Source organism: Phacochoerus africanus, chromosome 8, assembly GCF_016906955.1.
Source record: "Phacochoerus africanus isolate WHEZ1 chromosome 8, ROS_Pafr_v1, whole genome shotgun sequence".
NCBI lineage: Eukaryota > Metazoa > Chordata > Mammalia > Artiodactyla > Suidae > Phacochoerus > Phacochoerus africanus.
Window position 1 is genome coordinate 160,471,831 of NC_062551.1, and position 72,089 is coordinate 160,543,919.

General features: G+C 36.6%; 1 protein-coding gene across 1 annotated transcript; it reads right to left on the minus strand.

Moving 5' to 3' along the window:
* Positions 1-5,129: 5,129 nt before the first annotated feature.
* On the minus strand, positions 5,130-46,716 carry C8H1orf185 (chromosome 8 C1orf185 homolog). The gene is made up of 5 exons (XM_047791510.1): positions 46,608-46,716; positions 38,682-38,787; positions 31,980-32,115; positions 6,695-6,731; positions 5,130-5,539 (listed from the first exon to the last, which is right to left on the minus strand). Exons 1-5 carry the CDS (start codon positions 46,714-46,716, stop codon positions 5,145-5,147), a joined length of 783 nt encoding a protein of 260 aa, XP_047647466.1. The 3' UTR covers positions 5,130-5,144.
* Between the last annotated feature and the right edge of the window lie 25,373 nt (positions 46,717-72,089).

Sequence of the window (72,089 nt, forward strand, 5' to 3'; positions counted from 1 at the left end):
TCTTAATTTCAAGTGCATCTCCAGTGTCCTGCATTTGCACCCTCCTCTTGTCACGATTTCTGATTTTAGTGGTATAATTGTACATGGATGATTTCGTATCTTTACTGTATATATACCTTTACTGGTGAGCCTTGTCCTTTATGATATTTTTGTTTCTGGTTGCAGCCTTTTCTTTTCTGTCTAGAGAATTTCCTTTAGTATTTGTTGTAAGGCAAGTTTAGTGTTGCTGAATTCTCTTAGCCTTTGCTTATCTGTGAAGCTTTTGATATCTCCTTCCAATCTGAATGAGAGCCTTGCTGGGTAATGTAATCTTGGTTGGAAGTTTTTTCCTTTCATCACATTAAGTATATCATGCCACTCCCTTCTGGCCTGCAGAGTTTCTGCTGAAAAATCTGCCCATAACCTTATTGGGGTTCCCTTATGTGTTATTTGTTTCTTTTCTCTAGCTGCTCTCAAGATTTTCTCTTTGTCTTTAATTTTTGTCCATTTGATTAATATGTGTCTCGGGGTGTTCCTCCTTGGGTTTATTTTGTATGGTACTGTACGTTGTGCTTCCTGGATTTGAGTGAGTGGTTCCTTTCCCATGTTAGGGAAGTTTTTGGCTATTATCTCTTGGAATATTTTTTTGTTCCCCTCTCTCTCTCTTCTCCTTTTAGCACCCCTATAATATGGATGTTGGGGCATTTAACATTCTCGCAGAATTCTCTGAGACTCTTCATTTGTTTTCAATCTTTTTTCTCTTTTCTGTTCTGCATCCGTAATTTCCACTAATCTGTCTTCCACCTCGCTTATCATTTTTCTGCCTCCTGTATTCTGCTGTTAGCTGCTTCTAGTGAATTTTTTATTTCAGTTATTGTATTTTTCATTCTCTTCTTGTTTTATATCTTACATCTCTTTGCTCAGTATTTCCTGTAAATTATCCATCTTTGCCTCCAGTTTATTTCCAATGTCTTGCATCTTCTTCAGCATCAACAGTCTAAAGTCTTTTTCCTGGAGGCTGAGAATCTCATCACTTAGCTGATTTTTCTGAGTTTTTTTTCTTCCTCCCTTATCTGAGTTATAGTTCTCTGTCTTTTCATTTTTATAGGTTTTTGGTGTGGTGACCTTTTTGCAGATAATACAGTTGTAGCCTCTCTTACTTCTGATGTCTGCCCCCCTTGTGGCTGAAGTCAGTATGGGGGCTTGCTGTAGGCTTCCTGATGGGAGGGGCTGATGCCTGCCCACTGGTAGGTGGAGCTGATTCCTATCCCTCTGGTGGGTGGGGCTTTGCCTCTGGGTGAGATTAGAGGCAGCTGTGTGCCTGGAGGGTCTGTAGGCAGCCTGTTTACTGAGGGGCATGGCTGTGATCCCACCTGGATTGTTGTTTGCCCTGGGACTTCTTAGCACTGACTGATGAGTGGGGTCAGATTTTCCCAAAATGGCTACCCCCAGAGAAAGGCACGCTGCAGAATATTCCTGAGAGCTTTGCTTCCAATGTCCTTCCCCCACAACAAGCCATATTCACCCGTTTTCCTAGGAGGTCCTCCAAGAACTGTGGTCAGGTTTGACCCAGATTCCTATGGAGACTTTGCTTTGCCCTAGGACCCAGTGCACGTGAAAATCTGTGTGCCCCTTTTAAGAATGGGGTCTCCATCTCCCCCAGTCCCATGGAGATCCTGCACACAAGCCCCACTGGCCTTCAATGCCACATGCTCCACGGATCTTTCTCCCAGGGCCAGATTCCCACACATGGGAGTTTGACGTGGGGCTCAGTACTCTCACTCCTGTAGGTGAGTCTCTGCATACCAGTTACTTTTCAGTCTGTGGGGCTTCCCACCTGGGAGGTATGGGGTTGCTTATACCACGTAATCTCCCCTCCAACATCTTGATGTGGCCTCCTCTTTGTCTTTTGGGGTAGGATATCTTTTTGAAAGTTTCCAGTGCATTTGGTTGAAGATTGCTCAGCATTTGGGTGTAAATTTTGTTTTTTTTAGGAAAGAAGTTGAGCTCCAGTCCTTCTGTTCTGCCATCTTAATCCCCTCCCTCAATCTGACTTTGAAATGAATATATATGCCAGTTCTTTTTCTTTCCTTTCCTTATCTCATTCTCTTACTATCTAGCACATGTGAACAGTGGCTAACTTTATATTTCACTATTTAGTTTACAGAATATCAGTGGAGATCTCTCTCTCTCTAGATGAGGAACTTCACACAAAGATGGATAAAGTGACATGTGGGGTTTGAATCCTCCACTGGGGAGAGTCTTAGTGCACTGTTTGTTATAGAAGGGATCTAGCATCAAGGAACATGATTGATATTTTTTAAACAGAAGTTTTAAATATAATTGTGTTAATAAATGCCAAATTGATGACGATGAGTGGACTCAAAGCGGTTTGTACTCTGTTAACTCATTAAGCTGGAATTCTGTTTCCCAGTATTTTTTTCCCTGTATGATTCTGGGTTAAAGTTGGCCAAGAGAGGAATTTGTGTAATATTTGGAAGGCAGAATTAGCAAAGCCATTACTCTGTGAAGGTCATCATGCTTAGATGTGGTAACAGCAGAGAGAATAGTGGGTCCAAATTGTCCTCACTCTCCTCTTCCATGTTTCTGGTTCTTCTTCCAAATGGCCAGATTTTACTCCTAATTGCTGACCCTGGTGACAAACAGTGGTCCCCGGGTTACCAGCAGATGCTTGGCAGAATACTGTCAAGGCAGTTGCTACCCAGGTACAGCTTCCTATAGACATTCCCACAAGCCTTTCCTCCTCAGTCTCATTGTGGCAGTTGGACAAGGTGGCTTCTTGGATTATCTGACTGATGACTCCTCTGATTCTCCAACTTCTCTCCTAAACCTTCATTTCCCCAGCTTCTCCAACAACTACCTAAGATATAATTCCTATAATAAATCCCTTTCTCATATGTGATAGTGATTCATTTTCCCTCATCAAAACTTGACTAGTATGAAAAGGAGAAAGTCCTGATGGATTTTGAGCCTGTTCTATATGCTTCTGAGGCCCAGTTACAATCTTTTGCTTCCTGTATTTAGTTGCTTACCCATTATTTGAAATCTATTTACGAATAGTGTAATTTTTCCTAAGCACACTTGAGTTAGTTTCCAGGTATTTATGATTAAAAAAAAACTGTAACCAATATTGTATGGAAATGTTAATTATGGATCTCTTGTATTTCTTCATGCTTGTAAGCAGAGACACAGAATGCCAAACTCTTTTTAAGCAAATAGTCCTGAAATATATTGTGGCTTCCTATGGTGTAAAAAGGGTAGGCATGCTTACTGCCCATTATAAAATACTTGGTTTCCCAAACTCAGAGTCACTTTCCTGTTATGCAGTCCACCATGTGGGTGTTATTTGGGCCTCTTCTCACTGCCCTGTAAGAACTAGGATCAGGAAATGATGCAAAAATGAAGATACTCTGCTATTGCTATTGCTATGAATAATAAACTGTCCTTTGTCACTGACCTAAGAGACATGAAACTGTTGCAAGTTAACTTGTCAGCTGGTACAGACGGTGAAAAATCCTTCACAGTTCTTGAAAATAAGATTATTTTAGACTTGTAATTTCACATGTAATGCTCATCAGGCTTTTCAAAGAGAACAACAAATATACCTATGATACAAAGTAACACTTTAATAAACAAGTAAATGTATTAGGTTGTGAAAATTATCAATTTATTATATCACTACAGCGTAAAAATTACTTTAAGTGTGAAGATCTCTTCTCATTTATAATGACTAAGAATTTGGTTAGGATGCCTCAGTTATAGCACAAGAAACAAATTCTTGTTTTATACAGAAAGCATAATTTTAAAATTACAAGGATACTTTACCAAAGCTAAGGAAAAAGGTTAAAAACAGGCCTTGGGAATGATGGCCAGTAAAAGAAGTCAAATCTTGTTAGCTCAAGCCAAAAAGGGAATTTATAGTTAGGATACAAGTGTGCCTTACTAAGCCAAGAGCAGGATTCATGGAATAAGGGAATGTAGCACTGTGAGAAAGCCAAGAATCACATTCTCCTGACCTCTTATATCTTTTCTTCACATTGCAAATATTTCACTGCTCTCTCTCACTGCAGATTTGCTGTTTTTTTCTTCCTAAACCACAAGGTTGGACATGGCAGCCCTATAGCACATATATACACCATGTGTAAGTTTCTGGGCCAAGGCTCCAATAAGCACTACAGCAGCAACCCAGACTGCAGCAGTGACAATACAGTGTAGAGGTTTTGCTATTAATTGCAGCGTGCCTGCCCCCTTAAGGATTTCTAAGAAAAAAAAAAAAAGAAGAAAGAAAATTATTTTCTGGATTCTTCACAGTGTTCCAGGGTCCCCTAGAGGTGCAAAATTATACTGCTTACAAAAATCATGACATGTATACATGTATGTGTAACTGGGTCACCATGCTGTATAGTAGAAAACTGACAGAACACTAAACCAGCTGTAATGGAAAAAAAATAAAAATCATTATATAAAAAAATAAAAAGATAAGAAAAAAAATCATGACATAATAAGATTTAAATGGTGGAATTCCTGTTGTTGCTCAGTGGAAACAAAACCAACTAGTATCCATGAGGATGTGGGTTCGATCCCTGGCCTCACTCAGTGAGTTAAGAATCCAGCACTGCTGTGAGCTGTGGTATAGGTCACAGATACAGTTCGGATCCTGAGTTGCTGTGGAGTAGGCTGGTGGCTGTAGTTCTGATTCAACCCCTAGCGTGGGAACTTCTATATGCTGCACCTGTAGCCCAGATAGATAGATAGATAAGATTTAAATGGTGATTTATTTAAAATTCAGCAGCGGTGATGGAAGTATTCTACCCAGCCTTACCCACATTGAAATAAAACTAAAAATATCTAAAGTATAAAGAAATGCTGTGAATGTTTTACTAAAAATGTATTTGTGCTGAAGATTTCTTAAATTATTTCTTCTATGTGTTGAAATACATTTGTATTATTTACTATGTCCTTTGATATTGCTCTAGTTCTTATAATTTCATTTCTAGAAATAATCGGCAAGGTAAGTAGAACCACTCTATCATAAAGAACAAGAAAAGCAATATTAGTATGGACATGTTAAGAGACTCGCAAGTTGGTAATTCAGTTTTAACTTTACATGATTTCAGAGTACACAAAGTTTCAAAAGAAAAAAGTCATTCAATATTATGTTGAAGGTTTTGTATTTCAACCTCTGTATTTCTTCGTGTAAATATTTCCTTAATGCTGCCATCTTTCTGATCATCATAAAGTGTCATATTTAGTACATTTCCAGTACATTCTTCTAGTGGAATGGTTGATAAGTATGAAAATACTTTTTCCATTAGAGGCTCCCCGAGAAAAGGCATTGGAGGGCTCTTTTTTGCTAGAGGATCATCAGAAAACCAGTCATCAGCTACTTCTATACTTTGGCTGTAATAAGAATCAGATGGCAATGTTGATAAGCTTAAGGTAACACTGCTGGGATTTGTTGCCGAGCTAGTCTCTGAGGGATCACAAACGACCTTTTTTGTTGCAAGGCAGAATTCATCTTTAGAGTGATCTTTAATTGCTGTAAAAAATTAGATTTACTATGAATATTACATATTCACAAGCAAAATCTTATAAGAATAATGTTACTTTTTAAAATTCAAACTCTGTTAACGGTTTTAATGAACATGATGCTAGAGTGAAAATTCTGAGTTACTATCATCATTTGTACATATAACTGGGAATCAGAAATATTTTCATGATAATGAAGAGTATAAAAGTCTATTCTAAATAAAGTCAACTTGTTTTAATAGGAGAAAATTCTAAACAGGCTAGAAATCTCAGTTCTGGAATGTCCCTTAAAATCAGAAATGGTGGATAGGTTCTTAAATAGCTAAATATTATCTTATTTTTCAAAACTATATTTAAAAATAATGCCTTCTTAAGCAGGTAGATTACAAAATGTTTGATCCACAATGGAAAGGGCCTGAGTTCGCTTTATACCAAGTAATGACCAACATTGTGCCTTACAATTTACAGAGCAGTTCGATATACTTCCAGATCTCATTTATCCTCTCAATTATTCTTCGAGGTAGTTATTAGCTCCACTTCACAAAAGCTAAGACTGAGACTTAGAGATCTGACCCACCAAAATCAGATACGAAGTGGACCTCAATATAGAATTGTGTTACTCTAAGTCTCAGCTTCTCTCATTACATTATTTATGCTCCACAGTTGGTAAGTAAAAAATGTTAAGTTTTAGAAAATATCACATTTATACATTATAAAATATTTTTATAATATTTTACATACTATTTTTTATATTAATATATAACATTTATTTTAAAGTTGTCTAAAATACTTTGTTACATTTTATATTCGGCATTTCTACAATTATGTAGGAGGGTAATGTTTTGAGGTAATAGGTCAATATGTAAAGGTTACAAAACCCTCAAGGATGTCTTTGGAGTCTCCATCATTACTACATGGCATTGACTATGATATCTCTGGGTATACACACGAAACAAAAATTAATATTTCACATTTTAACTTGATAGGACACTGCAAGGTTCATTTTCTTTAAAAAATGCCCATTCATATACCAATAAATCAAAGTTTCCCTTGAATGTTTTTATGGTTTTAAAAAATATTTAGATAACATTTAGGATAGCCTCTTGATTCTTTAAGATATGAATTGCTAGAAGCTGATTATGATTTAATAAATTGAGAAAAATACCTTTTATACGTGCTGTTTCCTTTTTTCTTTGCTCCTCCTACACAAAAAAATGTTATTTATGTTTTAAAAATGAATAGTTTTAAAATAATTTCTTTAATATATTTGATATATACCTATATAAGAATAACAATACATTTTTAACATCATAATGAATTTTTGATAGAATCCTGTTTTTTCCCATGATATAAATTTATTTCACCAAAATATATTTACAGGAAAGAAAATGTGTTGAGCTATCATCTGAAAAGAATGTGAATTGGTTCAAGAAGGCAGTCTCCAGGATAGGGAATGAAAGGGTGAAATAAAGTTCAACAGGATTATTTCTCTCCATCCTCACTAACTTAAGTCTCTTGGTTAGAACTAGAGAGGGCTTAAAAAAGTGATTATAATTCCTAGACTTACTTATTCTATTAACTAACAACAACAACAAAGTGAATTCTGGCTGAAGGCTTTTATAAAAATGCAGCTATTCTTTTGAAGCAAATAAAATATTTGATCAAACAATACATTCCAGATGTGTTCTGGGTAGCACAGTGGTGTAGCTGCTCTCAAACCTAGGGCATCAGAATCACCTGGTGTGCTTATTAAATGCTGATTCAGTGGGGTGTAGGAGTCTGCTTTGTAACACACTCCACAAGTGGTTCTGATTCAGTTCAGCTTTTCCTTAGATCACTAGATAAACAATGGGCTAGTGCACGGCGTGTTTGGTATGCCGTGAGTGAAGATGAAGCTGGAGAAGTAGTAACACTATCTTCTATGTTCTGGGGGAACAGTGTTAGCACACTATGCTGATCTTCATTGTCCTAGTAGTCCAAAAGGCTCGTTAGGATAGAAATATACATGAGGTGTTCATATATGTAGGATAACACATAAGCACTTTCACACAACCTACTTTACTTTTCAGTCATTTTCACCTTTTATTAATATAAATGCCAATATAGGCTCCTTGATTTACCTTGCCTGGACTTAGGACCAATTGAATTTGTGACTCCTGAATAAACAGAACATTGCTTCTCAGACTTTCATGTGTGTTTATCTATGTTTTACCTGGGGGAACTTGTTAAAATGTAGATTCTAACTCAGTAGGTCTGTGGTAGGGTCTGAAATTCTGCATTTCTAACTCACCTTGGCTCCCAGGTGATGCTGATATTGTTGGTCTGAGAGCCACAGATTGATTAAAACTCTAGGCAACCAAGGGAGTGACAAAATGGGCATTCTTACATATTGCTACATATAAATACGTAAAATTTTTCTGGAGGGCAATTTAACAAATCCACTTTCAGAAATTTATTATTTTATTTATTTATTAATTTTTTTGCCCTCCTTTTAGGGCCACATCTGCGGCATATGGAAGTTCCCAGGCTAGGGGGTCAAATCAGAGCTACAGCTACTGGCCTACACCACAGCCACAGCAATGCAGGATGTGCACCTGCGACCTACACCACAGATCATGGCAACGCTGGATCCCCGACCCACTGAGCAAGGCCACGGATTGAACCTGCATCCTCATGGACACTAGTCAGATTCGTTTCTGCAGTTCCACAACAGGAACTCTGCACTTTTAGAAATTTATTATGCCAGGTAAATAATTTTGGGTTTGTGTAAATATTCAGCTAACAGAATGTTCATCATCCTAACACTGTTTAGCATTTTTTAAATCTACAATTTAAAATTCTAAGAGTAAGGAAATAGTTAAATATGTTATACATAGATAGTAATACAATGAGTATTCTTTCAGAAAAGATGCTATAGTATCAGAAATAAGGACTCAAAAAATGATGGGGACATATAAAAAAGACAGAGGAATAATAATGAACAAAAGGATCACTGGTTAAATTTAGGAAATTTTGAGCATCAAAATAATGATAGTAATGGATTATAATCTGCTGAATAAAATAGAAATCCTTGAATCTATATTGATAATAAATAAATAAAATGAGGAAGGAGGGAAAGTTTCTTCCTTACAGTAGAAAGCCAAATGTCAAATATGGATGAGATTGGTAGAATTAGAAAATCCTCATTTTGGAGTTCCCATTGTGGCACAGTAGAAACGAATCCGACTAGGAACCACGAGGTTATGGGTTCAATCCCTGGCCTCTCTCAGTGGGTTAAGGGTCTGGCGGTGTGAGCTATGGTGTAGGTCACAGATGTGGCTGGGATCCTGCATTGCTGTGGCCGGGGTGTAGGCCGGCAGCTGTAGCTCCGATTGGAACCCAAGCCTGGCAACCTCCGTATGCCCCCCCCCCAAAAAAAGAAGAAGAAGACGAAAGAAAGAAAGAAAAAAAAGAAAATCCTCATTTTGTTACAGTTTTGTAAAGATTAGATCAAGCAACAATATATAGATAGTAAGTAGAGTTTGATGAGAGAAGGATATTTAAATGTTTTCAAAGTGTTATCACACAGATTGTTTATTAATTGCAAGAGTACAAACAGAAATAATACAGTGAGGGAAGAACAGACATCACCTTGATTGTGTGAACAAATAAAATCAGTAGTAAAGAGCATATGTACAATGCATGCTTTCAGATGTGATAAACTAAATCTGCCACAAGGAAAAGTCACATTAGGAACATTCTATGATTTATAAAATAATTGGCTTATATTCTTCAAAAATGTCAGTATCATTCAAGGACAAATAAAGAACATTTTAAGCTATTTTAAACTAAATAATTATGAAAACAAAACATTAAAGTTGTGGGATGCAACAAAAGTGCTTAGGGGAAAATTTAAATATTAAATGTTTATACTATAAAAGAATAAAAATCTAAGAATGATAAAATGTAAAACTCCAGGCAAGACTGATTTAGAAAATAGAAATATAATCAGGAATAAAAAGAGTGCCACCACTAAAGATTCTATAGATTTTAGAAGGATAATAAGAGGAAACGATTTAAAACTTTCTGCTAATAAATTTAACAACTAGATAAAGTGGATAAATTCACTGAAAAAGACTTCTAAAGCATACAAAGTAGAACATTTAAATAGTCACATATTTATTAAAAGGGCTAAATTCACAGGAAAAATATTCTCTTGAAGAATTCTACAACACAAAATTTTTTCAGAATGTAGAAGAGCAGGAAACATCTCTCAACTGCTTTGTGACCAGAATTACTGTGATATTGAAACCTAATAAAATATTATAAGATAAGAAAATTACAAAATAATATCCCTCAACATAGATGCAAAAATTAAAATATACTATTAAATCGAATCCAGTGGAGTTTATTCCAGGAATATATGGTTGGTTTAACACTTGAAATTCATGTAATTCATGTTAAGAAAATAAAAGAAAAAACCCTCGTGAACAATTTCAAAAGATGCAGAAAAAGCAAAATTCAGTAAACCTTTGTGGCAAAACAAACTAAAAAACAACCAGAGGAGTTCCCGTTGTGGTACAGTGGTTAACGAATCCGACTAGGAACCATGAGGTTGCGGGTTCGGTCCCTGCCCTTGCTCAGTGGGTTAAGGGTCTGGCGTTGCCCTGAGCTGTGGTGTAGGTTGCAGACGCGGCTCGGATCCCACGTTGCTGTGGCTCTGGCCTAGGCCGGCAGCTACAGCTCTGAATAGACCCCTAGCCTGGGAACCTCCATATGCCGCGGGAGTGGCCCAAGAAATAGCAAAAAAGACAAAAAAACAAAAAAAACCCCAAAAAACAGAAAAACCTCTCAATAAACTAGAAATGAAGGGAATTTCCTCAATCTGACAAAATGCTATTAAAAATCCTAAAGCTAACCTCGTATTTAATGAAGAGTTGATGTATTCTCTCAAGATCATAATATAAAAGGGTAGCTAGCTGCTCTCACTACCTGTATTTATCATTATACTGGAAGTCTTACCAGATATAATAAGATGAAAAAAATAAAATAAAAGCATAGATTGGAAAAGATATAAAACTGACATTTTTCACAGATGACATAATTGTGTATGTATGAAGAAACCTTTTGCGGTCCTCAAAAAAACTCCTAGAATGTATTTATTATACATTTATTTATAAAGATCACAGAATACAGGTCAATTGTAATAAAGATGGCAATTCACTACAAACTAATCTACAGTTGTTATTCTCATAATGATCTCAACAAGATTATTTCTAGCTAGAGATAAGCTTACTTTAAAATTTATAGACACTCACAAGAAGAGGAAAACATAAAACAATGTTGAAAAAGAATGAAATTAGAGAAATTATGCTGTTTAATTTTATACTTTACTATATAGCCAGAGTGTGGCAGAGATAGACACATAGGTCAATGAAAGAAGAGAATCAGAGTCCAGAAAGAGACTCATATATATGCTAAACAGATTTTTTGACAAAAGTTGCAAAAGAAATTCAATGGAAGAGTATAGTCTTTTTAATAAATAGTGCTGGAACAATTAGACATCAATACCCCCGAAACAAATTTGATTTAAACCGTAAAAAAATAACTAAAAATGGATCAAAGGTAGGAATATGCAAAGTAAAATGGTAATATCCAAAACGATCTTGAAAAAAAAAGTGGAGAACTTTCCTAATATCAAAACTTACTACAAACTACAGTATTGAGAGAGTGGTATTGGTATAAGGATGGATATGTAGATCAACAGAAGAGAACTGAAATTCCACGAACAAATGCTCTTATTTACAATCACTTGATTTTTGATAAGGGTGATAAGACAATTTGATGGGAAAAGAACAGTCTTTTCAACAAATGGTGTTGGGACAACTAGACATATACACAAATATGTGAAGTTGGACCCATACCTCAAACCATATTAAAAAAAAAAACTAGCTCAAAATGGACCACTTATATATAAGAGCTAAAACTATTAAACAGAATAAAACATATGCATACTTATTTATTTATTTGTATCTATGGAAAGCTTTATTTGTGCCATATATTTCAGATATAAGTGAGATCATGTTATTTGTCTCTTTCTGACTTACTTAGTATGAGAGTCTCTAGTTCTATCCACGTTGCTGCAAATGGCATTACCTCGTTCTTACCTAGTATTCCATTGTGTATATATACCACATTTTCCTAATCCATTCATCTGTCGATGGGATATTGAGGTTGTTTCCATGTCTTGGCTATTATGAATAGTGCTGCAATGAGCATATGAGTGCATGTATCTTTTTCAAGGAAAGTTTTGTCCAGATATGTGCCCAAGAGTGGGATTGCTGGGTCATATGGTAGTTCTATTATTTATCTTTTTAGGGCCACACCCATGGCAAATGTAAGTTCCCAGGCTAGGGGCTGAATTGGAGCTGCAGCTTCTGGCCTATGCCACAGCCACAGAAACACCAGATCTGAGCCATGTCTGCAATTTACACCACAGTTCACAGCAATGCCAGACCTTAACCCAGTGAAGGCCAGGGATCAAACCTGGGTCCTCATGGTTACTAATCAGTTTCGTTACTGCTGAGCCACAACAGAAACTCCCATTTTTTTAAATTAATTTTATTACATTTATAGTTGTACAATGATCATCAAACCAAATTTTATAGCATTTCCATCCAAACCCTCAGTGCATCCTCCACCCCCTCAAACTGTCTCATTTGGAAACCGTAAGTTTTTCAAAGTCTGTGAGTCAGTATCTGTTCTGCAAAGAAGTTCAATCTGTCCTTTTTTCAGATTCCACATGTAAGTGACAGCATTTGATGTTGGTGTATCATTGTCTGATTGACCTCACTTAGCATGATAATTTCTAGGTTCATCCATGTTGCTGCAGATGCTGATATTTCATTCCTTTTAATGGCTGAGTAATATTCCGTTGTGTATATGTACCACATCTTCTTGATCGCTCCTCTGTCAACGGACATTTAGGTTGTTTCCATGTCTTGGCTATTGTATATAGTGCTGCAATGAACATTGGAGTACATGTGTCTTTTCAAGTCATGGTTTTCTCTGGATAGGTGCCCAGGAGTGGGATTGCTGGATCAAATGGGGTAATTCTATGTTTAGTTTTCTGAGGCATCTCCATACTGTTTTCCACAGCGGTCCATTTTTATATTTAATTAAAGTGTAGTTGATTTACAATGTTGTGCCAGTTTCTGCTGTAGAGCATAGTGACCCAGTCATACGTGTGTGTGTGTGTGTGTGTGTGCGTGTGTGTGTGTGTGTGTGTTTACAAAGACATATACATTCTTTTTCTCATATTATCTTCCATCATGGTCTATTCCAAGACTGGATATAACTCCCTGTGCTGTAGAGTAGGATCTCATTGCTTATCCATTCTAAACGTTAATAGTTTGCATCTACTAACCCCAAATTCCCAGTCCACCCCACTCCCTCCTCCTTCCCCCTTGGCAACAAGAAGTCTCTTTTCCATGTTTATGAATGTTTCTGTTCTGTAGATAGGTATGTTTGTGCCGTATTTTAGATTCCACATAAGTGATATCATATGATATTTATCTTTCTCTTTCTGACTTCACTTTCTATGAGAATCTCTAGCTGCATGCCCATTTTTTGATTGGGTTGTTCGGGGGTTTTTTTTGCTGTTGTTGAGTTGTATGAGTTGTTTTCTACATTTTGGAAATTAAGCCTTTATTGGGTGCATAGTTTGCCAAGATTTTCTCCCATTCTGTGTGTTGTCTTTTCATTTTTTTGTTTATGGTTTCTTTTGCTGTGCAAAAGCTTTTGAGATTAATTAGGTCCCACTGGTTTATTTCTGTCTTTATTGTCATTATTCTTGGAGGTGGATCAAACAAAATATTGCTGCAATTTATGTCAAAGAATGTTCTGCCAGTGTTTTCCCCTAGGAGTTTTATAGTATCTGGCCTTATATTTAGGTCTTTAATCCATTTTGAGTTAATTTTTGTGTGTGGTGTTAGAGAATGTTCTAATTTCTTTATTTTACATGTAGATTTCCAGCTGTCCAGTTTGAGTTTGGGAGTGTTCCCTTCCTCTGCAAATACTGGAAGAGTTTCAAAAGGAGTTAACTCTTCCATGAATGTTTGACAGAATTTGCCTGTGAAGCCATTAGGTCCCGGGCTTGTTTTTTGGAAGTTTTGTAATCACAGTTTCAATTTCAGTACTTGTGATTAGTCTATTCATATTTTGTTTCATCCTGGTTCAGTCTTGAAAGAGTGTATTTTTGTAAGAATCTGTCCATTTCTTCTAGGCTGTCCATTTTATTAACATATATTTGCTTAGTCACTTATGATCCTTTGTACTTCTACAGTGACAGTTCTGCTTTTTCATTTCTAATTTTATTTAAAACCTTTTTTTTCTTGATGAGTCTAGCTAAACATTTATTTTTTTATTTTTTATATTTCTGAGGAACCAATTTTTGGTCTCATTGATCTTCTCTATTGTTTTCTTGGTCTCTTTTATTTATGCTCTGATCTTTATGATTTCTTTCCTTCTACTAATTTTGGGCAGTGTCTGTTCTTCCCCCTTTAGTTGTTTAGGTGTAAGGTTAGGATATTTGAGATTTTTCTTGTTTACTGAGATAAGCTTATATTGCTCTAGACTTCCCTCTCAGAACTGCCTTTGCTATATTCTATAGATTTGGGATTTTGTTATGTTCAATGTCATTTTCTCCTAATATCTTTCAATTTCCCTTTTTATTTCTTCACTGTTCCACTGGTTGTTTAGTAGCATATTGTTTAGTTTCCAGGAGTTTCTGGGGGTTTTGCTATTTACTTCTTGTAGTTGATTTCTAGTCTCATAGCGTTGTGGTTGGAGAAAATGCCTGATATAATTTCAATTTTTAAAAATTTACCAAGGTTTGATCTGTGGCCCAAGAAGTGATCTATCCTGGAGAATGTTGCGTGCACTTGAGTTGAATGTATATTCTGCTGCTTTGGAATGGAATGTTCTGTAAATATCAATTAAGTCTATCCAGCCTAGCATGTCATTTAAGGCCTATGTTCCTTTTTCAGTTTTCCGTCTGGATGATATGTTCATTGAGATAAGTGGAGTGTTAAAGTCCCCCACTATTACTAAATTACTGCTGATTTCTCCTTTTATGGCTGTTAGCAGTTGCCTTATATATTGTGGTGTTCCTATGTTGGGTGTATGTGTATATACAATTGTCATATCTTCTTCTTGGATTGCCCGTTTGACCATCACGTAGTGTCTTTGTCTCTTGTGACCTTTATTTTAAAGTCTATTTTGCCCGATAAGAGTATTGCTACTCCAGCTTTCCTTTGATTTCCATTTCCTTTGATTTCCATTTCCTTCTTCCATCCCCTTTCTTATAATCAACACATATATGGGTCTTGTTTTGTACCCATTAGGCCAGTCTATGTTTTTTGGTTGCAGCGTTTAATCCATTTACATTCAATGTAATTATGGATATATATGTACTTATTGCCAATTTCTTAATGTTTTGGATTTATTTTAGATCTTTTTTCTTTGTTGCTTTTGTTCTCTTTCTTGATGCGTTGACTATATTTAGTGTTGTATTTGGTTTTCTCTTTTTTTATGGTCTGTCTAATGCAGTTTTTTGGTTTTTGGTTCTTATTAGATTAAAAAGTTTTTTTATTACAGTTGATTTACAATGTTCTGTCAATTTCTGCTATAAAGCAAAGTGACTCAATACATACATATACAATCTTTTTTATATTATCTTCAGACATGTTCTATCACAAGATTTTATACAGTAATCTGAATATGTACAGAATTGTTTTAGTTGATCTCTTAACTTCAAGTGCATTTTCAATGTTCTGCATTTGTTCTCTTCTCATGCTTGCTAGTTTTGATATATGTGTCAAAGGGTGATTTCTTACTTTTTTTTTTTTTTTTGGTCTTTTTAGGGCCACACCTGTGGCATACAGAGGTTCCCAGGCTAGAAGTCAAATCGGAGCTGTAGCCGCTGGCCTAATGCCACAACCATGGCAATGCCAGATCTATGACCTACACCACAGCTCACAGCAATGCTATAGTGTTAACCCACTGAGTGGTGCCAGGGATTGAACCCACATCTTCATGGATACTAGTTGGGTTAGTTACCACTTAGCCACAATGGGAATGCCTCATTTGTAATTTTCTTGTTTCTAATTGTGGCCTTTTCTTTTCTGCCTAGAGAAGTTCCTTTAGTAGCTGTTGTAAACCTAGTTTGGAGGTCCTGAATTCTCTTAGCTTATACTCGCCTGAAAAGTTTTTCATCTCTCCAATCTCTCCATCAAATCTTTTTTTTTGTCTTTTGGTTTTTTTAGGACCGCCCCCCCCCCACGGCATATGGAGGTTCCCAGGCTAGGGGTCAAATCGGAGCTGTAGCTGCCAGCCTACACCAGAGCCACAGCAACACAGGATACGAGCCCCGTCTGACCTACACCACAGCTCAGGGCAATGCCAGATCCTTAACCTACTGAGCGAGGCCAGAGATCAAACCTGCATGCTCATGGATGCTAGTTGGGTTTGTTAATCACTGAGCCATGACGGGAACTCCATCCATCAAATCTGAGTGAGATCCTTGCTGGTTAGAACATGCTTGGTTCTAATGTTCCTCCCCTTCATCACCTTAAATATATCTTGCCATTCTTCTAGCTTGCAGAATTTCTGCTGAAAAATCAGCTGTTATTCTTATGAGGAGTTCCCTTGTATGTTATTTATTGCTTTCCCCTTGTGGCTAGAACTTTTTTTCAGTTTGATGAGTATGTTTCTTGCTATTTTTCCTTGTGTTTATCCTGTATGGTATTCTCTGTGCTTCCTCGACTTTAGTGAGTGCTTCCTTTTCCATATTAGGGAAGTTTTCAGCTATAATCTCTTCAAATATTTCCTCTGGTCCTCTTTTCTCCTCTGGAACCTCTAAGATGTGAAAATTTTTATGTTTAATGTTGTCCCAGAGGACTCCTAGACTATTGATTCTTTTCATTATTTTTTCTTTATTCTTTTCTGTGGCAGTGATTTCCACCACTCTGTCTTCCACCTCACTCGTTCTTCTACCTCCATTATCCTGCTATTGATTCCTTCTAATGTATTTTTAATTTTAGATATTGTGCTATTCATCTTAGTGTGCTTATTCTTCAAATCTTCTAGCTCTTTGTTATACATTTCTTGTAACCTCTCAATCTATGCCTCCAATATTTTTCTGATATCTTTGATCATCTTTACTATTATCACTCTGAATTCTTTTTCAGGTAGATTGCCTATCTCCTCTTCATTTAATGGCTTTTGTGTGTTTTCATCTTTGTCTGAAAGCTATTTTTTTTGTCATCTCACATTGTCTAACTTTCTATGTTTATTGTCTCCTTGAGAGTAGGTGTATAGATGCAGAAGCTGGTGCCCAGTACATGTGGTGGTGCCTCACATTTATCCAGAGCATGTGATGGGAGCAGGAGTATCACACTACCTCTCCTTGAGCTAGATAGCTGCGAGGGATGGGGTCCATGAAGGAGGCAGTGGTTCACAGTTTATGGGACTGCTCTTGTCGTGGAGGTGGGGGGTTGCAGCAGCTCCATGACCCCTCCCACTTCCAAACAGCCATCAGGATCATTTCCTGCAGCCTACAATGTCATCAGCTGCTCTTGCTGTCCCTCCCTTTGCCAGGGAGGCTTACAGGACTGTTCTATATAGCCTCAGGGTTGGATGCTCTTCCCTTGGACCCTCCCTTTGCTAGGCAGCTTATGGAAATGGTCTCTGTATTCCCAAGGGTGGGGGCTGCCCCTGAGTTGTTCCTAGGCAGCAGCTTCTCAGGCTATGGATCCTGGAGCTGGAGCAGGTGGTGTCTTACTGCCTTAGAGCGCATGCAGGGAACAAGGTTGTAGTGGTGGATCCCAACCCTTCCCTCCAGCACCTCCAAACAATGGTACCTGGCCTCCAAGCCCATCTGGGTTTTCTCAGCTTACACCCTCAAATGTAATCACCTTAGACTCTAGTCCCTCTAGGCTGTTTCTGCACAGCCAACTCCAGTTTTTTTCCCCTACGGTCAACCCTAGCTCTCTTGAGTCTGATCTCCAAAGCCCAAGTTTCAGTTTCTAACCCCTGCCATACCAGTGGACAGTTGGGAAGTGCAGGGCAGTAGCACTGACTGTGGAGAACTCTTTCCGTTTTAATTGCTTCAAACCAAATGCTGTATTCTCCTCAAAGACTCTAAAGTTCTTCCTCTGTTCCAGCAGATCTTGCTGGTAGGGGTACTTCCCAGGAAGTAGGAGCTTTTATTCTTTCCAGCTCCCTCCTAGGGGTGTAGGTCCCATCCTGCTTCCTTTCTCTTTTTCTCTCTCTCTTTCCATTTTTCTTTTGTCCTACTCAGTTTCATGAAGATTTTCTAGCACTCTCAGAATTCTGAGGTCTTTTGTCAGCATTCAGCAAATTTTCTGTGCAAATTGTTCTACATGTGGTATTTTTTTGATGTATTTGTGGGAGTAGGAGAGCTTCATGTCCTACTTCTCCATCATCTTCTCCAAGCATAAAAATTTTAAATTTATTTTTATTCAAATATAGTTGATTTACAATGTTAATTTCTTATGTACAGCAAAGTGATTCAGTTATATATATTTAATATATGCAATATATATTCTTTTTCATATTTTCTCCATCTCTCCTTCTCCTCTCCCCTTTTGGCAACCACAGTCTATTCTCTATGTCTGTGAGTCTGTTTCTGTTTCATAATTGGTTCATTTATGCCATATTTCAGATTCTGCATGTAAGTGCTATCATATGATATTTGTCTTTCTCTTTCTGACTTACTTAATAAGATAATCTGTAGGTCCATCCATGTTGCTGCAAATGCTATTATTGCATTCTTTTTTATGGCTGAGCAGTATCGTGTGTGTGTGTAAACAGGTTTTTTTTCCCCAAAACAATAAAACAGCACATGGCATAGTAATTTATTTCTTTCTGGTCATACCCATGGCATGTGGAAGTTCCCAGGGCAGGGATCGAACCCATGCCACAGCTGTGACTTGAGCCACTGCAGTGACAACAGTGAATCCTCAACTCTGTGCCACAAGGGAAGTCCACAGCACAGTAATTTAGCACATAATATAAACTGATATATTCAATAAATAATGCTGAAAATGGTTGAGTCTTAACGTTGGGATTCCTCAGAAACTTACACTCTTAAGGTTATCAAAGTTATCAACAAAACAACAAAAGGATTTACCTCAGAAAAGTCTTAGCGTGAGAGATACTATGACTCCTAGAAACTGGAAATCTTTTACAACAGAAATAATTGACTTGCCTTTCTATAACTGAGCTACGGCAGATAGGCTCAAGCTCATTTTTATTTTAAGTAACACTGCTATAATTCCTAGCTTGAGAAAGCGTTTTCTAAAGTTAAGATTAATGTTGCAGCTTTCACCATAGGGTATATACACCACATGTTCTTTATCCATTTATCTGTTGATGGACATCATTTAGGTTGTTTCCATGTCTTGGCCATTGTAAATAGTGCTGTTCCGAACATATGTGTGCATGTATCTTTTTGAACTCTGGTTTTGCTGGATATATGCCCGGCAGAGGGACTGCTGGATCACAGAGCAACTCTATTTTTTTTTTTTTAAGAATCCCCATGCTATTTTACATAGTGGCTGCACCAACTTACATTTCCATCAACAGTGTAGGAAGGTTGCTGTTTCTCCACACCTTCTCCAGCATTTGTTATTTGTAGACTTTTTTTTTCTTATGACTACACCCTCAGCATATGGAAGGTCCTGGGCCAGGGACTGAATATGAACTACGGCTGTGACCTATGCCACAGCTGTAGCAATGCCAGATCCTTTAACCCACTGTGCTGGGCCAGGGAGTGAACCTGTGCCTCTGCAGTAACCCAAGCTGCTGCAGTTGGATTCTTAACTCACTATATACCACAGCAGGAACTCTGTAGACTTTTTAATGCTGGCCATTCTGATTGGTGTGAGGTGAAACCTCACTATAGTTTTGATTTGCATTTCTCTAATAATTAGTGATGTCAAGCATCTTTTCATGTGCATAGGCATAAATCTTGACAACTTCAGTTTAGGGAATAATTATAGCTATGACACCAAAGATACAAGCAACAACAACAAAAAATGGGTAAATTGGACTTTTGAAAATTAAAAACTTTCATTCTTCAAACACCACAAGAAAGTGAAAAGACAACTCATAAAATGGGAGAAAATTTTTACAAATCATACATCTGATATAGAATTTGTATTGAGAGTATATAAAAAACTCTTACAACCTGGAATCCCCATGTGGTGCAGCAGAAACAAAACTGACTAGGAATCATGAAGTTCCAGGTTTGACTGTTGGCCTCGCTCAGTGGGTTAAGGATCTGGCATTGCCGTGAGCTGTGATATAGGTAGCACACATTTTGCATCCTGCATTGCTGGGGCTGTGGCATAGGCCAGCAGCTGTAGCTCTGATTCGACCCCTAGCCTGGGAAGCTCCATATGCCACAAGTACAGCCCTAAAAAGAAAAACAAACAAACAAACAAACAAAAAAACCCCAAAAGAAACAAAACTCAATAACACAAATGGAAAAAAAAATGGACAAAGCTTCTAAATAGATATTTCTCTAAAGAAGATATACAAATATCCAATATGCACATTAAATGGTTTTCAACATCATTAGGCTTTAAGGAAATGCAACTCAAAACATGGTGAGATAAAACTTGATGCCCACTAAGATAACGATAATAAAGAAAAGACAGGAAATAAATGTTAACGAGGATATGACATATTAGAACCTTCATACACTGCCTTTGGGGTTATAAAATGGTACAGGCACTTTGGAAAACAGTCTGGCAGTTGTCCAAAGACTAAACATAGAGTTCCCATAAGACAAAGCTTTTCCATTCCTATGTATATACTCAAGAGAAATGAAAACATTATATACATGCAAAAACTTGTATATATGAATGTTCATAGCACCATTATTCATAACAGTCAAGAAATGGAGGAGTTCCAATTGTGGAACAGTGGGTTAAGAAGCCGACTAGTATCCATGAGGACAGAGGTTCAATCCCTGGCCTCATTCAGTGGGTTAAGGATCCAGCGTTGCCATGAGCTGTGGTTGCAGATGCGGACAGGAGCTGGAGTTGCTGCAGCTGTGGTGTAGGTTGACAGGTGCAGCTCAAATTCGACCCCTAGCCTGGGAACTTCCAAATGCTGCAGGTGCAGCCCTCAAAAGGAAAAAAAGAAGAAGTGGAAACAACCCAAATGCCCTTCAGCCAATAAATGTATAAACAAAACGTTATATATCAATTCAATGGAATATTTTCAGCCATAGAAAAATAAAACATTGTTACTGATATATGAAGTAATACAGATGGACCCTGAATACATTATGGTAAATGAAAGGTGGAAGATTCAAGAGACCATACATTGTACATTTCTACTGGTATATGCACAATGTGTTATATGGAATGACTGGCCAACGGGGACCTGCTGTATAATATGGGGAACTCTACCTAATATTCTGTGATAATCGATATGGGAAAAGAATATGAGAAAGAATGGATGTGTGTATACGTATAACTGAATCACTTTGTTGTACAGCAGAAATTACCATAATATTGTAAATCAACTATACTTCAACAAAACTTTTTTAAAAAATGAAAAAAAATGGATCATGGATTTACATATAAAATGCAAAACTACAAAACTTTTAGAAAAAAAAATAAAGAAAATCTTTGGGGAAAAAGAAATGTCCAAAACTCTACTTAAAAGAGACACATGCATCTGCATGTTCACTGCAGCACTATTCACAATAGCCAGGACATGGAAACAACCCAAATGTCCATTCACAGAGGATTGGATTAGGAAGATGTGGTATATATACACAATGGAATACTACTCGGCCATAAAAAAGAATGACATAATGCCATTTGCAGCAACATGGATGAAACTAGAGAATCTCATACTGAGTGAAATGAGCCAGAAAGACAAAGACAAATACCATATGATATCACTTATAACTGGAATCTAATATCCAGCACAAATGAACATCTCCTCAGAAAAGAAAATCATGGACTTGGAGAAAAGACGTGTGGCTGCCTGATGGGAGGGGGAGGGAGTGGGAGGGATTGGGAGTTTGGGGTTATCAGATACAACTTAGAATAGATTTACAAGGAGATCCTGCTGAGTAGCCTTGAGAACTTTGTCTAGATACTCATGTTGCAACAGAACAAAGGGTGGGGAAAAAATGTAAATGTAATGTATACATGTAAGGATAACTTGATCCCCTTGCTGTACAGTGGGAAAATAAAAAAAGAAAACATTAAAAAAAAGAAATGTTCAGAATAGACAAATCTATAGATACAGAAAGTAGATTAGTGGTTGTCTTGGCTTGGAGGGTTGTGGAAAAACGGAGGGCAGTGGTTGCTAAGGGTATTGGGTTTCTTTTGGAAGTGATATAAGTGTTGTAAAGTGATTATGAAAATGGTTCTACAACTCTGTGAATACCTAAAAAAAAAAACCCCACTGAATTATATACTTTAAAAGGGCAAATTGCATGGTTTGTGAATCATAACTCAATAAAGCTAGTATACATAAAACAACCTAAAACTAAGAAACTTTTAGAAAAGAACGTAGAAGAAAATCCTTGTGACCTTGGGTTAGGTTAAGAGTTCTTGGACATGACACTAAAAGCATGATCCGAAAAGGAGAAATGGATAAACTGGTCTTTACCAAAATTAAAAACGTATACTTTGCAAAACTGTCTATTGAGAGGATGAAAGCACAAGTCATCAAATGGGAGAAAATATTTGTAAATCATATGTCTGACAGAAAGATTTGTATAGAGAATATACAAATAACACTCTAAATTACATAGAAAGATAATCCACTTAGAAAATGCATAAAAGACTTGAACAGACTCTTTACCAAAGAAGTTATATCAATGGCAAATATGAAAAGCTGTTCAACATGACTACCTATTAAAGAAATGCAAATTAAATTAGTAAACATATTTTGAATGGCTAAAATTTAAAATACTGCTAAGTACCAAATAGTAATGAGGATGTGGAAACATGATTCTCTTATAAATTACTGGTGGGTATGTAATATAGTACAATCTGGAAATTAGTCTGGTAGTTTCTTTAAAAATTAAACATGCCACAAAACCCACTAACTGCATTTCTGGGCATTTATTCTAGAGAAATTAAAACTAACATTTATAGAAAAGCTCATACACAAATGTTCATGTTATCATTTGTAATAGCCTGTAATTGGAAACAACCCAAATATTCCTCAATTGATGAAGGGTTAAACAAACTGTGGTATATCCACATGATATTATACTACTCAGCAATAAAAAAGTTAAAAAACTACTGATACATACAGTGATTTGGAGCAATCTCAAGGGTATTATGCCTAGTGAAGAAAAGCCAATCTCAAAAGGCCACATGCTGTATGATTCGATTTACATAACATCCCAGAAATGATGAAATTATAGCGATGGAGAACAGGTCAGTGGTTGCTAGGGGTTAGGGAAAAGGAGGAAGGGAGTGAACATGAGGGAGTTCCTTTATGGTGATGGAACAATTCTGTATGTTGATTGTGGCAGTGGTCATGCAAATCTGCACATATGATGTCACAGAATTATGTACAGGGACAACAACAAGTGAGAACATGAAAAAACTGGTAAACTTTGAGTAACATTTATAGTCTAAATTTTCTGGTTTTGATAATGTATATTTATAACAAAGTATAAAGTGTACTTTTCATAAACTATACTTATGAAATATATTATTGAGTGACGTGAGTGATGGGTATACAGGGCATATTTGTAAATTTTTGGTAACTTTTTGATCTGTAATTCATAATAATGTAAAATAAATCCATTGTATTTATATTTACTAACAACAAACAACCAGGAAATAAAAATTTTAAATCAATACTATTTAACCATAGCATTAAAATACCTATAAATAAATACAAAAAAATGTGAAGGACTTCTATACTGAAAACCATGAACTAAACTAAAAAAACACTTAACTGCATGCAAAGCAATAAAATTAGAACACACCCTCACACCATGCACAAAAATAAACTCAAAATGGCTGAAAGACTTAAATATAAGACAGGACACCACCAAACTCCTGGGAGAGAACATAAGCAAAACACTCTCTGACATCAACATCATGAATATTTTCTCAGGTCAGTCTCCCAAAGCAATAGAAATAAGAGCAAAAATAAACCCATGGGACCTCATCAAACTGACAAGCTTTTGCACAGCAAAGGAAACCCAAAAGAAAACAAAAAGACAACTTACAGAATGGGAGAAAATAGTTTCAACTGATGCAACCGACAAGGGCTTAATCTCTAGAATATATAAGCAACTTATACAACCCAACAGCAAAAAAGCCAATCAATCAATGGAAAAATGGGCAAAAGACCTGAATAGACAGTTCTCCAAGGAAGATATACAGATGGCCAGCAAACACATGAAAAAATGCTCAACATCGCTGATCATAAGAGAAATGCAAATCAAAACTACCATGAGATACCACCTCACACCAGTCAGAATGGCCATCATTAAGAAGTCCACAAATAACAAGTGCTGGAGGGGCTGTGGAGAAAAGGGAACCCTCCTGCACTGTTGGTGGGAATGTAAACTGGTTCAGCCACTATGGTTTGGAGATACCTTAGAAATCTATCCATAGAACTTCCATATGACCCCACAATCCCACTCTTGGGCATCTATCCAGACAAAACTCTACTTAAAAGAGACACATGCATCTGCATGTTCACTGCAGCACTATTCACAATAGCCAGGACATGGAAACAACCCAAATGTCCATCGACAGAGGATTGGATTCGGAAGAAGTGGTATATATACACAATGGAATACTACTCAGCCATAAAAAAGAATGACATAATGCCATCTGCAGCAACATGGATGGAACTAGAGACTCTCATCTTGAGTGAAATCAGTCAGAAAGAGAAAGATAAATACCATATGACATCACTTATAACTGGAATCTAATATCCAGCACAAATGAACATCTCCACAGAAAAGAAAATCATGGACCTGGAGAATAGACGTGTGGCTGCCAGATGGGAGTGGGAGGGATTGGGAGGTTGGGGTTATCAGACACAACTTAGAATAGATTTACAAGGAGAGCCTGCTGAGTAGCATTGAGAACTTTGTCTAGATTCTCATATTGCAACAGAATAAAGGGTGGGGGGAAAAATGTATACATGTAAGGATAACTTGATCCCCATGCTATACAGTGGGGAAAAAAAGAATACTATATACAGAAAAGAATGAAGTAAATACTAGGTTCTAATATGAATTCATTAAGAACAAACCATGGTATGTAGTGTAATTTCTTTTTTCCCAATAAAATAAGAGAATGCCATAAAAAAAGAACACTTAAATAAATTAAAGAAGTCAATAAAAGTAGAGTAATATTATCCTCATAGATTGGAAGAATCATTGTTAAGATATCCCTTCTCCCTAAAATGACTTATAGATTCAATGCCAGTCCAATACAAATCCAAGCAGGCCTTTTAGAAGAACTAAATAAGCTGCTTTCTAAATTATATTGAGGCATTCTGGTTATGGCACAGGAGAATCGGATCTGACTAGTATCCACGAGGGCAGAGGTTCAATCCCCGGCCTCACTCAGTGGGCTGGGGATCCAGCATTGCTGTGAGCTATTACAGGATGACAGCGGTCACTCTGATTCCATCCCCTTGCTTGGGAACATCCATATGCCATGGCTGCAGCCCTAAAAATCAAAAATTAAATAAATAAATAATAAATTATATGGAAAAATAAAGCATCTAGAATAGCCAAAATATTCTTGAACAAAGAAGAATAAAGCTGGAGGACTTACACCATACACGCTTCCTTAACTATAAGGCTACAGTTAAGACAGTGTAGCATTATTTAAGGACAAATAGTTCACTAAAAAGAGTATAGAATTCAACAAATAAACCAACCACATGTACAGTAGATTGATTTGTCTAAGTGACTAATTAGTTCAATGGGGAAAGAAAGTCTCTTTTTACAAAATTTTCTGGAGCAACTGGATATCATCATAGAAAGTAATGAACCTTGACCTTTATTACCTCACAGACCTAAACATAAAACCCAATATCATATAGCAAATATAAAAGAAAATATAGAATATCTTTTCTTTTTTTTTTCTTTTTTGTCTTTTTGCCTTTTTCTAGGGCTGCTCCCTCAGCATATGGACATTCCCAGGCTAGGGGTCTAATTGGAGCTGTAGCCACCGGCTTACGCCACAGCCATAGCAACACAGGATCTGAGCTGCGTCTGCAACCTACACCACAGCTCATGGCAATGCAGGCTCCTTAACCCACTGAGCAAGGCCAGGGGTTGAACCCACAACCTCGTGGTTCCTAGTCGGATTTGTTAACCACTGAGCCATGACGGAAACTCCTAGAGTATCTTTACAAAATTAGGAACATAAATATTTGTTACATAGGATACAAATTTCTTTTAAAGTTTCTTTTAAAAGAAAAAAACCATAGACTGGTCTTTATAAACATTAAAACTTTCTGCCTACAAACTGATACCATTATAAAAATTAACAGACAAGCCACAGTCTGGAAAAAATCATTCACAATATATATATCTTACAATAGACTGATATCCAAATTGTATCAATAACTCCTACATGTCATTTATTTAAAAAACAAACAAAACAAAACCAATAACTCAATTTTAAAAATGAGCAAAAACTTGAGCAAGTAGGCCACAAAAATATTAGGCAAATAGAATTCCCAGGTGACCTAGAGGTTAAGGATTCAGTTTTGTCACTGCTGAGGACTGGGTTTGATCCCTGGCCTGGGAACTTCCACATGCCACAGCCACAGCCAAAAAAAATAAACAAATTTTTAAAATTTAAAGATTTTTTTAAAAATTAAAAGAATTTACAAACTGGCCAAGCAAAGCATGAAAAGGTGCTCAACATCATTAGTTATCAGAAAAATGTAAATTAAAAGCATATTGAAATGTCACTTCACACACATTAGAATGGCTAAAATAAAAAACACTTGTAACATGAAATGCTGACAAGGATGTGGAACAACTAGAACACTCACTTATTGTTGATAAAGAGGGAAATAAATTATAAGCAGTTTTCTTTTCTTTTTCTTTTTTTTTTTGTCTTTTTGCCTTTTTTTTCCCAGGGCCACTCCTGCAGCATATGGAGGTTCCCAGGTTAGGGGTTGAATCGGAGCTGTAGCCACCAGCCTACACCAGAGCCACAGCAACACAGGATCCGAGCCACATCTGCGACCCAAACCACAGCTCACGGCAATGCCGGATCCTTAACCCACTGAGCAAGGCCAGGGATCGAACCTGAAATCTCATGGTTCCTAGTCAGATTTGTTAACCACTGCGCCACGACGGGAACTCCATAGTCGGTTCTTATAAAGATACACATACATTTATTCAAGCCCCACCAATTCCATAGTCAGTTATCTTTTCCAAGAAAAATGAAAATATATATTTACTAAAAGTACATAAATCAATTCATACTAATTAAAAACTGAACAAATGTCCATCAATAAAACAATGTTTATATACATAAACATGTTATTGTATATTCATAAAATGGAACACTACTTACTGCAAGAAAGAACACAGTTTCTAACACATAAGGTAACATGAGTGAATCCCTCAAAATTGTATTAAGTGAAAACCATATGTGAAAGATACATATTACATGATTTTATTTTGATAAAATCTAGGAACAGATGAAAATTAAACTTTGTTGACAGAAATCAGAAAGTGCTTACGTGGAACGGTTAGAGAAACTAGAAGGGGACATGAGGGAACTTATTCAGATCATAAAAATGTATACATATATTTTTTGTCTTTTTGCCTTTTCTAGGGCTGGACCCGTGGCATGTGGAGGTTCCCAGGCTAGGGGTCTAATCAGAGCTGTAGCCGCCGGCCTACGCCAGAGTCACAGCAACGTGGGATCCGAGCCACGTCTGCGACCTACACCACAAATCACGGCAACGCCAGATCCTCAACTCACTGACCAGGGCCAGGGATCGAACCCGCAACCTCATGGTTCCCAGTCGGACTCATTAACCACTGTGCCACGATGGAAACTCCCATAAAAACATTCTGATTCTTGTCTGGGCGTTGTTGAAAAATACACTTGTCAGTATGCAGTGAGTGGAACATCTAAGGTCTTGCATTCCATTGTAGGTAATTAAACACCAATATTTTAAAAACCACTTCAGTGGTATTCTTTCCCCAAATCCATATACCCAGTAGAAAGACAAGAAAAACATAAGATAAATCCAAAATGAGGAAACACTTTACAAAATACATGACCAGTACTCCTTAAAACTGTAAAAGCTCTGAGGCAAAACATGGAAAGTCTGAGATACAGTGACAGAGCAGAAGAAATTCTGGATTAGGACTTGAAGGAGCAAAAGTAAATTCAAGTAAAAACTGGAGAAACCCAAATAGAGTCTGGAGGTTGGTTAATAACGATGTACCAATGTTGGTTTCTTGGTTTTGACAAATGGGTCTTGGTAAGCAGACGTTTAACACGGGGGTAAAATAAGTCAAGTTCAAGAGAACTCTGTGCTGTATTACCTTTGGAACTGTCCTCTAAATCAGTTATTCCAAAGAAATTTACTTAAACTCATATCATAAAAGCATAAACATATACAATTTCCTGTAATAAAGGTTAGTATAAGATGTGCAAGTCTTTTATAAAGTAATTATGAAGTTTCACTGAAAGATATTAAAGGTAACATATGTAAAAACAGAGAAACACTATGCTTATAGATTAGAAAACTTAATATTATAGAGAATTTGTTTTTACCCACTTGATCTAAAATTGCACTGCAGTTCCCTTCAAAATTCCAAAAGAATTTCAATAAATGCTACTAGGCAGCTGGGCAAACATATGGGGAAAAAGTTAAATTGGACTGCTATTTATACCAAACACAGAAATCAATTCTAGACAGACTAAAGATCTATACAGTCAAAACTATAAAACTCTTAGAAGACAACATAGAAGAGTATCGTTATGACTTTAGAGTAGGGAAGAAAAACATAATAAAAGGAAGGGCTAAGAAATTAGTTTACATTGAAAATTAAAGAATTTTTTTGTTCATCAAAACACAACATAAAATAGTGAAAACAAAATCAGAAACAGACTCACAGACACAGAAAACAAACTTATGGTTACCAAAGGGTAATTTATGGTTAACAAAGAGGAGGGATAAATAGGAGTATGGGATTAAAAGATACATATCACTACATATATATAAAATAGATAAACAACAAGGATTTACTTAATAGCACAGGGAACTATATTCAGTATCTTCTAATAACCTGCAACGGAAAAGAACTTGAGAAATAATACATATTATATATATATATGTATATAAATGCTGAATCACTTTGTGTGTGTGTGTGTGTGTATATATATATATAGACATATATATGCTTTGCTATACGCCTGAAATACAATATTGGAAGTCAACTATACTTCAATTTAAAAAGAACAGTGAAAACAAAAGCCACAAAATTGATGAAGATATCAAAATTAACATAACTGAAAAAATATTATGTATCCATATAAATAACTTTTAAAGTTTTGTAATATAAAGACAAAGTAATAGAAAAAGCGGTAAAAGTTTTTTAATAAATCTTATTGGAGTATAGTTGATTTACAAAGCTGTGTTAGTTTCAGGTATAGAGCAAGATAAATCAGTTTATATATATAAACTATGCATATATATATATAAACTATGTGTATACATATATATATAAACTGTGTGTGTGCATACACACACACACACACACACACACATATATATCCCTTCCTCCATTCTTTTTAAAGAGGTAAAAGATGTGAATAGACATTTTACCAAGAGAAAACCATAATGGCCAATGAACTTTAGAAAAGACGATCACCTCATATTTTAGCAGGAAAATACAAATCAAAACTATAGTGAGATATCAAGAGAATGAGAAGACGAGCCACAGACTGGGTAAAAGTGTTTGCAAAAGGCGTATCTAATAAAACACTAGTATTTAAAATATAAAAGAACTCTTAAACTACAACAATACGAAAACAAACAACCCAATTTTAAAAATGGGCAAAAGAGCTGAACCTCACTAAAAAAAGATACATACAGATGGTACATAAACATATGAAAAGATATTCAGCATCATGCATCATTAGGGAGATGAAAAATTAAACCAACAAAATACTACTATACACCTATTATAATGGCAAAATTCCAAAACACTGACAACACCAAGTGCTGGTGAGGATGTAGAGCAATAGGAACTCTTACTCATTGCTGGTGTGAATGCAAAACGGTACAGCCACTTTGGCAGACAGTTTGGCAGTTTCTTACAAAACTAAATTTCTCTTACCATTCAATCCAGCAATCATGTTCCTTGGTAGTTACCCAAATGAGCTGAAAATATGTCCACACAAAAACCTGCACATGAATATTTATAGCTGCTTAATTCATAATTGCCGAAACCTGGAAGCAACCAAGATGTCCTTCAGTGAGTGAATAAATAAATCGAGGTAGATAAATACAATGGAATATTATTCAGTGCCAAAATAAATATGCTATCAAGCTTTGAAAAGACAGGGAAATCTAAATGAGTATTAATAAGAGAAAGAAGCCTAAAAAGGCGACATGCCTTATTATTCCAACTGTATAAGGCAGAACTATGCAAAGAGTTAAATGATAACTGGTTGGGAAGGATGAATAGTCATGAAACTAAAAGATTTTTAGAATAGTAAAACTATTGTATATGATACTATAATGCAACTCTCTGTCTCTGTCTCTCTGTCTGTCCCTGTGTGTGTATGTGTCCGTCTGTCTCCACATATATGTCCAAACCCACAGAATATAGGATTCAAAGGTGAATCCTAATGTAAACACTGGACTTTGGGTGATGATGTGTCAGTGTTGGTTCAACAGTTGTAACAAATGTACCACTCTGGTGTAGGATGTTGATTGTGGGGGAGGCTGTACTTATGTGGGGGCAAGGGATATGTGAGAACTCTATGCTTTCTTCTCAATTTTATTGTGTACCTAAAACCACTTAAAAAATAGTCTATTAAGAAAAACTACAGTAAGATATTATTACACATCCATCAGATTGTTAAACATTTAGAAGCCTAAAAATGTAAGTATTTGTTCATATGGAGCAATCCTAGCAATTATGCATGCCTCAGGGGAATGTATACTGATAAAGCTACTTTGGAAAATAATTTGAAATTATCTAGTAATATTGAACATGCACGAACCTCATGAGTTAGCAATTCCACCGCTAGGTACATTCCCTATGAAAATTTCCCTTAAAAAGAAAACTGAAAACAACCCAAATGTCCTTAACATAAAATGTGACATATTCATTCCATAAAATACCATAAGACAACAAAAAAGTAATGAACAACATGCACCAACCTGGATTAATCTCAGAAATGTAATAGCACACGCAACAAGGGATGAATATATTAGACATGGAGTCCAAAATCATAAAATTTAATAATACACTGTTTAGCTATATCATAGTTTTTCATTTCTGCCAGGGTCTCCCTTGTTTTACACGTTCATACAACAGTATATGTAATACAAAGTTAAATGTGTCTGCATTTCCCACTGATACTACCCTAGCACTTCCAAGGTAGGATTGGTATCTTACTATCCTCAATAGGGAGAGCCCAGAGCTCAGAATGTAATGAGGACTTAATAAAACCTTGTTCAATTGTATTAAATTTCAATTAGTTGGTTTGGTTGGGTTACTTGGTTATCTGAGTATCCTCTTATCTCCAAATCTCTTTCTTCTTATAGGCCCGGCAATTTTGCTTTGTTTTTCTTATGCCATTTATCTTTATCCCTACAACAATTCCAATACGAGGAATATAGATTCTCAGGCCAGAGATATAGAGAAGCAACTGTAGAAGGAGATATTTTCATGTAGTTTTTCAGTTTCCTATAAGATAAAATCCCATTGTTTTGGGTAATTTAAATTTAGCTCCTTGTTACTGTCCCTCAAATTTAAAAAAAGACAGTGGATACTCTTAAATTTAAAGACAACAATGCGGAGTTCCCGTCGTGGCGCAGTGGTTAACGAATCCGACTAGGAACCATGAGGTTGCGGGTTCGGTCCCTGCCCTTGCTCAGTGGGTTAACGATCCGGCGTTACCGTGAGCTGTGGTGTAGGTTGCAGACTCGGCTCGGATCCTGCGTTGCTGTGGCTCTGGCATAGGCTGGCGGCCACAGCTCCGATTGGACCCCTAGCCTGGGAACCTCCATATGCCGCAGGAGCGGCCCAAGAAATAGCAAAAAAGACCAAAAAAAAATAAAATAAAAAATAAAAAAATAAAGACAACAATGCTAATGACATGGTGTCGAGAAATTATTTGAAAAGATTGCTATAAAACATTAAACTCTACCTGTAACTGGAATCTTCCAGTATGAAAATTTCGAGAAATAAAAACACACTGAGAATGAGATTTAATCTTCGCCTTTGATGGTCTTTGCTTGCATCTCTCATCAGTTGCTTTAAGTTTGGAATCTTGAAATATTTCTCTGAAAAATATTTTACAGAGGATATTATTAAACATGCATGTATTATAAACCAATTGATAGCTTCCAACAATTCTACACAAAAGTTTTTAAATCAGAACAAATATATTACTACATATTTATTTATAAAAGCACAAATCATATATTCCCTTCTCATATGTTATTGATTTAATTACACCTATTTTTTTCATAGAATGTAAGCTAAGCTACTTCTTCACAGGGTTGATATTTCCAGTTTGAAGATTAACCAAGAGTTTTTCATAACCTTTTCTCTGGTTATGAGGTAACCGATTGACTTTAATGTCAACTATTCTTTTCATAGATTTGCCTTTAATGGCAAAGGGGATGAAATGAAATAAAACTTGGCCAATTTTATATTTAATAATAGCTCTGGCAAAAATGAGTGGAAAGAAACTGAATTGAAACTGATGACTTACAAGGGAAGAGTAACTGTGGTCTTTATGCATGCATTCATAAACAATTTTGAGAGTTAGAAATAATGAAGCAGCAAGCAAACCCCCAGCTGATTAAAGACAGTTAAATATAAAGGAATATATTTTTTAAATGATTTTTATTTTTTCCATTATACTTGGTTTACAGTGTTCTGACAATTTTCTATTGTACAGCAGTGACTCAGTCACACACACACATATACATTCTTTTTCTCACATCATCCTCTGTCATTACTTATCCATTCCAAAGGCAATGGTTCGCATCTATTAACCCCAGATTCCCAGGTGCATCTTACCCTCCCCCCCTTTCCCTTGGCAACCACAAGTCTATTCTCCAAGTCCATGAGTTTCTTTTCTGTGGAAAGGTTTATTTGTGCTGCATATTAGATTCCAGATAAGTGATATGATATGGTATTTGTCCTTCTCTTTCTGATTTACTTCATTTAGTATGAGAGTCTCTAGTTCTATTCATGTTGCTGCAAATGGCATTATTTTGTTCTTTTTTATGGCTGAGTAGTATTCCATTGTGTATATATACCACATCTTCTTAATCTGGAATGTATTTTTTAATAGTAATTCTAAACTATTTAAAAAAGAATGCTCATTGGAGTTCCCGTCGTGGCTCAGTGGTTAATGAATTCGACTAGTATCCGCGAGGATGCCAGTTTGATCCCTGGCCTTGCTCAGTGGGTTTAAGGATCCAGCCTTGCTGTCAGCTGTGGTGTAGGTCACAGACACAGCTTGGATCCTGTGTTGCTGTGCTGTGGCCAGCAGTTACAGCTCCAATTCGACCCCTAGTCTGGAAACTTCCATATGCCGCAGATGAGGCCCTAAAAAAACAAAACAAAACAAACAAACAAAAAGAATTCTCATTGCCATTTCTTTTCTCTGAGGTACTAGAAATTTTCCAAATTAATTTGAGATCATATTATGTTAGTTAATGAGGTATTAACAATTAGAATTCATTCTTTTTTTCTTTTTTTCACTTTTCGGGGCCTCATGTGTGGCTTATAAAGCTTCCCAGGCTAGAGGTTGAATCAGAGCTTTAGCTGTTGGCCTACACCACAGCCACAGCAATGCTGGATCTCAGCCACGTCTGCAACCTACACCACAGCTCACGGCCACACCAAATCCTTAACCCACTGAGTGAGGCCATGGAACAAACCCATATCCTCATGGGATACTAGTTGGGTTTGCTAATCACTGAGCCACAACGGAAACTCCAGAATCCACTCATTTTTTTAAAATTCAGTTCACTTAGCAAATATTCATTCAGTACTTACTATGTGCCAGGCATTATGCTGGATATTGTATATATTGTGGCAGGTGAAAAAAGGCACAGGAAACACCCACCACCCTCAGGGAACTGTCATTGCTCTCATGGAGCTTAAACACTAGTAAGGGAGATAGATATTAATAAAATAATGACAAGAAATGAAAAATTACAACTGTGGAAAGTGTTATCAAGGAAAGCTACCTTGCTACTGTGTGAATAGATATGAAATAGAATTAACCTGGTCAGAGAAGTCAGGGAAGGCTTTTCTGAGGAAGGGATGATTGAATTGGGCATCCGAAGAAATGGGGGAAGTTATTAGATACAATGTAGTGGAGCAGGGGAGTTGTAGGAGTAAGAATATGCTAGTCAGAGAGAATATCAGGTATAAGGACCTACTGACCAGATTAGGACAGGATAGCTAAAGTACAGAAACCAAGAGGGAAAGTGGGAGATGACGTTAGAAAGTATGCATGAGCAGATCGTGTACCTTAGAAGTCATGTTGTTTTGTCTTTATCCTAAAAGCACCAGGAAGTCATTTATAATATAGTGGGAATGGGGTGGAAGGGTGACTTGATCAGATTTGAATTTGGAAACTATCTGGCTAAAGTGTGAAGAAGAGAGTAAATGAGGACACAATGAAGGTAAAGGATCGGTTATAACTCCTACTCTAGGAGCCTCAGTGGGGGTTAATAAATTGGATAATGTGGTGGCATTGGTAATGGGGAGAAATGGATAGACTTGAGCAATTTATAAGGTAAAATAAATAGAAGTAGGTGATGGTTCAAATTTGGTAGGTGTGGGAAAGAGAGGAAGATATCAAGCATGGCTTCCATGTCTTTTCAGAGGAAAAGTCAAAATAAATCAGTCCTTCCCCATACAGATGGCCAAGAAACACATGAAAAGATGTTCAGCGTCACTCATTATTAGAGAAATGCAAATGAAAACCACGATGAGGTACCACCTTACACCAGTCAGAATGGCCATCATCCAAAAGTCTACAAACAGTAAGTGCTGGAGAGGGTGTGGAGAAAAAGGAACCCTAGTACACTGTTGGTGGGATTGTATATTGGTGCAACCACTGTGGAAAACAGTATGGGGATTCCTCAGTAAACTAAACATAGAACTACCATTTGATCTAGCAATCCCACTCCTGGGCATCTATCCAGAGAAAACCATGACTCGCAAAGACACATGTACTCCAATATTTATTGCAGCACTATTTACAATAGCCAAAACATGGAAACAACTGAAATGTCCATCAACAGAGGAGTGGATCCAGAAGATGTGGTACATATACACAATGGAATATTACTCAGCCATCAAAAAGAACGAAATACCAGCATTTTTAGCAACATGGATGGACCTAGAAACTATCACGCTAAGTGAAGTCAGCCATACAATGAGACACCAACATCAAATGCTTTCACTTACATGCGGAATCTGAAAAAAAGGACAGACGGAACTTCTTTGCTGAACAGATGCTGACTCACAGACATTGAAAAACTTATGGTCTCCAGAGGAGACAGTTTGGGGGGTGGAGGGATCTGCTTGGGCTGTGGGATGGAAATCCTGTGAAATCAGATTGTTATGATCATTATACAACTACAGATGTGATAAATTCGAGTAATAAAAAAATGAAAATAAATAAATAAATAAAATAAATCAGTCCTTCCTCAACCTCCCATTTTCCTCCAGTTCCTTCCCCTTTTATCAATTTCCCTTCAAAGAAAAATCGTATTAAAAGAGATGTACATACTAGTCTCAGTTTTCTCAATTCTTGTGTTTTACTCAAAGGTAAGCTTCTGAACCATCACTCCACTAAACTGTTTAAGGCCACCAATAACTTCCACGTTGTTAAATCCAAAAATCATTTCTCCATCCTGTCTTTCTCAATTGCCTAAGTACTTTCAACATAACTGCCCACTGCCTCCTCCTTGAAATATTTTCTAATTTTGACTTCCTTGATACCACACACTTCTCAGCTTTTCCTTCTCAGATGTTATTGATTCTTCCTACTCTTTTTTTTTTTAAGATTTCTAAATGTTGGTAAACTGAAGAAAACAGTCCTATGCTTTTTTCTTCTCTTACAACAATCACTCCCTGGTTAGTCTCATCTAGTTGTATGACTTTAGATATTTTCTATACATTGATAACCTAAATCTTCAGCCTGGACTTCTCTCCTGAAGCTCATACATGTGTATCTGACTATCTCTTTGACATTTCCAGTTGGATGTCTCATAGGCTTTCAAACTTCCACCCAAAATACAACCCCTAGATTATCATTACTCCCTCAACTTGTTCCCCACTCTTACTTCCTCATCTCAATAAGCGGCACAATCAACTTTCAGTTGCTCATGGTAGGTGTCAGCATTAACTCTGCCACTTCGCTTTCCTTACCTCTAGCTTTACTAGCTTTACCTGCAAAACATATACCAACCCTTTCTTTTCTTCTTTTTCTTTTTTTTGTCTTTTTGTCTTTTTGCTATTTCTTGGGCCACTCCTGCAGCATATGGAGGTTCCCAGGCTAGGAGTCGAATCGGAGCTGCAGCCACTGGCCTACGCCAGAGCCACAGCAACTCAGGATCCGAGCCGCGTCTGCAACCTACACCACAGCTCACGGCAACGCCAGATTGTTAACCCACTGAGCAAGGGCAGGGATCGAACCCACAACCTCATGGTTCCTAGTCGGATTCATTAACCACTGCGCCACGACGGGAACTCCCCAACCCTTTCTTTTCATCTCATCTACTTCCATATTAGTCTAAGACACTATCATCCCTAACCTGGACTGTGTAATAGCCTCCTAACTTGTCTCTCAGACATAAGAAAAGTTATTTTGAAAATGTGAATCAGAACTCTCCCACATTGCTGATGGGAGTATACATCCATCTTGGAAAACTGTTTAGCAGATACTTATAAAGTTAAACATATGATCCAGCAGTTCAACTCTTAGGTATTTACTCAAGAGAAGGAAAAGCACATGAACAAAAAGATTTATACCAGACTGTTCATAGCAGCTTTATTCCAAAGGGCTACAATTGGAAATGAGTGAATGTCCAATTAACAGAGATATGGATAATCAAACTTAGGTAAATTCATACAATGGAATACTACTCATTAATAAAAACAATGAAATACAGATAAATGAAACACAAGTGAATCTCAAAAATATTATGCTAAGTAAAAAAAAATCAGACATAAAAAAGTCCATATGATTTAATTTATATAAAGTTCAAGAATAGATAAAATTAATCTATGGTGATAAAAATCAGAATATTAATTACCTCTAGGTGGAAGGTGGGGAGTGATGCCTGGAAAGGAGGATGAGGGAACTTTGTAGCATGATGGAAAAGTTCTGTCTCTTGACTAGAGTCATGGTTACATGGGAATATATATTTGGAATTCTACATCGTAGACTTAAAATCTACATCTCAAAATGTAAAAAGTGTTATTAAAATGTAAACATCTGTAGGTGGCATTGTAGTCTTCTAGTATGTAGTAAATACTTGATGTTAGCTATCGTTATGATAATATTGTCATTCCCTTGCTTAAAACCTTCTGATGGCAGAAAAATAAAACCTAACCTCCATGTTCTAGCCTGCAAATTTCTATGTGATCTGACCCCTATCTACCTCCTTGATCTCATCATTTCCCTCTCTGCCTTCAGCCATATTCACACTGAACTTCCTTCTGTTTACTGAACAATATCAAGATCATTCCCACTTGCAGTCTCTGTCCTTGCTATCCCATTAGTGTAGAAAAAAAGCTCTTCCACAAGGTTGGCAGATGTCTGGCTCTTTCTTTTAATTCAAGTCGTAAATAGGACCCGCTTGAAGAGACACTGCCTGACCACTTTATTCGTTAATTATTTGTCTCCTCCCAGTGGCACTGCAAATCTATGAAACAGGAACCTCATCTGACTTGTTCACAGTTGTATCCTCAGTACCTAGAACAATGGCAGGCACCAATAAATATTTGTTTTAAGAATGAATTAGTGAATAATTGCCAGTTTTCAGACTTGTGCAAATGTATAGATAATATGCATCCATTTGCTGAAATGGGATACTGGAAGAGTGTATGGGAATATTATATTAAAATTTACATTCTTAACATCAGATAAAGTAAGTACTAAACCAATTAAATCATTAAAAACACCAAATTTTAGAGCTGGAAAGAACTGAGGTATCAAGTATCTCTTTTCCATCTCTGGCAAAAGACTACATTTAGATCATACCAGAGCATTCTGTCAGCTCTTTTCTTAAATATGTAGTAAAGAGAGAGCCTTTCGCTTTCAGTAATGTTTCTGACTTCTAAATTCGTAATAGAAAAATTTTTTATTTTATAGCCTTTTATTATAATTCAAAGTCATGTCTTTTACAGAATAAATTACATCTCATTATTCCTTAAAATTTTAATGCATGAAGACTGCTATTATATTACTTAGACTATTATACTTCAAGGATATTCTTTTCATGCTATTTTAAACTTGTAGTTTCTCTCCCCAATCAAAATACATAATCAGTACCATTATAGCTATTAAATTTAACACACCATTTGAGAAAGCCATTCACTGAATTTTTAAAAGAAAAAAAGTTAAATATTCTGGAGTTTCCGTTGTGCCTCAGTGGTTAATGAATCCGACCAGAAACCATGAGGTTGTGGGTTCAATCCCTGGCCTCGCTCAGTGGGTTAAGGATCCAGTGCTGCCGTGAGCTGTGGTGTAGGTCGCAGACACAGCTCCAATTAGACCCCTAGCCTGGGAACCTCCATATGCCACGGGAGCAGCCCTAGAAAAGGCAAAAAGACAAAAAAAAAAGTTAAATATTCTAATAAATCTTACCTTCGTTTGCAAATCAGGAACCACAAAGCTGATGCCAAAGCAAAGAAACCAATTCCCAAAGTAACAGCACCAGCAGCCAGAAAATAGGTTAAGTGGTTAAAAAAACCTATACAGATAAATCATAAAAGATTATTTCATGCATATATATTCGTTCTCTATGTAAAATTAAATGACAATATTTCAAATGATATTACACTGAGTAGTGTTTAACACATTAACTAGCAAGTAGGGAGATCTTAATTCTGATCCTGTCCCATCCTAATAAACTTCAAGAAACTGTGTTTGAGAATTACATGGAGCCTTATGCCGATTAGGGCCCAGGGCACATTTCTTTGACCCTGCCAAAATTTAATTCCTAGGTTTTGTGGGATTTTTTTTTTTTTTTTTACAGCTGTCACCTCCTTTTTTCTTATCCAGTTTCCTCCATTTCCAGTCCAGCTATGAATTATTAGGCTATTTTTCCACTATCATCCTTTGTTGTCCTCCAGCATAAGAAACTTCCCATTTTAAGATCTGTATTATCAACCACTACCAGGTGATAGATGAGGGTAATAAAGGACAAACAGGAGAAATTTTTTTAAATCTTAGAAATCTTTAAACATTTCATCCCTACTTCATCCCAGAAACAGTGAAAGATCATAGCCAAAAGCTAAATGTAAGCAATGTAAATGATAGTATATCACAGGTTTATAACGGGAAAAGCCCATAGGGACTGCATAACTCCTTCATTTTATAGATGATAAAATTAAGGCCGAGGGAAAGAAGTAAGTGAAGTAATTAAGGTTAGGCAGCAAATTAAAAGCAGTCCTCTCTTTTTTTTTATTATATTATTCCTGCTACCAAACATCTTAATACTGGTGTGTATTAAAAAGAATAAAGAAAGCATGAGATATTTATAGTAAGATTGGTCTCGTATCCATTAAGATTCTGAAATCTGCTACCTAAGCAGAAAGCAAGCTGTAGAAAGCTTTCACAGAGGCTGTATAGAACTTTAGGAGTCTTAAGACAATTTAGGAGTATATTATTTGGTGGGGAAAAGAGGTTAAAAAGTAAAAACTAATAGAATATATTTATGTGTGCACATATTATAAGTTCCACTAAGGGTATGACATGATAAAGACTGTTTGTTCCTGTATTTTTATTGTTTGCTAAATAATTTCCAGCTTTCTCAATGGTGACTCTCAAATCTTAATTTTCTTTTGGTTCAGAAATATGTACATTTAGGAATTAATGGTACAAAAGGTAATATAAGGCTATTTATCAAAGTGATACTTAAACACACAAAAAACCCTCTAAATGCCTCACATTAGGGAGTCAATTAAATAAATTATGCTGTGTTATATATGAAAAGATAGAGATATTTTTGACCAGATAAACTGTTGTGAGGCAGTGTCCTATGCACTGTAACAAAGATATCTCCAGGTATTATCAAATTATTCTGAGGAGCAGAACTGCCCTCAGTTGAGAATCACAGATATAATGACATAAGGAAATATCAGACAGTATTAAGTGACAAAAGCAAGATAGATAAAATCCATGTCTTTTTAACTATAAAAGATATAGTTTTAACTATAAAAGATATGGACAAAAGAAGAAAAGCCACACAAAGAAATGAGTAGGAGCTAAAACCACAGGCAAGCTAGGTACTGAAACCTGGAAGCAGGGATTAACTAGAAGAAGCAAAGTAAATCAGTGAGACAGTCCTCATACCAAGCCATCCTCTGGCACAATAAATGACCAACTCAAAAAAAAAAGCAAGGAGGAATCTTGGAAATTATAAATTTAAAAAAAATTGGCCATGCCCAAATGGAAGTTCCTGGGCCAGGGATTGAATCCACAACACAGCAGTGAATTAAGCCACTGCAGTGACAATGCCAGATCCTTAACCTACTACACCATAAGGGAAAACCTGTATTAAAAAATTCTAAGATAAATTCTTCTTTAAAAACAAAGAATAAAATGAAGATAATACTGAGAGATTCTCACAACTATATAAAGAAATGAAAAGTAGAATAAAGAAATTATGGGGGAGTTCCCATTGTGGCTCAGCAGAAATGAATCTGACTGGTATCCACAGGACACAAGTTTGATCCCTGGCCTCACTCAGTGCGTTAAGGATCTGGCATTGCCACGAGTTGTGGTGTAGGTTGCAGATGTGGCTTCGCTCTGGCATTGCTGTAGCTGTGGTGTAGGCCAGTGGCTACAGCTCTGATTCAACCCCTGTCCTGGGAACCACCATATGCCATGGGTGCAACCCTAAAAAGACCAAAAAAAAAAAAAGGAGATTTGGAAAATATTAAGAGTATAAAGCATAAAAAGAGAGAATAGAGAATTAGCAGAGAAATAATATTCAGAAATGTAGCGTAAGAAGGTTTCTTTAAAAACATTTTAAAATTCGCACATAGTAAAATTCCCTTATGTGTGCATGTAGTTCTGCAAGTTTTGACAAATATAAAAAGTGTTTAATCACCACAATCAAGTTACAGAAAAATTTCATCACCCCCAAACATTTCCCTGTACAGCCTCTTAGTGGTTAAGTACTCACTGCTGGCAACCACTGATTCTTTTCCATCCCCATTCTCTATCCTTATACTTTTACCTTTTCTAGAGCATAAATGGAATATTACAGCATTTTGTCTTTTGAGTCTGGTTTTTTTTTGTTTGTTTGTTTTTGGTTTTTTTTGCCATTTCTTGGGCTGCTGCCACGGCATATGGAGGTTCCCAGGCTAGGGGTCGAATCAGAGCTGTAGCCGCCAGCCTACACCACAGCCACAGCAATGCCAGATCCAAGCCGCGTCTGTGACCTACACCACAGCTCACGGCAACGCCAGATCCTTAACCCACTGAGCAAGGCCAGGGATTGAACCTGCAACCTCATGGTTCCTAGTCAGATTCACTAACCACTGAGCCACAATGGGAACTCCCGAGTCTGTACATTTTTAAACTTAGCATAATGCAGAGTTCCCATTGTGGCTCAGTGGTAACAAACTCAACTAGAACCCATAAGGATGTGAGTTCGATCCCTGGCCTCATTCTGCGGGTTAAGGATCTGGCATTGCTGTGAGCTGTGGTGTAGGTTGCAGACTCGGTTCAGGTCTGACATGGCTGTGGCTGTGGCATAGGCCAGCAGCTGCAGGTCTGATTCAACCCCTAGACTTGGAACTTCCATATGTCATGGCACGGCCCCAAAAAAGACAAAAAATAAAACAGAACAAAACAGCATAATGCATCTGAAATTCATCTATGTTGTTCCATGTATCAGCAGGTTTTTTTTTTTTAAATTACTGAGTAATATTCTACTTTACAGATGTACCACAGTTTATTTCCTAGGTGAGAAATATTTGGTTGTTTCCAATTTGAAGTTGTTAGGAATAAAGCATTCTATGCATTAACATACAGGCATTTGTGAACATAAGTTTTTATTTCAATGGGGTCATGTGGCAAGTATATATTGAAATTTATAAGGAACTACATTACAACAGACACCACAGAAATAGAAAGGATCATAAGACACTACTAAAAACAACCATATGCCAATAAAATGGACAACCTAGAAGAAATGGAGAGATTCTTACAAAGGTACATCAGGAAGAAACAGAAAACAGGAATAGACCAATCACAAGTACTGAAACAAACAACCCAATTGAAAAATGGGCAGAAGACCTAAATAGACATTTCTCCAAAGACACATGGATGGCCAGTATGCACATGAAAAAATGCTCAACATCACTAATCAATAGAGAAATGCAAATCAAAATTACAATGAGAGCACCATTAGCAGGTCCACAAATAAATTCTGGAGAGTGTGTGGAGAAAAGGGAACTCTCCTTCACTATTGGTGGTAATGTAAATTGGTAAAACCAATATGGAAAACAGTATGGCGGTACCTCAGGAAACTAAATATAGAACTATCAGGAGATGGGATTAAGATGGTGGAATAGAAGGACTGGAGCCCAACTTCTCTCCTAAAAACAACAAAATTCACAACTAAAGACTGAGCACTCTTCACCCAAATGGACCAGAAACCTTAAAAAAGATACCCTACTCCAGAAGAAAAAGCGGAGGCCACATCAAGAGGTAGGAAGGGTGATTTTGCGATATAAACAACCCCATACCTCTGAGGTGGGAAGCTCCAGAGACTGGAAACTAGCTCATTCACAGAGACTCACCTACAGGAGTGAGAATTCTGAGCCACACATCAAACTCTCACATGTGGGGATCTGGCACTGGGAGAAAGAGCCCCTGGAGCATCTGGCATTGAAGGCCAGTGGGGCTTGTGTGCAGGAGCTCCACAGGACTGGGGGAAACCAAGACCCCATTCTTAAAAGGTGCACATGGACTTTCACGTGCACTGGGTCCCAGGGCAAAGCAAAGTCTCTGTGGGAATCTGGGTCAAACCTGACCACAGTTCTTGGAGGACATCCTGGGAAAACAGGGGTGAATATGGCTTGTTCTGAAGGAAGGACATGGAAAGAAAAGCTCTCGGGAATATTCGGCAGCTGCCTTTCTCTGGAGGTGGCCATTTTGGGAAAATCTGGCCCCACCCATCAGTCAGTGCTGAGAAGTCCCAGGGCAAACAACAATCCAGGTGGTATTGCAGCCCTGCCCCTCAGTAAACAGGCTACCTGAAGACCTCTCAGGCACACAGCTGCCTCTAATCCCATCCAGAGACTAAGCCCCACCCACCAGAGGGATAGGAATCAGCTCCACCTACCAGGGGGCAGGCATCAGCCCCTCCCATCAGGAAGCCTACAGCAAGCCCCCATAGTGACTTCAGCCACAAGGGGGGCAGACATCAGAAGTAAGAAAGGCTACAACTCTATTATCTGTAAGACAATCACCACACCAAAAACCTATAAAAATGAAAAGACAGAGAACTATAACTCAGATGAGGGAGAAAGGAAAAACCCCAGAAAATCAGCTAAGCAAGGAGGAGATTCTTAGCCTCCAGGAAAAAGACTTTAGACTGTTGATGCTAAAGATGATGCAAGACACTGGAAATAAACTGGAGGCAAAGATGGATAACTTACAGGAAATGCTGACCAAAGAGATACAACATATAAAACTTAAACAAGAAGAGATGCAAAATACAATAACTGAAATAAAAAATTCACTAGAAGCAGCTAACAGCAGAATACAGGAGGCAAAAGAACGAATAAGCAAAGTGGAGGACAGATTAGTGGAAATTATGGATGCAGTACAGAAAAAAAGATTGAAAACAAATGAAGAGAGTCTCAGAGAACTCTGGGACAACGTTAAATGCTCCAACATCCATATTACAGGGGTGCCAGAAGGAGAAGAGAGAGAGAAAGGGACAGAAAAAATATTCTAAGAGATAATAGCCAAAAACTTCCCTAACATGGGAAAGGAACCACTCACTCAAATCCAGGAAGCACAACGAGTACCATACAAAATAAACCCAAGGAGGAATACCCCGAGACACATATTAATCAAACTGACCAAAATTAAAGACAATGAGAAAATCTTGAAAGCAGCTAGGGAAAAGAAACAAGTAACACATAAGGGAACCCCAATAAGGTTATGGGCAGATTTTTCAGCAGAAACTCTGCAGGCCAGAAGGGAGTGGCATGATATACTTAATGTGATGAAAGGAAAAAACCTCCAACCAAGATTACTTTACCCAGCAAGGCTCTCATTCAGATTTGAAGGAGAAATCAAAACCTTCACAGATAAGCAAAAGTTGAGAGAATTCAGCAACATTAAACCAGCCTTACAACAAATACTAAAGGAACTTCTCTAGGCAGACAAGAAAGGACAGCAACAGGAAACAAAAATGCCACAAATGACAAGGCTCACCAGTAAAGGTATATATACAGTAAAGATACGAAATCATCCATGCACAATTATACCACCAAAATCAGAGGTCATGAGAAGAGGTGGGTACAAATGCAGGGCACTGGAGATGAACTTGCAGTTAAGAGAACAACAACTTAGAGCAATCTCATATACATATAGACTCATATCAAAACTTCAGAATAACTGCAAACCAAAAATCTACAGTTGATACACAAACAAGGAATCTGTGGAGAAGAAATATATCTCATAGTAAATAAGTGCATAATCCACCATAAAGGGGGTCATTTGACATCATTCTTGGAATGCTGAAGTCTTCTTACATCTGATTCTGACTTCCTCTCGATCAAAGAATTTATGATAATTATAATTAATGCAACTGTACAATTAAATAATACAGTTCTACAACTGTATTATTAATAACCATTTCTCTCCATGGCACAATGTAAAGTCTATAATGTCTTGTTTATCACATCACCTAGAATGTTGTAATGCCTATATTGAAAAATCAATAAGATGTAACAAATTGTGAGGACATATTTATATAGTTATACTGTTTTTTAACCAACTTATGAATTTTATGTTACTTATTTTCAGAGGGTATATTATTTTTGTTCTTACCAGTTGTTATTCTTTTTATTATGCTATATAAAATATTTAATGGTATATAAGGCTTTCTTATTTATAAATTTTAGTTGCATAACAATTTTAATATAACACTAATTTTTAAAGAAAAATTGAAATGTAATAGATAATACTAAATAGTAAAGATGAAAGCCATATAAAATGGGATAAAGTATAGAATAAATTTCTTATTTGTCTCAACATATTTTCCATTCCATTTCTCCAGAGGGAGTCACTTAATCTGTTTCTTAAGATCCATGATATAATAATCTGTGTGAATGTAATTGTGTTTAAATGTATGTATTTTATTCTGTAAAAAAATAAAAATAAAATTTCAATTAAAAAAAAACCAATGTGATAGAGAAGTATTAAAACATACCTTACTCATGATATTGGTTGTATCGGGGAGGAGATGAAGGGAAGAGAATATGGATGGAATATAAGCCTAGACTTTAATCTATAATGTCTTATTTCTTTAAAAAATTAAAAAATCTGAAGCTTATATGGAAAAAAATTATTTAGTAGATTGCATGACTGTCTGTTATTCTGTCTTTTTAAAATTTTTCTTATTTTCTGGAGTTCCCGTTGTGGCGCAGTGGTTAACGAATCCGACTAGGAACCATGAGGTTGCAGGGTTCGGTCCCTGCCCTTGCTCAGTGGGTTAAGGATCCGGCGTTGCCGTGAGCTGTGGTGTAGGTTGCAGACGCGGCTCGGATCCCGCGTTGCTGTGGCTCTGGCGTGGGCCAATGGCTACAGCTCCGATTGGACCCCTAGCCTGGGAATCTCCATATGCCGCAGAAGCGGCCCAAGAAATAGCAAAAAGACAAAAAAAAAAAAATTTCTTATTTTCTCAAATATTTTAAAAATATAAAAACAATATGATTCCAATTTTGTAAAAAAAAAAAAAAGGAAAGAAAAAGGAAGAAATACATTTATATAGGAAAATAATTAACACTGGCTATTCCTGGAGTAAGGGATTAGTTATAATTTTCTACTCCAGGAGTTCCTATCATGGCACAGCGGAAATAAATCCAACTAGGAGCCATGAGGTTGCAGGTCTGATCCCTGGCCTCGCTCAGTGTATTAAGGATCCAGCGTTGCCATGGGCTGTGGTATAGGTCACAGACGCATCTTGGATCTGGCGTTGCTGTGGTTGTGTGTAGGCCGGCAGTTGTAGCTCTGATTTGACCCCAGGCAGGAGATCCTCCATATGCCGTGGGTGCGGCCCTAAAAAGTACAATACATAAATAAATATTTTTTTCAATTCAAGGCTTTTCTGAACATTCAAATTTTGTACCAAGAATATCTTAGAAAAATCAGGAACAAAAAAAAATATTTGGGAGGGCTGTACCCATGGCATGCAGGAAGTTCCCAGGCTAGGGATTGAACCCAAGCCACAGCAGTGACAATGACAAATCCTTAACTGCTAGGCCACCAATGAACTACAGGAACAAAAAAATTTAATGTTCTTATTCCTGACTCCTTTACTTAGATCTCCATGTAGCAGTTTCTCTATTATTACCACTGTGTTTACAGCCCTCTTAGCTTTCTCTTGAAGATCTCCGCCCTCCTCTTTATTCTTTTTGTATTTAGCCATTAGGGAAGAAGATGGGTGCCATTAGTAGACCACCATTCTAATCCTTGGTTTAAATGGGCCATTTACATCTTAGGGGAACTGCAATGAGGTATAAAGAATTTCGAAACCACTTTACCAAGAGAAAGACAAATTACATATTTCCTGATACCTCCAACAAGTCACACTTTCTCTCTAAATCAGTCTGTAAAATGAAAAAGTTTGGCTCCGATCATTAAGATTCCCCTCTCACTCTGAAGGTTTAGTTAACACATAATTTAAAGAAACATTATATACAAAGGTAGTATTTCTACTTGCTTGACTCTGTCTTTAAGTATCCTATCTAAAGTAGTAACTCATTTTCGACAGTCATTCTATTATATCACAGTTTCTTTGCCTTTAATAATTATCATAAGTAATCTTTTTTAATAAGTAAACTTCTTTACTTATTGGTTTATTGTCCATTGTCTTCTTTCTCTACCAGAAGATAAATCTTTTTCACTATGGTATCCTCAGAATTTAAAATAATGGCTGATTATTTGAGAAATGATTCACTATTCAATGAGTAAGTGATAGGCACTGTGCTAGATGCTAGACTACAAAAATGAGTAATATAGGTACTTGGTTTAATAGGAAGGTCATATGTGTGAAAAAAGAATAAGTGCAATTAAGAAGTATTATACGCATTGTCCCTGCAGGGGCTCATGCTGCTGCTGGGGCTCATGCTGCTGCTGTGGCCCACGTTTGATCCCTGGCCTGGGAATATCCACATGCTGTGGACTCAGAAAAAAAAAAAAAGTGCTATAGGCATTATAAATGGAAAAAATAAATAGAAATACAGATACAGGAAGATCTATAAAAAGATAGGACACTTAAAAAAAAAAAAAAAGCTCCATAGCTTAGTTAAACATGATTTCAGAACTTTCTTTTTTTTTTTTTTTTTTTTGGTCTTTTTGCTATTTCTTGGGCCGCTCCCACGGCACATGGAGGTTCCCAGGCTGGGGTCGAATCGGAGCTGTAGCCACCGGCCTACGCCAGAGCCACAGCAACGCTGGATCCGAGCCGCGTCTGCAACCTACACCACAGCTCAAGGCAACGCCGGATCGTCAACCCACTGAGCAAGGGCAGGGACCGAACCCGCAACCTCATGGTTCCTAGTCAGATTCGTTAACCACTGCACCACGACGGGAACTCCATGATTTGAGAACTTTCTACTGCCAAACCCTTGCCAAGAACTGATGATTCAAAGATAAGTAATACATGGCCATAGAGTTTACAATCTGGAAAGGACAACGTTTAAACAATATTCTTTAAACAATTCTAATTGCTATGATAATGACCTACTGATAGCACTAAGACAAGGAAGGCAGTCTGACCAAGTGCAGGAATAGTGTTTTAGAGAAGACCTGAGCTGAATCCTACAGAATGAGTAACAAATAGCTAGCCAAAGATTTAAACCATCTTCCATCTTAAGATAAACAAAACTTTGCCTCTACCCACTGCAACCTCCCATTTACAACTGATCCTTATCATTTGTAGACACAACTCTTATTATGAGAATTTCCACATCTTCACAACTGCTATTCCCAAGCTCATTAATACCTTCATTAACACAAAATTGAAAGGTCACTATTGACCATTCCCTCTCTCTTACCTTGGCATAAATAACCTAAATTCATTTGGTTCCCCCCCTCCAACTTCTCTGTTATAACTTTATTGCCTTTATAGGTCCCTCTTTCTCAGTTCATTCATCTTTTAAACTATTTATATGTAGATACCAGCATATCCTTTAACATCTCTCTCTCTACGTGGAACGACATATACATAGAGATATATAGACGTAGATGCTACTCATCCATATCTATGTCTATAATATTTAACCAGTCATATCTGCATCAGAAGTATTTTCAGATTATTTTTTGCAGTGATTCCAGAACTTAAAGTTCTGTTTTATTGTTTGAGTATTCACAAATTACTTATTTATTATATTCTTTCAGAACTGTCAGATTTCAGTCTCAGGTGAAACTCCAATTCAATAAGCAGCTATTGAACACCAAAAATGTGTGAGATACTGTTTGAGGCACCAAATGAGGGTTAAAAAGCCATTTAACTAAGAGTGAATCCTTGCCCTGAGGTTTAAAAATCTATAACGAAATAGAAGCAGGGCTCATATACAACTTGTATTAAAAAGGTGACCCATATTGAATTTTTTAGTTGGTGGCTGTTCTGACTGATACAAAACTAACTAGATATATGAACGTGGAAGTATTATTTACTAGGCTGATTGGATTTTAATGTTCTTATTTGAAAAACAGGAGTCATATTATCTGTCCTCAGAATTAGAATAAGGAACAAATGAGATAATGATACAAGGAATTACTAACATAGTAAAGAAAAAGACATCTTGTTGGAGGCATGAATATGCAACGTGACAAAGAATGGAAAGAAAAGACTGGCGCCATAGAGTGGCTGTAGAGGTCAGTCTATATTTTACACAAAGTCTTGTGACTCTCTCATGACCCTTGAGGCAAAACGAAAGAGAACATCAAAAAACGGCATCTTGAAAACAAGATTGCTAAAGCAGTGACATTCTCAGGACTAGGGCCTTGGGGGATTTATGGGAGAGGCCATAGATGGCTTGAAGCAAAGAACAAGTTATGGCCTGGGAGGGCTAAAACATTTATGATTGCTTTATGTGCTTAGGAATGACTGTCCTAGCATATCTTGCTTCCAATAAGTCTGAAGTAAAATACAGATGTATCCCCTGCACGTACAAGGAAGTAGAAAATAGTAAATAAAATCATGAGTTGGCTCAGAGGGTGGCTATTGCCTCTTGAAGGCGGTAGCTCCCTGATCCCCACTCTATTTCTTTGTCTCTTTCTTCTTATTCTGCGGCACCGCTGACTTCGGGACCTGGGTTGACAAGCAGCCCTCGTCAACGTCTCAAACATATTCCAGACCATACAGCAAGACTCAACAAGCTGTACAGAATCATTATTATACATACCACATTCCCGGACAATAATATAATTAATTTTAAATTAATAACCTAATATATACCCTAAGAAAAGCTCATATACTTGTGAAAATTTCAAAGCACAGTGTAAATAACCCATGCCTTGAAGAAATCAATGGAAATTTGGAAATACACAGCAAACTAAACAACAATGAAGCCCTCTGTATAAATGCTTGCAGCAACAAGGATGAAGACAAACTCAGGGGAAATGTATGGCCCTAAATGCTATATTAGGGGGAAAAAAGCTGAAAAATAAGGAGCCTAGCATTCAAATTATAAGTTGAAAAGACCAGCAAAATAAGTCCAAATAATGTAGAGGAAGGAAATAAATAAAATTAATAAAAACATGTTAATATTTTAAGTAAAGACTAGTAAGATTAACAAATCTCTAGTAAGATTAACCAAATTTTTAAAAAGAGGGCACAAGTAAAATGAATAAAGAACATGACTACAGTTACAGCAGACATTTAAATGAGAAAATACTTTCAATGAATTTATGCTAATATATTCTAAAACTTATACTAAATTATATATACCTAAAAAGTGACTTACAAAAAGTGACTCAAGAAGCAACAGAAAATCTAAGTGAATATGTATCCATTAAATTGAATCAGCAGTTACAAAATTTCCCCAAAGAGAACAGCTGGCCCCAATAACTATAATTTTTACTGTATACCCATGATTCAAGTATTTCTTATCTTATACAAGCTCTTCTACAGAACATAGATTTCTGGTTGTTTGTCCAAATATAATTTCCTCTTCTTCCCAGGCAAAAAGCGAAACTACGTGTCCCAGCTTCCCATACCATTAGGTGAAGCCATGCGAATTTGACTGGAAGTGATATCATAAAACCAGTAATCAATGGAATTTGAGTGGAAGTGATGTCATAAAACCTTCCCTAAGACCTTTCTCCATGTTCTTTCTACATTTAGGCTTGACCTGGATTGCGATTATCCCCAGGGAACTTTGGTCATCATGGATCTAACTGACATTTACGGAAAACTCAACGCAAATAAAAGGACACACAGGAGTGCCCGTCGTGGCGCAGTGGTTAATGAATCCGATTAGGAACCATAGAGGTTGCGGGTTTGATCCCTAGCCTTGCTCAGTGGGTTAAGGATCCGGCGTTGCCGCGAGCTGTGGTGTAGGTTGCAGATGCAGCTCGGATCCTGCGTTGCTGTGGCTCTGGCGTATACCAGCGGCTGCAGCTCCGATTTGACCCCTAGCCTGGGAACCTCCATATGCCGCGGGAGCGGCCCAAGAAATGGCAAAAAAAAAAAAAAAAAAAAGACACACAACGTAACATAGCAAGATTTGTGGGATGCTACTAAAGCAGGACTTAGGGGAAAATCAATGCCAAAACCTACAATATTAGGAAAAATGTATGACTAATTTTAAAATCTAAAATAAGCAGAGAAAATTAAGTGCAAAGTAAACAGCAATGCAGGATCCAAGCCACATCTGTGACCTACACCACTGCTCATGGCAACGCCAAGGATTGAACCCGCAACCTCATGTTTCCTAGTGCTCCCTAGCAGATTCGTTTCCACTGAGCCACAGCGGGAACTCCGAGAATACTTTCTGATTTATTATATAATAGCAAGTTAAATCCAATATTTTGTTAAAAGGATAATACATCGTGATTAAGTGGAGTTTATCCCAAGAAGACAGAGTGGTTTAGCATTAAAAAACCAACCAATGCAATTCACCATATTAACAAGGTAAAAAGAAAATCCATGTGATCAATATGGAATCTATGTCAATAGACACAAGTTGAAATTTGAAACATCCATTCCTGATTTTTAAAAATAACTCTCAGTAGCTAGGACAGAAGGGAATCTCTAACCTGATCTCTAGTTATCAGGTTCCCCAAACTAATAAAGATGATTTATTTAAAAAAATCAAACTTGATGGTGAAAGACTCAATGCTTTTCCCCTAAAATCAGACAATACAAGGATGTTCATACTTCTAATTCTATTCACTACTGCACTGAAGGTTCTAGCCAGTGCAGCCAGCCTGAAAAAGAAATAAATGGCATCTAGATTAAAAAGGAAAAAACAGGAGTTCCTGTTGTGGCTCAGCAGTAATGAACCCAACTAGTATCCATGGTGACACGGGTTTGATCCCTGGCCTTGCACAGTGGGTTAAGGATCCAGTGTTGCTGTGAGGTGTGGTGTATGTTACAGATGTGGCGTGGATCCCATGTTGCTGTGGCTGTGGTGTAGGCTGGCAGGTAGAGCTCCAATTTAACTCCTAGCCTGGAAACTTCCATATGCTGTAAGTGCAGCCCTGAAAAAAAAGAAAAAGAAAAACATAGGTGTTTACATTCTTAGCGTTTTGGTCTGGATGTTTTTGTGCCTCCCAAATTCACATGTCGAAATCCTAATGCCCAATGTGATGGTTTCAGGAGGTGGGGCCTTCAAGAGATTGCTACACGTTACATCCTGTAAGTGGAGTCCTCATGAAACAGATAAGCACTCTTATGAAAAAGATTCCACAGAGCTCCCTAGCTCCTTCCACCAGTTGAGGACAGAAAAAAAGCAAGAAGATGGCTCTCACAAGACACAAAACTTGGTCTTATGGGTACCCTGGTCACAGACTTGCAGCTTCCAGACTGTGAGAAATAAATTTCTGTCGTTTATAATACACCTCATTTGTGGTATTTTGTTATAACAGCTTGAAATGTTTAAGACACATAGAGAACATAATCATATATATATAGAAATTCCTGCGGAATTTTAAACTAGTAAAACAATTAAGTCGAGTTTAATAAGACTGCAGGATACAAGAACAATATACAAAAACCAATTGTCTCCTGGAAGAGTAAAACTCCTAGAAGAAAATACAAAAAAAGTTTTATGATGTTAGTCTTAGCAATTATTTCATGAATATGACACTAAAAGCATAGATAACAAAAGAAAAAATAGGCAAATGGAACCATATCAAACTAAAAATTACTGCATTGCAAAGGAGACAATCAACAGAGTGAAAGGCAAAATGCAGAGTGAAAAAAAAATTTGCAAACAATAAGGGATTAATTTCCAATTTATAAAAGCTACAACTCAAAGGCAACAAAACCTAATAAACCCAACTTACAATGGGCTAAAGACTTCAATGACAGTTCTCCAAAGAAGATAATAAATGGCCAATAGGCATATAAAAAGATGTTCAACATCTCTAACCATTAGGGAAATGTAAACAAAGCCACAACAAGATATGACCTCCCACTGGTTAGAATGGCTGTTTTCAACAACAAAAACAATAACACAAAAGAGGATGCAAAGAAACTGGAACTCTGTACACTGTGAGTGGAAAGGCAAAATGGCACAGCTTCTATGAAACATACAGATATTCCTCACAGATTTGATCCCTGGCCTTTCTCAGTGAGTTAAGGATCCAACATTGCTGTGAGCTGTGGTGTAGGCAGCAGATGTGGCTCAGATCTCGTGTTGCTGTAGCCCTGGCACAGGCCGGCAGCTACCACTTGGATTGGACCCCTAGCCTGGGAACCTCCCTGTGCCATGAGTGTGGCCCTAAAAAGACAAAAAGACAAAAAAAAAAGGAAAAAAGAAAAATACAGATATTCCTCAAAAAATTAAAAGTAACCCAGACACCTACAGTCAATTACTCTTTGACAAAGGTGGCAAGAATATAAAACGGGAAATAAAAACAGCCTTTTCAGCAAGTGGTGTTGGGAAAACTGCAAGCAAATCAATGAAACTGGAACACACCCTCATACCATGCACAAAAATGAACTCAAAATGGCTTAAAGACTTAAATGTAAGACAAGATACCATCGAACTCCTAGAAGAGAACATAGGCAAAACATTCTCTGAAATCAAACTTACAAATGTTTTCTCAGGTCAGTCTCCCAAGGCAACAGAAACAGAAGCAAAAAAAAAAACCAATGGTACCTAATCAAACTGACCAGCTTTTGCACAGCAAAGGGAAACCATGAAAAAAACAAAAAGACAACTTACAGAATGGGAAAAAAAAGTTTCAAATGATGCAACTGACAAGGGCTTAATCTCTAAAATATACAACTTATACAACCCAACAGCAAAAAAAGCAACAACTCAATTGAAAAATGGACAAAAGACCTGAATGGACGTTTCTCCAAAGAAGATATACAGATGGTCAACAAGCACATGAAAAAAATGCTCAGCATCACTAATTATTAGAGAAATGCAAATCAAAACTGCTATGAGGTACCACCTCACACCTGTCAGAATGGCCATCATTAATAAGTCCACAAATAACAAATGCTGGAGAGGGTGTGGAGAAAAGGGAACTCTCCAACACTGTTCATGGGAATGTAAACTGGTACAGCTACTATGGAAAACAATGCAGAGGCACCTCAGGAAACTAAATATAGAACTACCATATGACCCAGGAATCCCAATCCTGGGCATATATCCAGACGAAATTTTCACTGAAAAAGACACATGCACCCATATGTTCACAATAGCCAAGCCATGGAAAACAACTTAAATGTCCATCAACGGATGAATGGATTAAGAAGATGTGGTATATATACAAAATGGACTACCTGGCCATAAAAAAGAACAAAATAATGCCATTTTCAGCAAGATGGATGCAACTAGAGACTCTCAAACTAAGTAAAGTAAGTCAGAAAAAGACAAATACCATATGCTATCACTTATATCTGGAATCTAACGTACGACACAAATGAACGTTATCTACAGAAAACTCATGGACTTGAAGAACAGACTTGTAGTTGCCAAGGGGGAGGGAATAGGATGGACTGGGAGTTTGCGGTTAATAGATGCAGACTATGGCACTTGGAATGGATAAGCAGTGAGATCCTGCTGTACAGCACGGAGAACTGTATCTAGTCACTTGTGATGGAACATGATGGAGGATAATGTGAGAAAAATATATATGTATATGACTGTGTCACTTTGTTGTACAATAGAAATTGACAGAACACTGTAAATCAAACTAAAATGGAAAAAATAAAAATCATAAAAAAATTAAAGTTAGAACCACCACATGATTCAGCAACCCTACTTATGGGTATTTACCCAAAAGAAATGAAAACTAGATCTCAAAATGATATTAACACTTCAACATTTATTATAGCACTATTCACAATACCTAAAATGAAAAGAAAAAAACTAAATGTCTATCAATGTGTGAATAAAGAAAATGCAGTATATACATATACACAATGGAATATTTTTCAGCCTTAAAAAAGAAGGAAATCCTGGAACTTATGACAACATGAATGAACTTGAAGTATAGTATCCTAAGTGAAATGTGTCAGTCAAATTAGGACAAATACTGAGTTATTCCACTTATATGAGGTATCTAAAACAGTCAAACTCTAGAGTTCCCTAGTGGCTTAGCAGGTTAAGGATCCAGCATTGTCACTGCTGTGGCTTAGGTCACTGATGTGGTGTGGTTCGATCCCTCGAACTTCCACATGCCACAGGTGCAACCAAAAAACTAAAAAAACAAATAAATAAAACATAGACTCAAAGAGTAGAATGATGGGGAGTTCCCATTGCGGCCCAGTGGTTCACGAATCCGACTAGGAACCATGAGGTTGCAGGTTCGATCCCTGGCCTCGCTCAGTGGGTTCAGAATCTGGTGTTGTTGTGAGCTGTGGTGTAGGTCACAGACGCGGCTCAGATCCCGCATTGCTGTGGCTGTGGTGCAGGCTGGCAGCTACAGCTCCAATTAGACCCCTAGTCTGGGAATTATGCCATGGGTTCCACCCTAGAAAAGACCAAGAAAGGAGTAGAATGATGGCTGCCAACAGCTGGAGGAAGGAAGAAAATGTAGAGTTGCTAATCAATGGTCATAAAGTCTTAACTACGCAAGATGAGTAAGTTCTGGAGAGCTGCTGTACAACATCATGCCTACAGTTCACAGCACTGTATTCCACACTTAAAATTCTATGAGATTAGATCTCACGTTAAGTGTTCTTACCACGATAAAATAAAATTTTTAAAAAAGACAAAAGAAAAAGTTTTTCTATATACTATCAAAAACCATTGGAAATTGAAATGTTCAAAAATTACCATTGGCAACAGCATAATAATATGAAATATTTAGGGGAAATCTGATAAAAGATACAAAAAATCTGTACAAAGGCAACTACAAAATAGTGTTAAGACAAATAAAAGAAGACTTAAATAAACAGATACGTTGCTTATGGTTTGAAGGACATACTACTATACTGAATGTCAATTTTCCCTAAATTGATCTATAGTTTCAAAACAATCCTAATCAAAATCCCAAAAGGCTTTCTTGTAAAAATTGATAAGGTGGTGCTAAAATACATATGGAAATGCAAAGAACCAAGAATAGTTAAAACATCTCTGAAAAAAAAGGGTAAAAATTGGAGAGATAGCTACCTGATTTCAAGAATTATTATAATTAAAACAGTAAACAAAATAGCATGCTACTGGCATAAAGATAGACAAAGAGATAAATGGAACTAGGATAGAGAATTCAGAAATACATCTACACATAAGAAGACAACTGAGTTTTGACAAAGTGTCAAAAGCAAAGCAGTAGTGCTGGAACAACTGGATAACAATACGTAAAAACAATTAACTTGCATCTAAAACTGATAAAATACCTCACAAATTTTAACTCAAAATTGATAAAACCTAACTGTATCTAAAACTATAAATTTCTAGGAGAAAACATAGGAGAGAAATCTTTGTGATACTGAGCTAGGCAAAGATTTCTTAGATATGACACAAAAAGCACAATTCAGAAAAGAACAGACAGACAAATCAAATTTTAAAATACGTGTTCTTCAAAAGACACTACTAAGAGAATGAAAAGACAAATCACAGACTGGGAGAAAATCTAGGCAAAGCATATATCTGATTAAGAACTTATATCCAGAATATACAAAGAACTCTCAAAATTCAACAATAAGACGAACAACTCAAAAAGGAGCAAATTATATGAACAGACCCCTCACCAAACAAGATAGACATATGACAAATAAACATATCGATATTCTCCACATCACTAGGACAGCCAAAATTTTAAAAATTGACCATACCAAAAATTGGCAAAGATGGGAAGGAACTGGAACTCTCATACTTTGCTGGTCGGAATGTACAAATGAATGGTACAATCACTTCAGAAAACAGAAACTATTTTTAAAACTATTTTAGAAAACAATTTCAGTTTTATAAAATATGAAAAATTAAACATATACCTATGACCTGATTCTCCCACCTTATTCCTACATATTTATCCAAGAGAAAAGGAAGTATTATGTCCATACAATTTTCATAGCAGCTTTATCTGTAATAGCCAAGAACTGATGCAGAATTCTAAGATGGTTCCAAGATTCCCAGCCCCTGGTATACATGAATCTACCTTCCTTTTCCTAGATATTAAAAAAGGACTAATCTAGGTACTACTATGAAAAGATTTTGCAGCTGTTATGAAAGTCCCCAATCAGTTGAGCTTAAGATAAGGATTATTAATATTTGAATGGGCCTGACCTAATCACTTGAATCCTTTAAATCTAGGTCTAGAGGTCAGACTGGTATATCAGGGATTTGAAGCATGAGGAAGATTCACGCATGAAAGTTCTCTGCTACTGGCTTGAAGACGGAGGGCGCCATGTGGCAAAGAGTGAAGGCAGCCTATGGCAGCTGAGAGCAGCCCTGGACAGACAGCAAGAAAACAGGGACCTCAGTTCTACAACTAGAAGGAACTAAAGCCAGTTAACAACCTAAATGAGGTAGGCAGTGGATTTCTCCTTAGAGCCACTAAAAAGGAATGCAGCCTCCGTGCACTGATTTCAATGACACCTTGCTTTCACCCTTATAATACTGTAATTAGAGGAATCGGGCCACACTGTGCCTTGATTTATGCCCTACATAACTAAAAACTAATAAATGGGTGTTGTTTTAAGCAGCTAAGATTGTAGTAAGTTTTTATGCAGCAATGAAAACTACTACAAATTGGAAACAACTCCAGCGATCATCAATAGATAAATGAATAAACAAATTGTAAAACATTCATACAATGTAAACCTCTTAGCAATAAAGAGAAATAAACTACTGATACCTGCAGCAAGAATAGATTCTTAAAAATCCTTCTAAGAGAAAGAAGCTTCCCCAAAATAAAAAGCTTCATGCTATATGACCCCATTTCATAAAATTCTAGAAAATGCAAATTAATCTATAGTGACAGAAAGAAGATGAGTGGTTACTTGGATGGGGGACAGGAAGGGTGGGAATGGGGAATTACAAAAGGGTACACAAAAACATTTGGGGGTAATGCATAGGCTCATTATCTTGATTGTGATGTGTATTTATCCATGTCAAAACTTTGTTAAAAATAGGAGTTCCCATCGTGGCGCAGCAGAAACAAATCTGACTAGGAACCACGAGGTTGTGGGTTTGATCCCTGGCCTCGCTCAGTGGGTTAAGGATCCAGCGTTGCAGTGAGCTGTGGTGTAGGTCACAGACGCATCTTGGATCTGGCATTGCTGCGGCTCTGGCATAGGCCAGCAGCAACAGCTCTGATTAGACCCCTAGCCTGGGAACCTCCATATGCTGCAGGTGTGGCTCTAAAAAGACAAAAGACAAAAAAAAAGGTGTTAAAAATATATTTCAATTATTCCTCAAGAAGTATTATTTTATTTTATTTACTTTGTTGTCTGTTTAGGGCCATGCCTGCATATATGGAAGTTCCCAGGCTAGGGGTCCAATACGAGATGCAGCTGGGGGCCTACCCACAGCCACAGCAGTGCCAGATCCTTAACCCACTGAGCAAGGCCAGGGATCAAACCTGTGTCTTCATGGATGGTAGTCAGATTCATTACTGCTGTGCCACGATGGGAACTCCAAGAAGTTTTTTAAAATAAAAATTATAGTAAATATTTCTTCTTTTTGGGCCACCCTGCTGCATATGGAGTTACCAGGCCAGGGATCAGCTCCAAGCTATAGTTGTGACCTTATGTCACAGCTATGGCAATGCTGGATCCTAGAACTCACTGTGCTAGGCCAGAGATCGAACCTGTGTCCTGGCACTGCAGAGACACCAGTGATCCCAATGCACCACAGTGGGAACTCCATAAATTATAATATTTTTAAAGAAGAGATGAAAGAGATAATTTGAACACAATAAAAAAGAAATTAAATGCTACATGTCAAAAAATAAATAAATAGAAGAGTGGGAGGGGTTTTTTGGTTAGTTTTTAGAACCATTTAAATTCTACAATGAAATATGGATCTGAAACCTTGCTAAAGTAATTATAGTTGACCCTCATTATTTGTTGATTCTCTATTTGTGAATTCATCTACACACTAAAATGTATCTGTAACCCCAAAATCAATAAACACAGGGTTTTGCACTTGTTTACAGAGATGCGTATCACAAGAGTGGTGAAAATTTTGAGTTGAAGTGCATATTTTTACCTGAGGTCAAACAAGGCAACAGTCTGTCTTTTTGTTGTAGCTCTCATACTATAAACAACAGTCTTTTTTGTAATCTATACTGCACCACAATTTTTGTTCTTTTTGTTGGTGATTTCTTCATTTAAAATGGTTCCCAAGCAGAGTTCCTGCTGTGGCTCAGTGGTAACAAACCCAACTAGTATCCATGAGGACGTGGGTTCAATCTGTGGCCTCACTCAGTGAGTTAAGGATCTGTGGTGTAGGCTGGCGGTTACAGCTCTGATTCGACCCCTAGCCTTGTAACTTCCATATGCCGTGGGTGAAGCTCTAAAAGACAAAAAAAAAAAAAAAAAATTAATTAATTAAAAAATAAAATAAAATAAAATAAAATGGTTCCCAAACATAATGCAGAACACCATCTAGTGTTCCTAAGTGCAAATATGGCTGTGATATGTTTTAAGGAGGTAATGTGGGTGCTAGATAGATTTCATTTGAGTATGCACTGTAGTGCTGCTGCTGGCTGTGAGTTCAATGTTAATGAATCAGCATGATACCTTATGAAGTGTCTTTAAAGAAAAACATACACAAGGAGTATAATATAGTAACTGATGAAAATGTTGTAAACAGAGGCTTGCAGGAACCTAACCCTATATTTTCCCCTAGGAACAATGTTTAAATATTTGTTAATTCAGTGTTCACCACACATAACTACCATGAATAATGAGAATTCTATTCTCAATGATGTATATATCTAGGTCTTATAGTCAGTTTTCAATCCTGTCTACTATCCTTAACTTCAGATTACTTCTGCCCATTTCATGCTTTAGATTTGAATTTTCTCCCACTTACATTTTTAAATGTTATAAACCTTATAGTTACAGGAATTGCATAAAATTCCAATCTTATATAAAAGAAGGTGATATACCAATTTTCCTTCTTAAATTTGCTTTTAAATAACCTGGTTCAGTAGTTGCATGAATTGACAAGACATATTATTGTATTTGCTATAAAAACTTTATTGGATATGCATTTTGCCATATCATCAGTCTCTTAATAAAATCCTATGTGAAAAACTAAAAAAATTTTTCAAATGCAATAAAAGCAAAAATAAACAAGTGGGATTACATCAAACCAAAAAAGCTCTCACTGCACAGCAAAGGAAATCATCAACAAAATGAAAAAGCATCCTACTGAAAGGGAGAATATGTTTGCAAATAAGATAGGGGGTTAATATCCAAAATATATAAAGAATCTGTACAAATCAACAGCAAAAAACAAACAATTTAATTAAAAATGGGCCAAGGATCTGAAGGATGGCTAACTGGTACATGAAAAGGTGCTCAATCATTAATCATCATGGAAATACAAATCAAAACCCCATTGGGGCTATCACCTCACGCTGATCAGAATGGCTATAATCAAAAAGAAGAAGTAAGTGTTGGTGAGGATGTGGAGAAAAAGGATCCCTGTGCACTGTTGGTGGGAATGTAAGTTGGTGCCGCCATTGTGATAAACAATGGCTTGTCATGGCACAGTGGAAACGAATCTGAATAGGAACTCTGAGGTTGCAGGTTCAATCCCTGGCCTCGCTCAGTGGGTTAAGGATCTGGCATTGTGTTGCTGTGGCTCTGGCGTAGGTCGGCAGCCATAGCTCTGATTAGACCCCTAGCCTGGGAATCTCCATATGCAGTGGGTGTGGCCCTAAAAAGACCAAATAAATAAATAGTAAAAATTAAAAATAGAACTGTCATATGATCCAGCTATTCCACTTCTGGGTATTATCCAAAGGAAACAAAAACAGTATCTCTAAAAGATATATGCACCTCTCTGTTCACTGCAGCAGTTTATAGTAGCCAAGACACAGATGCAACCTAAGTGTCCATCAGTGAATAAAGGGGTAAAAAAAATGTGTGTGGGGTGTGTGTGTGTATGTATATATATATTTATATTTATTTATATATATTTATATGCACACGCACAGTGGAATATTATTCAGCCATAAAAACAAAGAAATCTTGACATTTGTGACAACTTAATCACAAATGGCTTACAAAGTGTAGTAAGTCAGACAAAGACAAATACCATATAATCTCATTTATATGTGAAATCTAAAGAAAACAAAAGCTTCTCCCAAGGCAACAGAAATAAGAGCAAAAATAAACCAATGGGACCTAATCAAACTGAAAAGCTTTTGCACAGCAAAGGAAACCATGAAAAAAACCAAAAAGACAACTTACAGAATGGGAGAAAATAATTTCAAATGATGCAACAGACAAGGGTTTGATCGATCTCTAAGATATACAAGCAACTTATACAACTCAACAGCAGAAAAGCCAACTACCCAACGGAAAAATGGGCAAATGACTTGAAGAGGGGAGTTCCTGTCGTGGTGCAGTGGTTAACGAATCCGACTAGGAACCATGAGGTTACAGGTTCGATCCCTGCCCTTGCTCATTGGATTAAGGATCTGGCATTGCAGTGAGCTGTGGTGTGGGTTGCAGACACGTCTTGGATCTCCCATTGCTGTGGCTCTGGCGTAGGCCGGTGGCTACAGCTCCGATTCAACCCCTAGCCTGGGAACCTCCATATGCCACGGGAGTGGCCCAAGAAATGGCAAAAAGAAAAAAAAAAAAAGAAAAAAGACTTGAATAGACCGTTCTCCAAGGAAGATATACAGATGGCCAGCAAACACATGAAAAAATGCTCAATATCCCTAATTATTAGAGAAATGCAAATCAAAACTACCATGAGATATCACCTCACACCAGCCAGAATGGCCATCATTAGTAAGTCCACAAATAACAAGTGCTAGAGGGGTTGTGGAGAAAAGGGAACCCTCCTGCACTGTTGGTGAGAATGTAAACTGGTACAGCCACTATGGAGAACAGTTTGGAGATACCTTAGAAATCTATACACAGAACTTCCATATGACTCTGCAATCCCACTCTTGGGCATTTATCCAGACAAAACTTCCTTGAAAAAGACACATGCACCCGCATGCTCAATGCAACACTATTCACAATAGCCAAGACATGGAAACAACCCAAATGTCCACTGACAGATGACAGGATTTGGAAGATGTGGTATATATACACAATGGAATACTACTCAGCCATAAAAAAGAACAAAATAATGCCATTTGCAGCAACATGGATGGAACTAGAGACTCTCATCTTGAGTGAAATCAGTCAGAAAGAGAAAGATAAATACCATATGATATCACTTACAACTGGAATCTAATATAAGGCACAAATGAACATCTCCACAGAAAAGAAAATCATGGACATGGAGAATGGACTTGTGGCTGCCCGGGGGGAGAGGGAGGGAGTGGGAGGGATTGGGAGCTTGGGGTTAATGGATACAAACTATTGCTCTTGGAATGGATTTACAATGAGATCCTGCGGTGTAGCACTGAGAACTATGTCTAGATACTTACATCACAACACAACAATGGGAGGAAAAAATATGTATACATGTATGTGTAACTTGGTCCCCATGCTGTAGAGTGGGGAAAATGAATAAATAAATGAAATAAAGAAAACAAAAGCAAAAACTGGAACCCATAATACAGAGAATAGATAGGTGGTTGCCAGAAGTAGAGAGTGGGTGAAATGGATGAAGGTGGTCAAAACGTACAAACCTCCAATTATAAAATGAGTCTGGAAATATAATACACAGCATGGTGACTAGTTAATTATATTGTCTTATATTATTTGAACATTACTGAGAGTAAATCTTAAAGGTTCTGATCATAAGAAAGAAATAAATTTATACCAAAAAAAGAAAAAAAAATCTTTTCATCAAGGAGAATAATGTAGTTGAGCATGTTTCCTTTCACATTTTGTTTTCTAGGAAGCTCACAGTTAAATTTTAGGTTAAATATAGTTAATATGAATATTGCCTATTTTAAAAAATATTTTGCCAATTCTGAATCTTTATTTCTTATTTCTATTATGTTACTGAATGTGTTCTTGCTCTAAGACTTTGTTGTAAGTTGTGTTGCATTCCTGACATAAAGACCAGTACACAACTGAAAGCTAATGTCCTAGACTTACCATCAGTAAAAAAGAGTTAAGAGTTAACTATTAAATATGTCAAAATAAACATTTCTACTTGTGAAAAATGCTACCCATTTTCAAATGGATAGTACTAATTTTATTCATTATAGACGTAACTTTACATGGGGTGGGTAAATTTTATCACTAGCTCATCCTGCAGTGTCTATCTGGACATGATATTAAAAATTAGATGGGCAGGAGTTTCCATCATGGCTCAGTAGTTAACGAATCTGACTAGCATCCATGAGGACACAGGGGTGATCCCTGGCCTTGCTCAGTGGGTTAAGGACCCGGCATTGCCATGAGCCTCTGGTGTAGGTCGTAGATGTGGCTCAGATCCTGCATTGCTGTCACTGTGGTGTAGGCTGGCAGCTATAGCTCTGATTCAACCCCTAGCCTGGGAACTTCCATATGCCATGGGTGTGGCCCTCAAAAAAAAAAAAAAAAACAAAAAAATAGATGGGTAGAAACTATATGCAAATCTTTAATGATTAATGCAAAATTATAACAATTCTTCAGAAAAAAAGTTCAGGCCAAAATAATATATTCCATATTCAATGACAAAAACAACAGCAACAAATCAAAAATACAAATAAAAACCCCTTGCTACTTGAATACAGAAGAAAACATAGTCATCACTGCAGATACTCTTGGGATTCATCTGTTTTTGAAGGGGGAAAGGAACCAGACTTAAAAGCAGAAGTTCTGAGATAAATTCTGATTCTGCCTCTTGATATCTACTGCAGGGGTGGGGTTGGATGCCTATAGGTTGAAAAGATTAAATTAGCTAATAAAATGAAAAACATTTTAAAAGCTGGAAAAAGTTATCAACTGTGTTATTAATTTGGTGAGTAAAAGTCAACCTCCTTAATTTTCAAAACAGATTATACACTTTTATTATGTATATATCAAACACACATAAAACATATGGATTTTCCTTCAATAAATAATAAATTAGTCTGTATCCTCATCAGACAGCTTTGACTAATATCTAGCTGCTCACAAAGTCAGTGCAAACAAATGAAATAGTACGGTTATAATAACCAAATATTACTTATAGTCTAATAGTGACACTATGAGAACATATATCTAAGCCAAAACAGGTTAATATTTCTACAGAAACATCTTTAATTTCATGCTATATTTTAACATTTTGTCTTTCTCTTTTGGAAAGGATATAATACACAAATGATTACATGGGGAGTAATCATCTATACATTAACTATATTATCTAAGTGTTCCTTACATAATAATTCTATGACAAATTTCTCATTTTTATTTTTTATTGAAGTATAGATGATTTATAATACTGTTTCAGGTATGCAGCATTGTGATTGTTTTATATATATATATGTATTTTTTTTCTTTCAGATTATTTTCCATTATAGGTTATATAAGATATTGAATATATTTAGTTCTTTATACTATACAGTAAATCATTGCTGCTTATCTATTTTATGTATACTACTATACATAAAATACTTATAATTTATCCTTCCCCCACTCCTTTTCCTCTTTGGTAACCATAAAAAAAGTTTATTTTCTATGAGTCTGTTTCTGTTTTGTATATAGATTCATTTGTACAATTTTTTAGATTCCACATGTCATATCATATGACTATCTTTGTCTGATTTATTTCACTTAGTATGATATTCTCTAGGTCCATCAGGTTATTGCAAATTGCAAATGGTTACTTCATTTTTTTGGCTGAGTAATATTCCAGTGTGGGCAGAAATATACATGTATATATTTATATACATATCACTTCTACATACTACTTTTATATATATATCACTTCTCTTTTTGCAGCTGCACCTGTGGCATATGGAAGTTCCTGGGCCAGGAACTGAACCCAGGCAACAGTTGCAACAATGCTGGCTCCTTAACCCACTGTACCACGGAGAACTTCCAATATCACTTCTTCTTAAACCAATCATCTGCTAATGGAAACCTGGATGGTTTCCATGTCTTTGCTATAGAGCTGCTACTAACACTGGGGTGCATGTATCTTTTTGAAGTAGAATTTTCATCTTTTCTGGATATGTGCCCAGGATTGGGTCTGCTGAATCATATTGGTAGCTACACTTTTATGTTTTTTAAGGAAACTCCATACTGTTTTCCATAGTTCCAATTTACATTCCCACCAACAGCATAGGAGGGTTCACTTTTCTCCATACCATCTCCAGAATTTATTTGTAGACTTTGTGATGATACTCTGATAGATGTGAGGTGATATTTCACTGTGATTTTTATTTGCATTTCTCTAATAATTAGTGATGCTGAGCATCTTTTCATGTGTCTGTAGGCCTTCCGTATGCCTTCCTTGAAGAAATGTCTATTTAGGTCTTCTGCCCATTACTTGATTAGGTTATTTATTGAGTTCTTTGAGCTTTATGTATATTTTGGATATTAACATCCTGTGTTTCACATAATTTGCAAGCATTTTCTCCTATTTGTAGGCTGCCTTCCTTTGCCATGCAAAAGCTTTTAAGTTTGATTAGATCCCATTTATTTTTGCTTTTATTTCTTTTGCCTTGGGACACTGATGTAAGAAAATATTGCTATGACTTATGTATGAGAATGTTTTGCCTATGTTCTCTTCTAGGACTCTTATGATGCTGTGTCTCATATTTAGGTCTTTAATCCATTTTCAGTTTATTTTTTTATTTGGTGTGAGGGAATATTCTAATTTCATTGATTTACATGTACCTGTCCAGCTTGCCCAACATCATTTGCTGAAGAGATTATCTTTTCTCCATTGTATATTCTTGACTCCTTTATTGCGGATTAAGTGTGTGGGTTTATTTCTGGGCTCTCTATTCTGCTCCATTGATCTGTATGTCTGTTTTTGTGCCAATACCCTGCTATTCTGATTACTGCAGCTTTGTCCTATCTGAAGCCTGGAAAGGTGATGCCTCTAGCTTTATTCTTTTTCCTCAGGATTTCTCTGTCAATTCTAGGTCTTTTGTGGTTCCACAAAATTTTAGGATTATCTGTTCTAGTTCTGTGAAAAATGTCATAGGTATTTTGATAGGGATAACATTGAATCTGTGGATTGCTTTGGGTAGTATGGCCATTTTAACAATATTAATTTCCTAATCAAAGAGCATGGGATATCTTTCCATTTTTGAAACATCTTCAATTTCCTTTATCAATGTTGTATAATTTTCAGCATATACATCTTTCATCTTCTTTGTACATTCCTAGGGGTTTTTTGATGCAATTTTAACACAAGTTTGTTTTTTTTGCTTTCTCTTTTGGATATTTCATTGTTAGTGTAAAGAAATGTCACAAATTTCTGTATATCAATCTTATATCCTGTTACCTTGCTGAATTCATTTATTACTTCTAATAATTTTGGGGAGTAGACTTTGCAGGTTCTTTCTAGAGAGTATCATGCCATCTGCAAACAGTGACAGTTCTACTTCTTCCCTTCCAATCTGGATATTTATTTATTTTTCTTATCTGACCGCTGTTACCAGGACTTCCAATAACATGTTGAATAGAAGAGATGAGAGTAGGCATCCCTGTCTTGTTCCTGAATTTAGCAGGAAAGCTTTCAGATTTTCACCACTGAATATTATGTTGGCAGAGGGTTTGTTGTAAATGTCTTGTGTTAAGAGATATGTTCCCTCTATATCCACTTTGGTGGGAGTTTTTTTAAATCATGAATAGACACTGAATTTTGTTGAATGTTTTTTGTCTACTGACATGGTTTTTATCTTTCCTTTTGTTAATGTGGTGCATCACATTGACAGATTTGTGTGCACTGAACCATCCTTGCACTTCCAGAATGAATCCAGCTTGATCATGGTGTACAATCCTTTTTATGTATTGTTGGATTCAGTTTGCTAATATTTTTCTGAGGATTTTTGCATTTACATTCATCACAGATATTGGTCTGTAATTTTCTTTTCTAGTAGTGTCTTTTGTCTGGTTTTGGTATCAGAGTGATGGTGGCTTTATCCAGTCCTGGACTTTTATTCGCAAGGAGTCTTTTTTTTTAATCACAGGTTCTATTTTGCTGCTAGTGTTTCTTCTTAACACAGTTTTGGCAGGCTGTATGTTTCTGTAAACTTATCCATTTTTTCTAGGTTGTCCAATTGGTTGGTATAAAACTGTTCATAGTATTTGCTTATGATTTATTTTTTGTATTTCTGTGGTATTGGTTATTATTTCTCCTCTTTCATTTCATATTTTATTTGGTTCCTCTCATTCTTTGCAGAGGTTTATGATAAACTTCTTTTAGAATTCAACATCAAGAAAGAGTCCTTTTAGACCAACTGACATTTTCACTTTTCCGATATAAGAATTATATACCCAGTGTTTCTTTGCCTTGAATATAAAACAGTTCAGACTAAAATTCATGCTTGATTATGGGAATTACATTAAAATGTAAAAATTTTGTCTTTATTTCTTCTTCTAATTCTTATCTTTTATATCTTTATCAGTTCTATTATATGACTTTTACTGAAAACTACTTTAAATATTTTCTGAAAGTTAGTTCTACAGTTTTTAAATTCACTGGAACTCTCTTAGTACTTCAAAGAATATGGCCCCATGTTATTACCTCTGTGTCCCTGGGCACTTTTAAATGTATCCTTTTCTTTCAGTATAGTACACAACAGGGATTGAACTATGATTTATTTATATTACCATTTGAAGAACAACTGGTATACAATGGGAACATGATTCATTTATTCCACCATCATTTATTGAGCATCTCCCATTCTGAAACCAGTAATACTTTGATGAACAAGATGAGGGTCCTGGGACTCATATTTTAGTAGAAGAGAACAAATAATAAATATATAAGCAAGTAAGATACTTTCAGAGAGTAATAAAAGTCTTGAAAAAATCACCTTATGACCAGGTGGAGGCTGGAAAAGTACCCCAAGATAATACGTATTTAAATACTATCATCCATAAAAAGATTTAAATTATCAATTTGAAAGGGATATTGCCTATATTTATTACCGATTCAATCAATATGGCCACTTTTTACAAAACAGTGCTAAGGAGTCTTGTTTAAGGATTTAGAAGTAGAAGGTGTTGAACATTGTATTATTACAGCATCAAAATAATACAAGCAGTTTTGTTATTTAAGCTCATTATACAAATACAAGAAGAGTCTACTGCCTTTCACTAAGGCAGTCCTCTAATTTTAATCTCTAAAGTTTACTCTGCATTTTTCTAAATTCTCTTTATTGTAAACTTTCTTCCAAAAAATGAACATATCAGAAGCCAAAGATAAGCATATATTACTGGTTAGGATGAGTACTTAAGTATTAGTTTCCCTGACTTGAATTAGATAGGTGTGATACCATTGAGTTATTGTTTTCTCTTCTTCATGAAGTTGCAGCATCCTCTGGTGGGCATTAATTTATTTAATAGCTTTTGAGAAAATCTTTTATAATTTTTGATAAATAGTTTTTATGACATTTGGCACAGGAATAAAATATATAGCACTTCATTATTTTCATTAACTTCTCAAAGTGTTGTTAGTGCTTATCAAATTTAAACAAACATCTGAGAGATATGCAAATAATACCGATACTACTACTAATAAATAGTAATGTATTATTCTGGAAAGTCTTCAATTGAATTTTGAGGAGAAAAATTCCTCGTGCAATTTAAATTCTCTAATTGTGCCTATCCCTTTGTATAGTTTGACTTCTTTTCCATGTACATTTATTATCTATTCAAAACACTAAAAAGCACCACTAAAAAGGTAAAATAAGTTATTTAAATATAATTTTTATCCAATGGGACAAAAATTTGCTTCTAATGAGTGATGTAAAATTGATGATACAGGAGTTCCCATCGTGGCACAGTGGTTAATGAATCTGACTAGGAACCATGAGGTTGCGGGTTCAATTCCTGCCCTTGCTCAGTGGGTTAACGATCCGGCATTGCCGTGAGCTGTGGGTGGGTTGCAGACGTAGCTCGGATCCCGCATTGCTGTGGCTCTGGCGTAGGCTGGTGGCTACAGCTCCAATTCGACCCCTAGCCTGGGAACCTCCATATGCCACGGGAGCAGCTCAAGAAAAGGCAAAAAGACAAAAAAAAAAATTGATTATACAAAACAGCCAAGATTCTATGTTTTTATTGGATGATTTACAACTCAATCTCATAAACAGGTATTGATAATCTATAACAGAACATATAAGAAAAAGGTGGAGATTAGTGCTTTTTCATTTCTGAACTCTATTCCCTTCTAGTTATGGATGATGATGCTTTCCAGGAGAGCCTGTAAGAAGGAAAAGGGTCTCAAAAGAACAAAGACAAAATTCTGATGGGGGATTAACTAGAAACTCATCTCAAAGCCAATAGAGTATATTACACATGGCTCACATAACATAGCTGCTTATTATAACAAAAAACTGAAGAGAAGGTAGGACTTAAGTCAGAACTTAATGGATGCATAAGCTAAGAGTAACAATAAACAAGGGACTCAAATGCTTATAAATCAAGAGGCAGACTCAAATTCTCCTAGAGGAGCAATTACCACTGCTGTCTGGGCACAGAGAACAAAACTACAAGTACAAGATAAATGCTTAGCCAGTTTAGAAGAAAGTCTCAAGGGCATTCTTTTTTTTTTTTTTTAAATTGAAGTATAGCTGACATACAATATCATATTAGTTTCAGGTAAACAGCATAGTGATTTAAAATTTATATACTCTGAATTTATCATTACAGTAAGCCTAGTAACCATCTATTACCATACAAAGGTGTTGCAATATTATTCACTATATTCTCTATGCTGTCCATTACATCCCTGTGAGTTATTTATTTAAAACTGGAAGTTTGTACCTCTTAATCTCCTTCACCTATTTCCCCCACCCCCTCACCCCTCTCCCTTCTGGTGACCACAAGTTTGTTCCTATATGTCTGTTTTTTCTTGTTTGTTCATTTGTTTTCTTTTTTAGATTCTACATATAAGTGAAATCATAAAATCATATCATATCTGACTTTCTGACTTATATATCACTTAGCATAATACCATCTAGGTCCATCCATGTTGTTGCAAATGACAAGATTTCATTCTTTTTATGGCTGAGTAATATTCCATTACATACATATGTGTGTGTGTGTATATATCTCCACATATCTTAATCCATTCATTTATTAATGGACACTTAGTTTGCTTCCATCTTGGCTATTACATATAATAAAAATATGGGTTCACAAATAATGAACAGACGAATCCATATGGCTTTTTGAGTTAGTTTTTCATTTTCTTAACCAGGACATTTTTATTTTACTTTTAGTATCTCTTGAATGGGATTTTCAAGCTTATAGATCTCTCCTATCCTAAATTAACACTTTAAGACTGGTCCTCTGACTGCCACCTAATATGTGACTGTTTATTTCCTTGCAATGTCTATGGTAAACTGTTACTGAACTGACTGAACTCCACTTTTACAAAGCCATGAAATATTATCACTCTAAGTACTACTCCTTTTTTTCCTACTCCTTTCTAATCCTGATAAGAAATATGCAATTATGGGAGTTCCCGTCGTGGCGCAGTGGTTAACGAATCCGACTAGGAACCATGAGGTTACAGGTTTGGTCCCTGCCCTTGCTCAGTGGGTTAACGATCTGGCGTTGCTGTGAGCTGTGGTGTAGGTCACAGACGCAGCTCGGATCCTGCGTTGCTGTGGCTCTGGCGTAGGCCAGTGGCTACAGCTCCGATTGGACCCCTAGCCTGGGAACCTCCATATGCCGTGGGAGTGGCCCAAGAAATAGCAAAAAAAAGACAAAAAAAATATGCAATTATGTTATTATACTCATTATATATTATGAAATGATTAAACATACGATTATCAATTAATTTAACCTCCTCAAAACTGTAAAAGAATAAAAGGGGAAAAAATAAAGTAGACTAATCTATTCTACAACAGAAAATTTCGAATCTTAGAGAATCAGATCAATACAATTAGCAAGCCTTATTGCAAGCAACCTTATAGATGTGTTTGTATATATTAAATATTTTACATAATTCTGTTCATTAAAATACATAGGTGAAAGATTTACATATATTCACTATCATAATACAGTTTTCATAAAGATTGTTTCAACCTAGTTTTGAGGCCTTGGCTAGAGGCTGGTCAGATCCCTTTCCTGAGGAGCCAATTAAATTCATACTTTCAACCACCTCCCTTACAGGACTCTCACATTTCCAAAGTACCAGACAACCAAGAATAGTCCCTGTGTTTCAAAACCTGAAGTAATTATTCAAACCAGCCCATCCTAGGTCTGCTTAGTCTGATTCATCGTATTCCTTCCCACAGAAACCAAAACTGAGGCACTTGCGTATTGTTCTCCACTCTCCCTCTGCCTCATGCCCTACCCTGGTGCTCCCCTTGAATGGGCCTGTATGCCATATTTCTTCTTTCCAGGGAGTTCTGAGTATAATAAACTTTAAAACTCTTCCTGGTTTATCTCTTTTGATCTGCATCTGGCCTCGCATACCTCATTCAAGGTAATGTGGTTAAAACAAGTGTCAGTAATAGTTATCAATAGGGTCTATTGTTCCCTCACAGACAACTATGTCTTGTTACTTTTGACCTGCCACAAATCAGCAAAAGCGACTGTATGCTACCCCAACTACAGTTTTATTATAGCACAATTTCAATGAGACATTTATTCAGCTAATAATGCTAAACCTGAAACTTTACCATTTGATCTTTTATTATCAACAAAATTCTATTCTTAACATTAATTTTAATATGACAATATTAGTAAACAAAGAAAATATTTCACACAATTTAAACTATTGTTTTGAGGAGACTATTACAAAGGAGTAAGCACATTGGATAAGCAAAGAAACACGGTAGAAGGACTAATTAAAATCTAACATAAAAGTAAGCACAAATGAAGAAATATTTTCCTTACTTCCTACCATCCCTTGCCCT

Coding starts and splice junctions, on each gene's coding strand:
- C8H1orf185 (XM_047791510.1), bottom strand. CDS start 46,716: ATGGCTAAATACAAAAAGAATAAAGAGGAGGGCGGAGATCTTCAAGAG. Junction 32,116..38,681: donor TTCCTGATTTGCAAACGAAG/GTAAGATTTATT, acceptor AATATTTTTCAG/AGAAATATTTCAAGATTCCA. Junction 5,540..6,694: donor GGAAACAGCACGTATAAAAG/GTATTTTTCTCA, acceptor AATTTTTTACAG/CAATTAAAGATCACTCTAAA.